The sequence below is a fragment of the Ruditapes philippinarum genome, unplaced genomic scaffold, assembly GCF_026571515.1.
Source record: "Ruditapes philippinarum isolate M1 unplaced genomic scaffold, ASM2657151v2 ctg4291_1_1_1_1, whole genome shotgun sequence".
NCBI lineage: Eukaryota > Metazoa > Mollusca > Bivalvia > Venerida > Veneridae > Ruditapes > Ruditapes philippinarum.
Window position 1 is genome coordinate 107,022 of NW_026853744.1, and position 58,411 is coordinate 165,432.

At 32.5% G+C, this 58,411-nt stretch overlaps 3 protein-coding genes across 3 annotated transcripts; all 3 read right to left on the minus strand.

Annotated features, from left to right (window-relative positions):
- Positions 1-18,425: 18,425 nt before the first annotated feature.
- Positions 18,426-20,685, minus strand: LOC132737688 (uncharacterized). Its single transcript, XM_060725021.1, has 3 exons — positions 19,675-20,685; positions 19,231-19,457; positions 18,426-18,607 (listed from the first exon to the last, which is right to left on the minus strand). The coding sequence occupies exons 1-3, from the start codon at positions 20,591-20,593 to the stop codon at positions 18,494-18,496; spliced, it is 1,260 nt and encodes a 419-aa protein (XP_060581004.1). The 5' UTR covers positions 20,594-20,685; the 3' UTR covers positions 18,426-18,493.
- Positions 20,686-24,220: 3,535 nt separating this feature from the next.
- LOC132737695 (uncharacterized) lies at positions 24,221-26,398 on the minus strand. The gene is made up of 3 exons (XM_060725028.1): positions 25,440-26,398; positions 24,710-24,939; positions 24,221-24,346 (listed from the first exon to the last, which is right to left on the minus strand). Exons 1-3 carry the CDS (start codon positions 25,822-25,824, stop codon positions 24,221-24,223), a joined length of 741 nt encoding a protein of 246 aa, XP_060581011.1. The 5' UTR covers positions 25,825-26,398.
- A 29,364-nt stretch (positions 26,399-55,762) lies between these two features.
- LOC132737696 (serine-enriched protein-like) lies at positions 55,763-58,393 on the minus strand (the record flags this gene model as incomplete). Its single annotated transcript, XM_060725029.1, has 4 exons — positions 55,763-56,772; positions 57,205-57,362; positions 57,735-57,919; positions 58,155-58,393. Coding segments are annotated over 4 exons (648 nt in total), but the record flags the coding sequence as incomplete, so codon positions are not given.
- Between the last annotated feature and the right edge of the window lie 18 nt (positions 58,394-58,411).

Genomic DNA, 58,411 nt, shown 5'->3' on the forward strand with positions numbered 1-58,411 from the left:
AATAAGAATTATAACTTATTCCAACATGTTACTATTGTTAATCTAGCAGACAACATATGTTGGAGAAATGTATGCATCACAAATGAGTATGTACTATGTGGTAATTATACTTAAATGGATCATTTATGGGATCAGTAGTAATTAACACTTAACAAACAGATAAGACTTTAACACAATAGCTAAAGACACTGGTTGGACATAGCCCCAGGCATGTGATGTGTCTTTACGGCCTGTGTAAATATTGGTAGTGTGGCTGATAAGTGGCTTTTATAAAAACATATAACAAGTGCATTATATACAGATACTGAATGCAATACTGTAAATAATATCTAAATATCTATTAACTTTTGGGAAGCAAGATTTAATAAACATATAGTACACATGGTAATTGAAAACAACTGTATTTATATTTTACTACCCTGTACCTTAATCATAGGACATTATACTTTGTTGAAACAAAATGTTGAATATCATTGTCTTCAAACGAGTGTATATCAAAATCCCCTTGATCATAATCCCCTTGGTTGAAAAATGACATAGTGATCGAAATCCCCTCAACAGAAATGACCGGGTGTTCATAATCCCCTTGATGGATAGTCAAAATCCCCTTGGCAAAAATGATGGGGTGGTCAAAATCCCCTCAACTTGTGAAAAACAACCCCCTTTACTCAATATTCTTTTTCCTTTGATCTTTTGTCACTCCAGCTAAACTATTGTGTTACATAAAGAAATGTTGCAAACAGCAGTTACATTGAGTAGAGGAAAGAGTATGGAGTATACTTTAGCAATATAATACAGGTTATTTTTAAATACTCCAATGTTGTCATTTTCATGTTAATATAAAATATAAAACCAGACATAATATTTCACTCTTATTTATTTTCTGACAGCACATTTTACATATGTTAGCACATTCACAGAATTTACATAGCACCGACATTATTTTATTCTGATAATCTGTCCCAGAGCACCCAAGAAGTCTTCAAGGGATTTAATGCCACTTGCGTACTGTGAGCACAAAACTTTCAGTCTCTGCTGGTGAGCTTTAGTGGCCTTCTTCACTCGTTTCTGTAGAAGTTCACCACGATTACATCTCAGAATTTCAGCTGCCACCATTTTTGCATCCTTTTCAACACATTGCACAACTGTCCAAAGTGAAGGATTTGAATGTCCAACAAGGTGCTTAAACCCATTGTTCCAAGATTCACACTGGTTATTTGTTCTATCCTGGTCAGTCATTGTGGCACTGTGCACATTCCAAATTGGTGGAGGAAATCTTGGAGAGGAGCGTCGGAACCTCATATTTCCATTAGCAGTGATGACTGCGCGAAAGGATCCATTTACATAGTTGGAGTCAAAATACTCAACCAGACACTGTAGATGATCTGGGGCCTGTTCACGTAGTAACGTCAAGCCTTCTTGCACATCGCTGCATGGAAGAACAGAAGAAATATAAATCTAAAAATAACAAGAGGGTATTGAAATTTATCCTGTTAATTGTATTCTAAATGAATTCTTTGCTTTAATAGTTCTATTAATTATTTGTAATTCATTATCTAGCAGTCCATAATGCTATCTACCCATAGTTGATGAAGTTAACACCCCTTTAAGTCATGAAAATATTACAAAATTTTCCCAGTACATAAACTGTTGAATGTACTACACAGATGAAATCCTTTGGCACCCTTACATGAGCCAGTGAAGCCATGTAGCTAAAAATATTTCAATCTATTGAACACAGTTAATACTGTCACAATTTATCGAACACAAAGTTAGCTTAGTTTACAACACCAGAATTTACTTTAACACGGTTAAAAATGTACAATTTATTGAACACAAAGTTAGCCTAGTTTACAGCACCAGAATTTACTTTAACACGAGAAAAGATATTAAAAAGTTTCCAGTACATAAACTGTTGGATGTAATACACAGATGAAATCCTTTGGCACCCTTACATAAGCCAGTGAAGCCATGTAGCTAAAAATATTTCAATCTATTGAACACAGTTTAAAATGTTACAATTTATTGAACACAAATTTTGCTCTGTTAACAATACAAAATTTATTTTAGGCATGAAAAGAAAACAAAAGTTATCCAGTACATAAACTGTGGATTGTACTACACAGATGAAATCTTTTGGCACCCTAACATGAGCTTAGTTAAAATGTTTTAGTCTGTTTTAGAAATGTAACAAACCAGCTCTGTGTACAATGCAAAAATCTATTTTAGCAAAATGCATGTGATGACCTGTTAATTAACAAGAAGCTCATATAAAATCAATTGTACTCTGGCTGATTCAGCTATAGTGGCTGGAATATATTGAGTTCATTAAACTGCATCCTAAATTTTATCTGCTAGATGTACTATTAAGCTAATGAAATTTTATGGTGCCCTTAAATAATATGTGCAAAACACCTTATATAAAAAATACACAAAATATGAAAAGAAAGTGTTAGAATGTACCGTTGCTAACAATTCTTAATGTTCTGATGATAACGAAAATTAACAAATGAAGTGAAGCTGGAAAGTGGTTGGACTGTCTTGATAATTTGAAATGTCTTCTTGTTGGTACCTTCGTTATTATTGAAATCTTAGAATTTGATTGACATTTTTTTTCTTTTTACCAATGGTTGGGCTAGTGCGGCTTGCTTCTTATTATTTAATTAAGAGTAGTCAAGCATGCTTCTCAGGGTTGATATCATTCTGTGCCATCAGGGCATCTAGCTGCTGCGGTTCTCCTCTACGGATACGCATGTAAAATATGGTCTTCTGTAGAAAATAGACGGAATAAGCATGCATAACTTCTTTACGGCATCCCTTTCTGATGGTTAATGAGGTGAAGATTGCCCTGTTGCCTCTTCTCTTGGCCATGTACCTTCTAAACCTTAGCTGCTTGTACTGTTTGGACAGGAGTCTGTACTAGTCACATGCACATGAAATGGTATTCCAGATCTCCAGCCGCAAAAACCTCTCATTCAAATTGGAAGGCATGATGTGTCTGTAATTACATATGTATATACATATATACATATATCTCGACATTTTTTTTTTAGTCCCCTACCGGTTTACCGGAGGGGAGTTTAGGTTTACCCTCCGTCCGTCTGTCAGTCCGTCCGTCCACAAAACTGGAACCCGCGATAACTTGAAAAGTACTGAAAATATTTTTATGAAACTTGACATATGGGTAGATGGCAGTCTGGAGATTATGCACGTCTTTTTCTTTTCTTCCTATGTTGAAAATTCTGGTTGCTATGGCAACAAATAGACTGAAAATATGACAAATTTTACACATAAACTGGATCCAGTGTTAACGCAAAAAGTAATAAAAATATTTTTATGAAACTTGTAATATGGGTAGATGGCAGTCTGGAGATTATGCACGTCTTTTTTCTTTTCTTCCGGAATCCTATGTCGAAAATTCTGGTTGCTATGGCAACACAGACTGAAAATATGGCAAATTTTACACATAAACTGGATCCAGTGATAACTAAAAAAGTACTGGAAATATTTTTATGAAACTTGACATATGGGTAGATGGCAGTCTTGAGATTATGCATGTCTTATCTGTTCTTCCTATTTTGAAAAAAATATTGGTTGCCTTGGCAACAAATAGGCTTTAAACATGGCAAATATAACAATATTTGTGATTAGTCAAAAAGAGCTGAAAATTTTTATGAAATTGCATCTTTAATTCAAGAGTTATCTCCTCTTTAAGAATTTTGCTTTTAAAATGTTATATTTTGGTAACAGGGATGCTTTAGAGTGTCCTTCAGTCCGTCTGTCTGTCTGTTCATAAAAAACTGTTTCCTGTGATCACTTTTAAAGAACTTTTCCAACAAATTTACTTAAAATAGAGAAAAATTGAAACAATTTAGTGAATGGCCAATGGCCCTTCAGAATGTTGATGGGTTCTAACCGGTAGGGGACTTATGGATTGCTTGCAATACTATGAAAATTGCTTGTTTTTCTTAGTTTATTTATTCCAGATATAGCTATTTCTTTATTTCTTCTGTCTTATTATTTTATTAGTCCCCTACCGGTTTAACTGGAGGGAACTTTAGATTTACCCTCCGTCCGTCTGTCTGTCCGTCCGTCCACAAAACTGGATCTGGCGATAACGCAAAAAGTACTGAAAATATTTTTATGAAACTTGATATATGGATAAATGGCAGTATAGAGAGTATGCACCTTTTTTTCTTTTCTTCCTATGTTGAAAATTCTGGTTGCTATGGCAACAAATAGACTAAAAATATGGCAAATTTAACATATAACATGGATCCAGTGATAACGCAAAAAGTACTGAAAATATTTTTATGAAACTTGACATATGGGTAGATGGCAGTCTTGAGATTATGCATGTCTTATCTGTTCTTCCTATTTTGAAAAAAATATTGGTTGCCTTGGCAACAAATAGGCTTTAAACATGGCAAATATAACAATATTTGTGATTAGTCAAAAAGAGCTGAAAATTTTTATGAAATTGCATCTTTAATTCAAGAGTTATCTCCTCTTTAAGAATTTTGCTTTTAAAATGTTATATTTTTGTAACAGGGATGCTTTAGAGTGTCCTTCAGTCCGTCTGTCTGTCTGTTCATAAAAACTGTTTCCTGTGATCACTTTTAAAGATCTTTTCCAACAAATTTACTTAAAATAGAGAAAAATTGAAACATTAGTGAATGGCCAATGGCCCTTCAGAATGTTGATGGGTTCTAACCGGTAGGGGACTTATGGATTGCTTGCAATACTATGAAAATTGCTTGTTTTTCTTAGTTTATTTATTCCAGATATAGCTATTTCTTTATTTCTTCTGTCTTATTATTTTATTAGTCCCCTACCGGTTTAACTGGAGGGGACTTTAGATTTACCCTCCGTCCGTCTGTCTGTCTGTCCGTCCATCCACAAAACTGGATCTGGCTATAACGCAAAAAGTACTGAAAATATTTTTATGAAACTTGATATATGGATAAATGGCAGTATAGAGAGTATGCACCTCTTTTTCTTTTCTTCCTATGTTGAAAATTCTGGTTGCTATGGCAACAAATAGACTAAAAATATGGCAAATTTAACATATAACATGGATCCAGTGATAACGCAAAAAGTACTGAAAATATTTTTATGAAACTTGAAATATGGGTAGATGACAGTCTGGAGATTATGCACATCATTTTCTTTTCTTCCTATGTTGAAAATTCTGGTTGCCATTGCAACAAATAGACTGAATTTCAATATTTCTGATTTTAATTTTTAGCTCGACTTTTTTTTTTTTTGAAGGTCAAATTATTGAAATTTTCATTTTTTTTGGCTATTATTGGCTGTAACTTTGTTATTTTTGTAATTTTGCTTTAAAAATGTAATATTTTGGTAACAGGGATGTTTAAAAAATAACTTTACAGTCTCCTTCAGTCTGTATGTCTGTCTGTCAGTCTTTTCATATAAACTGTTTCCTTACTTTAAAATAGAGAAAAGTTGAAACATTAGTTACATGTATACTTATTCATCCTGAGAAAATAAGACCTTTTGTGTAAACATAATTTCCTTACTAGGCAGGGAAACTTAACACAATACTATGATATAGACAAACTTAAAACTCAAAAGATTTAAGTTCATTTATGACATTCATTCAATGGTATAGTTGAATGGCCAATATCCCATCAGAATGTTGCTGGGGTTCTAACCGGTAGGGGACTTATGGATTTCTTGCAATACTATGATAATTGCTTGTTACTATACTTTATATATATATATATTAAAAATATACAATGTATAAATCTAAGTCTATAAGTCTATCCCAATATATTTTTCTTCTTAAGCTGAATACAAATGTTTTTTTTCTTCTTAATGTTTGTTTTGATATTAATATTCCTGTTTGAAACTGCTTTTTTTTCATAACACCCCCTTTTGCTTTAATTTAACCAAAACTTGTTTTGCCCATTTTGGAATCTGGCTGTTATAATATATATAACAAGTAAATGGTGCCTGTCTTAATGAAAACATATATATGAAAATTTATATGTACAAATACCTTGTCTTATATATCAAATAATCCTATAAATCATATAACTGATAATAATATATACCATTTCCCATTGTTCTATATATCATATAACTGGTATTTATATATACCATTTCCTTGATCCATATACATGTTTCTTGCATAGCAGACTGATGTTTCCGTGTGTTTTAGACTGAAAATATGACAAATTTTACACATAAACTGGATCCAGTGTTAACGCAAAAAGTAATAAAAATATTTTTATGAAACTTGTAATATGGGTAGATGGCAGTCTGGAGATTATGCACGTCTTTTTCTTTTCTTCCGGAATCCTATGTCGAAAATTCTGGTTGCTATGGCAACACAGACTGAAAATATGGCAAATTTTACACATAAACTGGATCCAGTGATAACTAAAAAAAGTACTGGAAATATATTTTTATGAAACTTGACATATGGGTAGATGGCAGTCTTGAGATTATGCATGTCTTATCTGTTCTTCCTATTTTGAAAAAAATATTGGTTGCCTTGGCAACAAATAGGCTTTAAACATGGCAAATATAACAATATTTGTGATTAGTCAAAAAGAGCTGAAAATTTTTATGAAATTGCATCTTTAATTCAAGAGTTATCTCCTCTTTAAGAATTTTGCTTTTAAAATGTTATATTTTGGTAACAGGGATGCTTTAGAGTGTCCTTCAGTCCGTCTGTCTGGCTGTTCATAAAAACTGTTTCCTGTGATCACTTTTAAAGATCTTTTCCAACAAATTTACTTAAAATAGAGAAAAATTGAAACATTAGTGAATGGCCAATGGCCCTTCAGAATGTTGATGGGTTCTAACCGGTAGGGGACTTATGGATTGCTTGCAATACTATGAAAATTGCTTGTTTTTCTTAGTTTATTTATTCCAGATATAGCTATTTCTTTATTTCTTCTGTCTTATTATTTTATTAGTCCCCTACCGGTTTAACTGGAGGGGACTTTAGATTTACCCTCCGTCCGTCTGTCTGTCTGTCCGTCCGTCCACAAAACTGGATCTGGCGATAACGCAAAAGTACTGAAAATATTTTTATGAAACTTGATATATGGATAAATGGCAGTATAGAGAGTATGCACCTCTTTTTCTTTTCTTCCTATGTTGAAAATTCTGGTTGCTATGGCAACAAATAGACTAAAAATATGGCAAATTTAACATATAACATGGATCCAGTGATAACGCAAAAAGTACTGAAAATATTTTTATGAAACTTGAAATATGGGTAGATGACAGTCTGGAGATTATGCACATCATTTTCTTTTCTTCCTATGTTGAAAATTCTGGTTGCCATTGCAACAAATAGACTGAATTTCAATATTTCTGATTTTAATTTTTAGCTCGACTTTTTTTTTTTTGAAGGTCAAATTATTGAAATTTTCAATTTTTTTTGGCTATTATTGGCTGTAACTTTGTTATTTTTGTAATTTTGCTTTAAAAATGTAATATTTTGGTAACAGGGATGTTTAAAAAATAACTTTACAGTCTCCTTCAGTCTGTATGTCTGTCTGTCAGTCTTTTCATATAAACTGTTTCCTTACTTTAAAATAGAGAAAAGTTGAAACATTAGTTACATGTATACTTATTCATCCTGAGAAAATAAGACCTTTTGTGTAAACATAATTTCCTTACTAGGCAGGGAAACTTAACACAATACTATGATATAGACAAACTTAAAACTCAAAAGATTTAAGTTCATTTATGACATTCATTCAATGGTATAGTTGAATGGCCAATATCCCATCAGAATGTTGCTGGGGTTCTAACCGGTAGGGGACTTATGGATTTCTTGCAATACTATGATAATTGCTTGTTACTATACTTTATATATATATATATATTAAAAATATACAATGTATAAATCTAAGTCTATAAGTCTATCCCAATATATTTTTCTTCTTAAGCTGAATACAAATGTTTTTTTTCTTCTTAATGTTTGTTTTGATATTAATATTCCTGTTTGAAACTGCTTTTTTTTCATAACACCCCCTTTTGCTTTAATTTAACCAAAACTTGTTTTGCCCATTTTGGAATCTGGCTGTTATAATATATATAACAAGTAAATGGTGCCTGTCTTAATGAAAACTTATATATGAAAATTTATATGTACAAATACCTTGTCTTATATATCAAATAATCCTATAAATCATATAACTGATAATAATATATACCGTTTCCCATTGTTCTATATATCATATAACTGGTATTTATATATACCATTTCCTTGATCCATATACATGTTTCTTGCATAGCAGACTGATGTTTCCGTGTGTTTTAGACTGAAAATATGACAAATTTTACACATAAACTGGATCCAGTGTTAACGCAAAAAGTAATAAAAATATTTTTATGAAACTTGTAATATGGGTAGATGGCAGTCTGGAGATTATGCACGTCTTTTTCTTTTCTTCCGGAATCCTATGTCGAAAATTCTGGTTGCTATGGCAACACAGACTGAAAATATGGCAAATTTTACACATAAACTGGATCCAGTGATAACTAAAAAAGTACTGGAAATATATTTTTATGAAACTTGACATATGGGTAGATGGCAGTCTTGAGATTATGCATGTCTTATCTGTTCTTCCTATTTTGAAAAAAATATTGGTTGCCTTGGCAACAAATAGGCTTTAAACATGGCAAATATAACAATATTTGTGATTAGTCAAAAAGAGCTGAAAATTTTTATGAAATTGCATCTTTAATTCAAGAGTTATCTCCTCTTTAAGAATTTTGCTTTTAAAATGTTATATTTTGGTAACAGGGATGCTTTAGAGTGTCCTTCAGTCCGTCTGTCTGTCTGTTCATAAAAACTGTTTCCTGTGATCACTTTTAAAGAACTTTTCCAACAAATTTACTTAAAATAGAGAAAAATTGAAACATTAGTGAATGGCCAATGGCCCTTCAGAATGTTGATGGGTTCTAACCGGTAGGGGACTTATGGATTGCTTGCAATACTATGAAAATTGCTTGTTTTTCTTAGTTTATTTATTCCAGATATAGCTATTTCTTTATTTCTTCTGTCTTATTATTTTATTAGTCCCCTACCGGTTTAACTGGAGGGGACTTTAGATTTACCCTCCGTCCGTCTGTCTGTCTGTCCGTCCGTCCACAAAACTGGATCTGGCGATAACGCAAAAAGTACTGAAAATATTTTTATGAAACTTGATATATGGATAAATGGCAGTATAGAGAGTATGCACCTCTTTTTCTTTTCTTCCTATGTTGAAAATTCTGGTTGCTATGGCAACAAATAGACTAAAAATATGGCAAATTTAACATATAACATGGATCCAGTGATAACGCAAAAAGTACTGAAAATATTTTTATGAAACTTGAAATATGGGTAGATGACAGTCTGGAGATTATGCACATCATTTTCTTTTCTTCCTATGTTGAAAATTCTGGTTGCCATTGCAACAAATAGACTGAATTTCAATATTTCTGATTTTAATTTTTAGCGCGACTTTTTTTTTTTTGAAGGTCAAATTATTGAAATTTTCATTTTTTTTGGCTATTATTGGCTGTAACTTTGTTATTTTTGTAATTTTGCTTTAAAAATGTAATATTTTGGTAACAGGGATGTTTAAAAAATAACTTTACAGTCTCCTTCAGTCTGTATGTCTGTCTGTCAGTCTTTTCATATAAACTGTTTCCTTACTTTAAAATAGAGAAAAGTTGAAACATTAGTTACATGTATACTTATTCATCCTGAGAAAATAAGACCTTTTGTGTAAACATAATTTCCTTACTAGGCAGGGAAACTTAACACAATACTATGATATAGACAAACTTAAAACTCAAAAGATTTAAGTTCATTTATGACATTCATTCAATGGTATAGTTGAATGGCCAATATCCCATCAGAATGTTGCTGGGGTTCTAACCGGTAGGGGACTTATGGATTTCTTGCAATACTATGATAATTGCTTGTTACTATACTTTATATATATATATATTAAAAATATACAATGTATAAATCTAAGTCTATAAGTCTATCCCAATATATTTTTCTTCTTAAGCTGAATACAAATGTTTTTTTTCTTCTTAATGTTTGTTTTAATATTAATATTCCTGTTTGAAACTGCTTTTTTTTTCATAACACCCCCTTTTGCTTTAATTTAACCAAAACTTGTTTTGCCCATTTTGGAATCTGGCTGTTATAATATATATAACAAGTAAATGGTGCCTGTCTTAATGAAAACATATATATGAAAATTTATATGTACAAATACCTTGTATAATATATCAAATAATCCTATAAATCATATAACTGATAATAATATATACTATTTCCCATTGTTCTATATATCATATAACTGGTGTTTATATATACCATTCCCTCGATCCATATACATGTTTCTTGCATAGCAGACTGATGTTTCCGTGTGTTTTACCCATGCCGGAAATTTCATCTGGCAACAGGGCTAGCACTGGCCATTTTTTTCATTGAGTCAATTTTTTGCGGCGAAAATTGCCTGCCTGTATTTTATTTTAAAATAAGGCAATGGTACGGCATGAGTTGTTTAGACAAACAATAACTATATTCATCTTTATTTTGATAGCTACATTTTTATTACATTAACACATTTAACTTAGATCTAATATAATTCACAGTCAGTAATCATTAAAAAAGCTTTCAGCTCAGTAACTAACATTTGCCAGGTTAACTTTGGCAGCAAGGTTCCCATAAAATCTAAGTCAGCTGCATAAAAGTGACAGCAGAACACATTCCATTGTGCTGCTTCAGCTTGCTTGGTTAATGCCAAAAATTTGGCTTGAAGACTATCTGTATCTGAAATTATAATATAAAAAAGAAACGTGTTTGAAAGTAAGAAAAATGACATTAAGAATATTCAAGAATTCTAAACGAAAATAAATCACATACTATTCATTTAAGTGTACAGCTATCAGTATAAGTTACCTAAATGCATTTTATTATACACCCGCAGGGGGTATACTGGAATCAGCTTGTCTGCCTGGCCGTCAACTGGTCCGGCTATCCGGCCAGCTTTCTGCTTGGTTCCCTTCTGTCGAACTTCCTTGTTGACTTGAACACAATGACGGTGGTTCAGTATTAATTTCTGTTGATTTTGATTGCGGCATGGGGATCACCTACTTCATCAGTTTTCAAAGGAGTCTACTGGGTGATTCGGGTCTTCTGGTTGACTCACTGGAGTTATTTACAGTGTTCTTTCTCTACACTGAAATCTAAAGATTACTCTTTGCTAGTGTTCTGCTTTGGTTCTAGGGGAATTCTTGTTTAATTAAAATACAAAAACATGTCCTTTTCCTCAATTTATTTTGTAACTTTTTTCAACTAGTTCAAACCAAATTTATACAATCTATATAGAATTAGCATAAACAGATCTTAAAGTTTTAGATTACAATAAATCTGAATTACACGTAATAAATATCTAAACAAAGTGAAAGTAGTGATTTCAAGAAGTTTCATTCAACTTGCAATTTCAAGATGATGATTTTATAATCTAGTACATTTTGTGAGACCATTCAATATTACCTTACATCATGTGACCCTTAATTCCCTTAGTTAATTTGATTAATAATCATATTGAAGCGATTACAGTAGATTGGTTAACTTTGTACTCTCAACGGAGATATTAAAACATCCACTTTTTAAATTTAAAGTAGAGATCTACTTGTAAATTTAGCTTTCCTAGTTTCCTTATAAAAGCATCGGTTGTAAACAGTTGAAAAACTTAAGCTTTTGTTGTTGGGTTAGGTTTTGTAGAATTGACACACCCGTTTATCACCATGGTGAGCTATATGGATTCCTGAAACTTCAACTCTTATCTTACACTTCGGATTTCTGTCAAGTTTATAACCTAAGTTTTAGTATCAGCATTTTCTACTTTTGTATCAGCTTCGTTATACATCAGTCCTTTTAGTTAAACAACCCTGGACATTTCAAAAGAATATGCCCGTATTGTATACACCCCCATCAAATAATCTCGTTGTGTATAGCCTGTATACTACTAATAGGTTTACCCTGCGAGTCTCTACGTTCTGCCCGTCAAATATAGTGCTGAATATCATCACTTTTATTAATGTGCCTATTTTTGTCTTGCGCATGTGAAATAAGAACAATTTTTGGCATAGTCTTTTTCCAAAGAGGTTTCTTGGTCTAAATCCAGGTCTATTTGTGGTCGAATGACATGCGATTGAAAACACACAAAATTGATATACAAATCCGAACGACGTCCAGAAATAAACTATATAGAATTTGTGATAAATAATTAACAAAATAATCTAACTTTCAGTGAACGTTGTCCACTTTTTATACCAAAAACTCAAAATAATCAAATTTAGTTTTCTTTTAATTTTTCAAATTAAAAGCACCGACTAGCGGAAACACTAAGCACACTGACTACCCATGCGCGGCTCACATATCATTTTAATTACCGAAATGGTTGTCATTTAATGAAATGAAATCGTCCTTCTATTACTGTTCTTGTATGTTTGTTTTGCTCCAGATATGCCTTTTCCACAAGAATGACTAATCTTTCAGCGTTAAACTGAACATCTTCGTCCCTTTGCATATAGTTTAAAAACCACCTGCCCCTCACCGCTGTGGGTTCAAATCCCGACCGAGACTTTGGATTCCTTCATATGAGGAAGCTATCCAGCTAGCTTACGGAACGTCGGCGGTTCTACTCAGGTGCCCGTTCGTGTCTGAAAAAAAAATGCACGGAGGGGCACCTGAGGTCTTCCTCCAACAGTAAAGCTGGAACGTCGCCAAATGACCTATACTGTGTCTGTGTGACATAAAACCCAAATCAAACAAACAAAAAAACAACATTAGCGTTTTTCGCTTTGGCTTTTAAGTATTTGCCTCTTCTCTTGTCTCCTGTAGCTTTTACTTCATCTTTTGATCAACAAACTTTGAACATTTACTGATTTATTCCCTTAAAAGCATTTAGAATGACTATTGATTTATAATATGAAGTTTAGGTTTTTTATTTATTTTTATTTTTTTGCTAGTATTTTAGTAATAATAAGCTCACTGTACAAGTGAGCATGACATCTATGTTAATGTAAACTATAAATGTCAATGTAAGTTTTGCAGTTGGTGTTCCATTTATTTAGATATGTAACCAAATTTTGATTATCTGTTATGATTTTGCATAATTTTGCATATTAACATGTACTGTAAATAAGTTTGCCCTCTGTGCTAAACAGGCAGAGCATGGGCATGTTGTATGCATGTTAAGATATTTAGGCTTTCTTCCATGAAAGAAGTTTTAAATATTTCCTTTACTGTCTGTTTTAGTTCACTTGGGCAAAATATTTGTTTATTTCATTATTTCTATGACTGTATGTAAGAATGCTGCTTAACAATGAAAGCATTACCTGAAATTTATTTGATATTCAAATTCATGAATTCATGTCAGCGTTTTATATTATTTAAATTGTAATTGAATTGTTTTATAATAAAAATGATCAAAGTAAATACATGTGTTTTGTTTTTAGCTCGACTATACGAAGTATATGGAGAGCTGTCCTACTCGCCCCGGCGTCCGCGTCCAGATTTTAGATTAAAGTTTTGGTGCAGTAAAATATTTTTCACTATAACTTTGTCATTTCTTAAGGTATCAACTTCAAACTTCAAATATATGTTCCTTATCATCAACCACATCTTATGTGACAAGGTTCATAACTCTAGCACCAATATTTTCAGATTTATCTCCCCTTGAACTTAGAATTTTCCTTAAAAAATACTATTTTTTACTGTTACTTCTTTATTTCTTAAGGGATCAACCTCATACTTCAAATGTATGTACCTTATCATCATCCCCATCTTATGTGACAAGGTTCATAACTCTAGCACCAATATTTTCAGATTTATCTCCCCTTGAACTTAGAATTTTCCTAAAAAAATGCTATTTCTTACTGTTTCTTCTTTATTTCTTAAGGGATCAACCTCATACTTCAAATATATTTACGTTATCATCCTCCCCATCTTATGTGGCAAGGTTCATAACTCTAGCACCAATATTTTCAGATTTATCTCCCTTTGAACTTAGAATTTTCCATAAAAATATTATTTTTTTTACTGTTACTTATTTATTTCTAAAGGGATCAACTTCATACTTCAAATATATTTACGTTATCATCGTCCACATCTCATGTGACAAGGTTCATAACTCTAGCACCAATATTGCAAGAATTATCTCCCCGTAAACTTAGATTTTTTTACTAGAAAAATGTTATTTTTTATTATAACTTTTTTATTTTTAAAGGTATCTACCTCAAACTTCAAATACTTATTCCTAATCATCAAATACATTTTATGTGACAATGTTCATAACTCTTGAAGCAATATTTACAGATTTATCTCTCTTTGAACTTAGGATTTTCTTTAAGAAATATAATAACTTCTTTACTTTTTAAGGTATCTACTTCAAACTTCAAATATATATTTCTTATCATTACACAAATGTTGTGTGACAAGGTCCATAACTCTAGCATGACTATTTCTAGAATTATTCCCCTTGATCTTGGAATTAATGTTAACAAATGTTATTTTTTTACTATAACTTAATACATAATTATACATAATTGATTTTTCTTTCATAGTTTTGTCCTCCTTACTGCGTCCAGTATTTTATTAGTCAAGCTTCGCTGTCTCCTGTGACAGCTCTTGTTTGTGTACCTCTTGATCGCTTTTCTTAAATTAGGATAGAATATGGGCTGCAGATGAATATTGTAGATAATGCCCGTGTATGCTGACTGTTACTCTTACATTTCGTGCTTTTCTGGTGGAAGGATGGCAATAATAGCATGTGATCGATTAACAAAATTTTGTCTATTGTAAATTTTTAAAAAATAATTTCCTACTATATATTTTGAGAAGTTGTTGCCATTACTTTGGAGTTTCTGCTATTCAATAGCAAAATATTTAAAGTACTCGGCAGAAATTTTAATTACCCATAATGAGACGATTAGCACATGGCAAGATTGACCTTCAAAAGGCCATGGTTATCGAAATAGGCACAAAGAGCAGTACATTTTTATCAAAATATTTCTTTAAGAGCTTCATTATGATACCTAGATGTTGCACATGACCCATTGCCCTGATGTGCTTCAATTTTATACAAAATTATTTTGAAATCTGTCATTAATGGCAAAGTTAAGGACTAGACACAGATGGGACGGAGGCAGTGGAAGGGCAGAAGGACAGACACATGCTTCAAAAATATACAGTATGTGTAGGCAATCCGTATCTTAGGCAATCCGAATCACATCATTTAATTTATTTTTTATTCATCATTAATAACAAAATGATATATTCCTAATGTTTCTATTTACAAAAGAATCGGTTGACATAGGTTTTAAAAAATCAGCACTTCTGTGTAAGAAAATATGTTTTGAGTGGTCAAGACTACTTGAATGACAAGTTGTTTAATCATTGTTTTAAATGAAGGCTGTTTTGAAGAATATTTTCAAATGATTTTTAGCTCGACTATACTCGCCCCGGCGTCGGCGTCCGCGTCCCGATTGCAGATTAAAGTTTTGGTGCAGTAAAATATTTGTCACTGTAACTTATTCATTTCTTAAGGTATGGACTTCAAGCTTCAAATATATGTTCCTTATCATCAACCACATCTTATGTGACAAGGTTCATAACTCTTACACCAATATCTTCAGATTTATCATCACTTGAACTTAGAATTTTCATTAAAAATATTATTTTTTAATGTTACTTCGTACTTTACTTTGTTACTTAAGGGATCAACTTCGTACTTCAAATATATGTACCTTATCATCAACCACATCTTATGTGACAAGGTTCATAACTCTAGCACCAATAATAAGAATTATCTCCCCATAAACTTAGATTTTTTTACTTGAAAAATGTTATTTTTTATTATAACTTTTTTAGTTTACCTCAAACTTCAAATATTTATTCCTTATCATCAATTACATCTTATGTGAAAAGGTTCATAATTCTTGAAGCAATATTTACAGAATTATCTTTGAACTTATGATTTTCTTTAAGAAATATTATAACTTCTATACTTTTTATGGTATCTACTTCAAATACATATTTCTTATCATTACATACATGTTATGTGATGATGTTCATAACTCTAGCGTGACTATTTCCAGAATAATTCCTCTTGAACTTGGAATTTATGTTAACAAATGTTTTTATAAGTTATAGTATGGTATAATAATTATACATAATTGATTTTTCTTTCATAGTTTCGTCTTCCTTACTGCGTCCAGTATTTTATTAGTCGAGCTTTGCTGTTTCCTGTAGTTACTTTCTGTAGTTACTGTTTAATGTTTGTCTAATGTTTTGAAATAATCAATTTAATGTTTTATGCCCCCCGAAGGGCAGCACATTAAAATCACACCGTCCGTCTGTCTGTGTGTCCCCACTTCATTCGTGTCAGGACTGTTACTCTGTCATACATTCAGGAATTTTGAAATAGCTTGGCACAAATGTGTACCACATCAATAGGATGTGCAAGAACCACATCCCTACCTCAAAGGTCAAGGTCACACTTACTTTTTGAAGTTTCACATCTCAATTAGAGTTAATAGGTACACACATTCTGTCCGGACTGTAACTTTGTCATGCATCAAAGAATTTTAAAATAACTAGGCAAAATGTCTACCACATCAAAACGATGTGTTGCATCCAAGAGTAACGTCCCTACCTCAAAGGTGAAGGTCACACTAACATTTAGAATTTTCACATTATCACAATTAGAGTTTTTAGATACACACAATCGTGCCAGGGTTGTAACTTTGTCATGCATTAAAGGATTTTAGAATAACTTGGCACAAATGTCAACTACATCAAGACAATGTGTCGCGTCCAAGAATCATGTCCCTACCTCAAAGGTCAAGGTCACACTACCATTTTGAAGTTTCACATTATCACAATTAGAGTTAGAAGGTACACACAATATTGTCCGGACTGTAACTTTGTCATGCATCGAAGGGTTTTAGAATAACTTTGCACGAATGGCTACCACATCAAGACGATGTGTCGTGGCTAAGGCTTAAATCTGTCTGTGCGTCCCCACTAACACAACAATCATGTCCAGACTGTAACTTTGTCCTGCACTGAGGGATTTTTAAAAACTTGGCACAAATGTGTATCACATGACAACATTGTGGCGCAGCCAAGAACCACGTCCCTTTTCAACGGTAAAGGTCACACTTTTATTTTGAAGGTTCAAACTATCACAATTGGAGATTATAGGTACACACATTCGTGTCCGGCCTATACCTTTGTCATGCATCAAAGGATTTTAAAATAACTTGACACAAATGTCTACCACATCAAGATGAAGTGTTGTGTGTTAGACTCATGTACCTACCTCCAAGGTGAAGGTCTCTCTAATAGTTTCAAGGAACTTATGGTCATAAGAAGAGTTTGAAGGTTACATTAGTTTCCAAACTGTAACATTGCCATGCATTTGGGGATTTTAAGACAACTTGGCATAAATGTCTACCACATCAAGATGATGTTTTGCATCCAAGACTATTGTTCCAAGGTGTTAAGTTTGCTATAAATAGCACTTCATTTCACAAGAACAGTGTGAAGCAATTAGTTATTTTCTTCATCAGTATTGTATGTCAAGATTTTAAGAAAACTTTGGTAAGCAGTGTGGCAATTCTGCGATGTTTAGAAAGGAAATGACACCTGTTACTATAAGATTATGTCATATGAATGTTACATCAAAACTATTGCAAAAAAATAACGCCTTCTATAATGTGATTCCGATTGTCTACACTAACTGTATACATGTATATATAAAAATTAGGCCACCTTATACCAGAGTTCAATTCTGTATATGAAATGTGCACATTCGCCAAAATGCATAGAAATTCAAAAACAAAAAAGGACACTAGGGATCAAAATATAGGTCAACTGCAGCGTTCAGTTCTGAAAACAAAATTATACACATGATGTATACATGTATATTGCTTGAATTCAACTGAGCTCTTGTTCTGCTGTTTTATTTGTGTAATGTTTATAATAAGTAGAATAATCTAAGAAATGTGTACTCATTTAAGGCCTTACAGCACTGCGGAAATCAGGTACCCTTGAAGTATTTTGTGATTCAATTATCACAAATGGAAATCTGGTTGTAAGACCAAATGTTCAAATGTTTAGGAGATGCCCCAATTGCTTGATACGTATGTGCAAGTGAGTTCATTTGTTCATTTGCGAGACGAATGCATCTTTGCTGATTCATGACGGGAGATATGACCTCAAATCTATTAACGACATTCAGTGTCGTTTCTGTTATAGGAAATGACTAAGAATTACAGAAATTTGGTTAAGGGGGAAGCAAAGTTTCAAACACACGTGGATAAATTGTCAAAATAAAACAAAGACGACGATTTTTTCAGTTTATTCATTGAAGACGATCCTCCATTTAAAACAATTACTTCTCTTCCTTATGTTTTATTCGTCTGCCATTTATTGGCCAACTTCGCGCAGCTTCTTGATAAGATCTTTAGCAGCATCAGGATCTCTTTTCTTCGCCCAAAGTGTTTGACTCATAAGATCAGCCGCCTCCTTCCAATTTCCAGCCTGTTAATAAATGCAATAGAGGTATTTAATAAAATGGTAATACATGTATGCATTAAAAAGAAAACCTATATTCCAAGACGAACTGGTCTGGATGATTTTACTTCACCCGTATTTTAATCAACTAAATCCAAAATCTTCTATAAAGCTATGTATTAATGATAGATATAAATACTAAAAGTACATCGTAATCCCTTTAGGGCTTTGTATAACAACTCCATAATTAGATTGTTTTTGTTATCTGTCTTTCGAACGCTCACAAACATCTATTTTCAACATACAATCACATGTATGAACATATATTGAATGCGTGTTCCTTCCCACAATATATGAGAATCCCACTAAAAAATATGGCATCATGGACATATTCATTGGACAATATCTAAAATAAGTACATAAACCCCTACATAGAAAAGTCTTTCCTTACTTCTGGGGAATTGTCCTACTCACCCCAGCGTGCGCATTAAAATGACTAAAGATTATTAAGCTTTTCGACAAATTTAATGAGCAGGTTCGGGAGGCATCCGTCGGCTTTTGTTATATTTACTGTTGAAAATACGTACCTTTACTATATGATTTAAGTATAATATCCATAATGATTATTTTGAAACTTCATGAGCTCTTACCTCGAGCTTTTCTTTGATTTTCGACCTACTTTGGAAGAAAAAATGCATATCTTTTAATCCCATCTTACAGTATATGGTAATCATTATTTTCTTGACACTTTCTGGCATCTTGTTCCACGTCCCAGCTTTGAACCAGTCGTCGAGATCATGTATAGCAACTTTTATACACGACTCATAATCACTTAGTAACTCATCGGTAGCCTTCTCCGACAATTCCCAAGACTGTACTGTAAAACATGAGGGGAGAAAAGTTAAAGTTAAATGGTTTCAAAAGTAGGCATCTCATAGGCTGCTCAGATATGAATCTTTAATCAATGTACAATTCTGTCTGACCATGTCCAAAATTTTCCACATATTTTTCACAAGTTTTATAATTGAGAATAGTTATAAAACAATCGGGACATGATATAAAACAAATTGCATATACATGTATTAGTGTCTTACCTTTCGTTTCTCTTTGCTGCTTGACGCAATACAATGGTAAGACTTGTATAAATTGATTGTAGGTAATACAATTACATTCTTGTGTTATCATTGTGGTGTCTTTCTCAATAATCTTATCCAGCTTTTTGTTCATATTCTCTAGCAATTCCTTTAAAGAGTCTAATTTCTTATTACTTTGTTCATTAGAATCATTAATTTTCTTCATCAGCAATTCTATTTTTTCGCATATTTTTCCGCTCATTTTTGCAATCTCTTCTTTACAACCACATTCTCGATTAAGGATTTCGTATAAAAGTCTGAGAATTTCCTCAAGTAGTTTCATCATTCTCATCATATCCTGTTCCAGTTGCGACATGTCACACGGGCTACTACCAGAACCATTTTCTATAAGAACATCTAATTTCTTTTTAATTTCAGTAAATTCTTGTTGACAGGTCTTTACTATGCTTTGAATTATATCGGAGCGGTTCATAATTGTTTTAAGCCCATCTAAGATCTCTTTAGTGATAACGTCAAATGTATTGTTAATGGCACAGGCACATCTTGCACTTTCATCTGCCAAACGAAAAACATCATTTACCTTTGAATTTGTTTTTTCCTCTAATTCTAGAAGCCTAGCGCCATTTTCACATCGACAAGTTTTGTCTTGAACAGTTTGTTGAATTTCCGAAAGCTTGGTAAAAATTTTAGGTAGCTCTGTAAGATTAGTCATTTGTTTAGGAAGTCTTTCTACTTTTGTAAGTATCATATTTATATCATTTTGAAGTCTTATTACATCCAGACATTCACATCTTCCATACGGACTAGAAGTTATTAATGTCCCCGTGGTTGTGGTGGAAGAGCTGGTGTATCTATATGCATCTATACATACAAAGTAGGAAGCGAAAATAAGAAGGAGAGAAATTGCAATCTTGCGCATGTTGTCTGTTAAAAACCCACAATTGTAATGTCTGACTATTACATGATTTTCTGTATAACAAGCAATGTGATGAGTAATAAAAGACGGATAAACATAAACTGAACAAACTGAACTAGCAAAATGCATAATAAAATAAATCCGTTTATTCAAATTGTATTGTAAGCTGTGCCTATGCTAATAAACATTCAACCTTATTACTGATTAGATTTATCATAATAAAATCAAATTATTTAAGATGACTTTAATTCCAGATAAAAATAGGCTCCATTTCCAATACACTAAACGGATTCAAGACTATTCTTCAAGGGTATTTAAGGTCTCCTTCGCAAGACTTTAGTCGGTTTACATTCTTTTGAAATTAATCACAACTAAATTATATGAAAATTGCAAACTCGGTTTGACTGAGTCTGTACATGACATACCGCAAATAATTAAAAATTTCCAGAATATTCGTTTTAAAGTCGCAAAATGACACATAATTTTAATTTACAAATTCTTAGAAACTGCTGATCGGAACTGAAAGTTTCATATAATTTCAAAAGTCGTACACATTATTGTAAAATAGCTCTCGAATTTTGGAAATGGAACATTAAAGAAATTTCTGTGCAATTAGGAATATCAATTTAAGTGACATTTTTGAAGGACATCATGTCGACATCAAAAGGTGAATGTGATGACTCAACTATTGCAATATTTTACTTTAAGCATCGTGCATTAGCAGTCTTAGAAACTTTTTTTCTAAATGTAAATGATATTTAGATAGGAATGAATTATGATTTTTATGTGTAATTTCTAACAATTTTTTCGAAAACAAATACATTGTAGAACCAATGGAAGTCGTGGCCCGCAATTACTTATTGCTACTCGCTAAAATTATTAAATAGTCATAATTAAAATGCCAAAAGTCGCAAAACATGGACAATTTAGAAAAATAATAACGATTCGGTTTCATTTAACATGTTCATTGGCGGTGGCGAATAATGTAAGTTACCGTCCACGCCATAGCTCCAGTGAACATGGAATCTTTAGTTATTCCTAGAGAAGAATTTAAGCAAAGGTTTCCGAGTAAACGTATTTCATGTGCCTTTTAACGAGAAAAAAAGAAATATAAGTTAATAGAGGATAACTAAGAGGCTTCAGACTGAGTTAGTTTTCTATCTTATATATTTTCACACCTTGAAAAATATTTTGATGTTATATTAAAACTATAGTTTGAAATGTCAAAGTGAGGAATATAACAATACTGCCTTAATTTAAACGTTAACTTAACAATAACATATGTTTCAATAAATTTTATTATTATCCCTATGCGTTAATATAATTAAGCATTGTATAATTTTCCATGTAACACGTGTACGTAACAATATGTTATTAATACTGGCACGATAAACCGACGGTGTTTATTATAAATCTTCATAAATAGGCTTTTTAAGCCCTCCCCACTATCTTCCGTTAACAGTATATTTAATTTATTAAGCCCTCCCTTATCTACAAAATGTAAACCTCATAATCAATTTTGCCCCTCTCGTTTGTACTTAGATATACCTTATGTTTAATAGTGCCTATCTATCTAATTGTTATATTAAATAATTTCCCTCTCGCTTCTACCTAAATAAACCTAAATGTTATACTTATATTTAACCATTTCCCTAAATGAACATCCTCTCTCATGTCTTCCTATAATATAACTTCTTACAAAATCCCTGAGGTTATACTTCATATTTTCAGATACTGGAGCAAAGTAAGGTACATTTGATACAAAAAAATAATAAGGGGCGATTGTCCGTCCGCCAGTCTGTCCGTCCTCCGAAATTTGTACGTCCGCATAATAGCTTTTGGTGGATATCAATGATTATAGGGTTCTGTGCCGAAAAGTATTGGTTTCCACAAAATAACTTTTGAAAGATTTCAATTATTGTGTCTATATTAAGATTGTTAGAACAGGTTAAGATCGATATACGTTTTTAATAATAAGAGTTGGCTTGTAAATTTGTTATATCAAAACTTGTGTTAAATTTGTTTTTAATGCAATAAAATTATTTAAATTATAACAGATTTATGTCCATTTATGAAGCTTTTTGAGAAATGATTGGTTTCCCCACAAGAGTTTTTTTGAAAGCTTTCTAATATTGTGGTTACATTTGACATGCAAGTATGTAATATCGAGGTCAAAATGGATTTTACTTGCATTCAATTTATTGTAAATTAAGCATTTAATTTATTGTCATATAATATGATATAATTTATTTTGTTCAGTCAAATTAAAATCAAGTAAGCAGTATAATTTATTTTATTTTACATTCAACGGAAAATCATCATCGGAGCCATTTACAACTACTTACTTGATATCTTTCATTATGTCACAAAGTGTAGTTTTTGTAAATTTTTCATCGGGCGACACACTGAGTATATATGATCCGCCTCAGCGGAGCTCTAGATTTTATTTTGTGAACAAAATTTGTTGCTCTTGATTTTATATTGCGAAGAACAATATCAATTTGAGTTACGTAAACGTTATTTGACAAGGGTATTCCTTATAAAATAACATCATCTATAAATTCTTTTGTAATACTCAAAGTAATTATATGTATTAGAAAAGCTAGTGTAATCAGTTCCAGATTGCAATTAAAGTGCAAATTGAATTTACAGCGTTATTTTCATTCACTTTTCCCTTTGACATTTTCCATGTATTTGATAAAATTAATGATCTGATGGTATTAAAATTGATAGAAGTTTATGTTTCCTGAAAAAGTTGCAGTTTAAAAAGAGTTTCGCCATTCCAATCTGTCAACATGCAACATTTTCAATAACCTCATATCTTCCAACACAATCAAACTTGAATGAATTTGTATTGAAATATTTTTTTTTCAGAAAGGCCACAGAGTATTTATTGCAGGTGCATTAATTACTACCTTTTAAACATAAAATAAAGTTACAACAGATCAGCAAATTGACATACTTTTTAAAAACAGAGAATATCAAAGTGTTTGTTATTGACTATACCAAAACAATTGTTCTCATGATTCCATCTAATTTCTACATAAAGAAAACTACAGAGTCCATGACCTTTTAATTTTACTTTTAAAATGTAATGCATTAGTTGCTTTTATTCACTGAATAATTGTATACTGAAACCATTGGATGTTTGTTTGTGTAAAGAAAAAAAGTAACTCCAATCATCTTCGTTATATGTTTTAACTTGATATGCATGTATGTTTATGAAAACCTCATACATTGGATGTATGCCCTTATTAATTCTTAAAATCACTTTTAAAAAAGGTGGTATAAAAGGTCTTTGAAGGACTTTACTTATTTTTCCATAAACTGAAAGGAAACGGGATACACACTTTACAATACCAATTACATGTATTGTGTATTAAGATATAGATAAGAAAAGTTAAGAAACGAAATTCTAAAGAAAGAAAACACATGGTATGAGCCAGATACGAATTCATAACTTTTAACTGCAAATGCTTAAACATTACTGCTAAGGTAAGATGCGCGATTGTATGTATGAAATATAATAAAAACAAACATCTTATATTAATCAGGTACAAAGAATACTGGAACTCATTTATTTTCTACACTATTACAAGTGAATTATTTTGACATTTCTTGATCGGTTTGCTAGTCTTTTCTCATTTTGTCTTTAATGTTTTTCAGTCTTTCTATAAGACTGTTGGCAGCATCAGGATATTGTTTAGCCCAGTCTGTCCGTCGTAATCTATCAGCAGCATCTTTCCACTCGCCTTTCTGTATTTTAAGCAATATGATTTGATTAGATTGTTACATTTGAAGTGGTCACATATAAGAATAATTATTTAGGAAATAATCAACTCTTAAGATGATATCTTAAACATTTACATGTAATGTGTGAGCATTTTCTCTTTTGGTTGCTGAAGAAGGAAGAAACCAAAGAAGTTAATCATTATTGCAAACTCGAAATATCTTCTTAAAAAAGAAAAAAAGAAACATTTATGATTATACAAATCAACCATCATCTGCATATAAGTATTGATTTATTCACTGTCCGTGGCACGCATTTATGGCATTTGTTTTGAGAATTGTTTTAATATTCCTTCGTAAAAATATTATGTTATAATAAAGTAAATATACCTCTAGTGCCGATTTCATGCTCATAAAATCTTTTGTTTTCTGGTCATCCAGTGCTTTAAAGCTAACTTTACAATATAGGGATACCATTATCAATTTTACACTCATTGGCATTCTGCTCCATTTGTCATCGTCGAACCATCTGTCAAGGTCACGTGTTGCATCTTTTATGCAGACTTCATATTCAGATAGTAGCTGTTCTAAACCCTCATCCGATATTTCGTAGGGTCTTTCTTGGATGGTAGATTAAATAAATCAAGAAAATGACATAGGCTTAGTATTGTCTCTATATACACTTTATCAAAGCAGGCTTATTGTTTTCTTACTTGATACTTACATAAAGTTTTCTGTTACTCTATTATTATCAAAGACTGTTAACAGTTTGTCGGCTGACATATTCATTATTCATTTGCATTCAATGATGATACATCTTTAACAATGATAAGTATTGAAGCGTTTCAAATATTATTCTGACAAGTTGATGCATTTTCATCTGCATAGTTTACATACATGTATATTCATTTGTCAAATAAAACACGGAAATTTATTTGCTGCTAATAATTTAGATAATTCGGGAGAGTGCAATACCAAACCAAATATAGTAAATAATATTCTGCATGATGTTTTTATTGTTTGCCATGTCTTAGCTAGGTATAATCAAGTACGACAACTTCCTTAACAACTTTATTTTTTGATTAACACTAAAATGTTCTATATAATCACCTTTAATTACCTTTCTCTTTTTTCTTTTTCTTGTCTTTCTTGTCGTTCTTATCTTTTTTATTTCTTTTTGTTTTTTTTTTCCCTCTATCACCACAATATTGAGGCATTTCTTCTTCAAATTGAGCTTTTTCTAGGCAACCGCAATCTTGTGTTCCTCCATTACTAACTGTTTTGATGATAGTATCTAGCTGTTTGTTCATTTCAATTAGAATTTCCTGTGTTGTTTCATTTTTACATTGATTATCCTGTTGTCCAGTTTTGTTAAGCTTTTCGAGAACTTCATCAACGCCTTTGCAACCTTTGTCATACAGAACTTTGAATTGATCTGCGCATCTGCATTTTGAATCGTCAAAGGTAGTCACTTGTTGTGTAATTTTTTCCAGCATTGTCTTCATTACTTGAAGGTCCTGAGGAGACTCGATGTTGTTGTCGTGTCTAGAAATTTTGTTGATAACAATATCCAGTGTGTCTTTTATTTCATTTGTCCCTTTTTCACATATCTGAACGACTTCATTAATTGTATTTGAAATTGTCCCCAACTGTTCTAGCTTAGCTTATATTTCTCTATTATCTTTCTGTAACTTATCTCTATTTGCACATGCACACATCGCACTGCCATTAATCATTTCTAACGATTTATCAATTTTTACGCTTGTATTTAACTGTGATTCTAACAAGATACTATCATTAACACATTGAAATGTTTTGTTATCAACAGCGGTAAGCATTTCATTTAATTTGGTTGAAATAGCAGGCACTTCTTTAAGATTAGAAACGTGATTCGTAAAATCCGTCAATGTGTATTGTATATCTCCTAACCCGTTCAGTAAACCTGATATATCCACACGTTCACATTTGTTTATGGCTGCTGTCGCTGTAGTCCTTTTCGCTGGAACTGTAGTTAGCCCATTTAAGAAAACGAACTTCATAAATAGAAATAGCAAAAATATCATTTCTTCTGATTTCATCTTTCTCTTCTGATGTTGTAAAGCAATCTGAAATGACTGCTATAAGTGACATATGTTAGGTTTGCTTAACACATGGCTGCGATATCAGAAGATCAAATAGAAGTAATTATCAACGCTCATGTTTGATCAACTTTGTCTTACACACAATTAAAACATGTTTGTGACGTCATCTTTTGTTGTATCTGTACATTAATGTGCCTATTGTACTAGCAGATGACGAAGCTATCCAATATTTATCAAATAAGTATCCAATATATTAATATTGGATACTTTTCTATCCATTATTTAAAAGGAAAATGGACAAGAATAGAACATGTGTATATTTCATGTAAAGTGGGTGAAATAATCGAACAATACATAACTCAATGACAAAATTGTGTTCTTTTTATTATCAAGATACAATAATTTGACTTATTTATAATATATACTGGAAAATAATCATTTTCTGAAAAAATAATCCACAAACTGAAACTTTATTTGCCTGTAAACTTAAGATGAAGCGACATACTTCCAGATGTTAAATTGAGTTCCTGAAAATACTTCCAGTATCTGAACTGAAATTTTCCGTTTTAGATTTTTTTTGATTGGTCCGATTGTCCATGCAAGATACCGCTGACTTGCATTAACTGATCCTCACTTGTGCGTTTATAACCGCGAACAGCATTTGAACGATGACCAGTTTTTTTCAGTAATAAGCTGCTCGTCAATATCAGCTTCATAAAGTCGAGTTGCTGCTGTTGCTCTCAAAGAATGGTTGGTATAATGTCCATTGAAGGAAGCTTGTTTGCACAGGTTACCAACTGTTTGTTGTAGCAAGTGAACGCCAACGGGTGAATCATAGTACCAACATTTTGCCGTTGGCGCTTTAAGAGGTCGCAGATATAAGACACCTGTTTAAAATTTCTTGGACTGTAAGCAAACAAATTATACATTATGAATATATTGCTAGAGGAAATGATAACATTTCTACTTGTTTCGACTTAATTACCATAATCATACAGTCAAAATACAGTGTATTTTCTGAAAAATTATCTACTTACAGACAGTCTTAGTAGTAGAATCATTAATAATTATTACAATTCATGTAATTTGAAAAAAATGGTCATGAGAAAGGTAATTATGTATTTTAAAATGCTGTTGCTTAGGAGGGTACGTTTTTGAGTTTTACCACAAAATGCTGGTAACTTATTTACAAATATTATATATATTGTTTCCTTTTTTTTTCTTTTTTGTATTTTTTATGAAGTAATTTTTTGGATTTTTTTTTATTTTGGAACTTCATAAATTACAAAGTGACACTTAAGTTCACAGCAAAAACAAAGCGAGAAAATTGCATATATGTGAATTTGCGAAATAAAGACAACAAATAATTCAAAGCCCCCATCCGCTCCGCACAAGAAGATATGAGCCGTGTCACGACAAAACCAACATAATGCGTTTGCGACCAGCATGGATCCAGACCAGCCTGCGCATCCGCGCAGTCTGATCAGGATCCATGCTGTTCGCTATCGGTTTCTCTACTTGTTAGTGAACAGCATGGATCCCGATCAGACTGCGCGGAAGCGCAGGCTGGTCTGGATCCATGCTGGTCGCAAACCAATTATGTTTGTTTTGTCATGACACGGCTCATATATACATGTTCATATCTTACATGTCCGCATTCACTTTATTTCATCACGAAAATGAAGATTGATAAAACTCTTGTTATTTCATCTCATCCAGTAAGTTAAAGGCACAGCATGCCTTAGAAATTTATTTTTTTTAATTCTTTAGAAATGACAGGCATGTTTTTAATAGTAAATTAAGAGTTTAAACTATAATTATACAGATTGCGGCAAATGGCGGATGCCACTTTTTTATAATAACATGAAAAATGACGAGTTTTAAAAGTAACAGATTGTGTTCAATTGATAATATATTTTTGAGGCCATATACTCGGATAATACTTAAAGATATTTAGATGTAAAAGAAACCATTAAACAATCGAATAATTTATAAATGCTGAATAAAAAGTGCTTAAAAATATACAAAAAATAAGATAACTTACCGGAGAGAAATGTATTTTTCGTATATATTCACAGGGCATCTCTCGGGTTTGGCTATGTTTTCGTATGCTCGTGTGATTTTGGGCTGTATCTTACGATGCTGAATTCCTCCTCTGTTTGTTTTGGATGCATCCTCGTGATATTCTAAATATCGGCGATTTTGTAAGTCCCGTTTGACTGTGATTTGTCCATTTTCACCAACTCTAAGTGCACGATGTTCCTGGCCTGCTCTTAAGGCAAAATGCAAGCCGAGCGTGTAAAGTAACGTATCTAGAAGCATTTGTGGCGTTTCTGTTCCCAGAATGCGTTTGTTCCACAGTTCATTCTCTTGTTCTTCACTTACAATAGCAGCGCTTCTTCGTTGCATACCAAGCCCTTGTTTGGATAGCTGCTACATTTTTGCATCAAGAATACGCCTTAGTCCATCAAAAGCGGCATCATCTAGAAAGTTGATAAGTCTACCTTGCTGTCGAAGATGGTGTTGTATCGCAATTATAATCTAACATAATGTGTTGGGCTTATATTCTTTTCCAGATATTGCCCTCACTTCTGCTATGAAGTACCCCAGTGTTTCGTTCAGCACTTCGCTACTCATATTTATGAGATTGTTGTTTGGCACAAAAGAGTCTGTGTTTTTATTTCTGTTCTTCTGCCATAAGTCAAACATGTTAACTGCCCATTTTGATTTCTTTTCTGTCTTACTAGACAATCCACTTTTGACAAGGTTGTCTGAATCACTTTGTTTAAGTGGCACTGAAAACCTTGCTGGCTCATTTTGTTCGATGAGCTGAGTTGCTTTCAAAAGTTCCTCGTCCGAAATGTCTGAAAATAAATAGGTCGCTTTTCAAATCAAACGACGGCTGGAGCTCTGTTTTTTGCTTATTGTCAGCCGATTCTACCATGTCTAATACTTCACTTAAAATTAAATCCGATTCTATAGGGCTCAAACATCCGTTTTCTTTAGACTGTGTTATAAAAATACCATCGTCTGAATCAGACATTATTGCTGCTCGTTTTTTTCTTTCTTTCTTTTTTTAAATCCAGAACAACTTAATGATGGCAACTTTGTGTTACTTATGTATTTGTCACAACTATATATACAGTGTATTACATGAAAGCATGATAAACATGATTTTCTTACCTTTTTCTTTTTCCCCCAAAAAGTAAAGCTGTCTAATAAGTTAACAATGGACGCATGATTTTTTACTCAATATTTTCATGGAATTCATGAATTAATACAACTGTCCATTATTTAGACAATAGAGAACATGTTTTAAGTAAGAGAAACTCTGTCCATTATGTGAGAGAATAAACAAATCTCGGCGCTATGCGCCTCGATCTGTTCATTCTCTCACATAATGGACAGTTTTTGGAGTTTCTCCATAACTTAAGCAAAGCTGCTTTATCTAGTTTCAAAAATGTACCGGGTTTATAAGGAGAAATAAAAAGTTTATCGAAAAATGTGTATGCTAACACTAAAAAAACACACAGCATGCGCCGTTACTAGTACATGTGTTTGATAAAATGCCAACTTACCTGATCAACTTGTCGTCTGACTTCCACTTTTTGATGTGATGAGTTTTGTCTGGTTACGAAACCTCAGAAACGTACAAAACATATATCTTGTTCCTTCCAGCTGAATGGATGGATTTTGAAGGTTTTAGGTGGTGAGCCAGTGTATTCCTTGCAGCAGAAACTCAAAGAGACGATGACGGTAGTATTTACCGTTACCGTCCATTAATAGACTCACTCAATCGAGCATGTAACGTTATCGATTTTGGCGTTTTGGGCATTCTTTAGGTATTGTACCTGTTTCTATTGTAATAAATGTGTGTGTAATCGCTGCTCATTACTTTGCGCAACATAGTAATTTTCGCTTTCAATTCAAATGTTAACAAGCTTTTAACTTTGTTAGAAACAATCTTGCAGAATTTTTTAACACAACGGATTAAAGTTAAAGCATAACTGAGTCAATATGCTTCACATATTGTTCTGTTGTATTTAAATGTTCAAGAACTATTCCGTACGACTAATTAGATACACTGTTCTGTAACATTTATACCCCTCTTCTTGATATTTAGCTTTGGTACTGTTACTCACTCACCAACAATTCAACCATAATGTTCAAATGTATATATTGTGTTGAGTTCGAAAAAATATTGCAAGAATAATGATCAATTTTGAATGTTCATCGTTATCATTTTTGTAATAAAAACTAACCAATATTTCTATATAATTAATGTATCTTTAACAGTTAAGTCCCTATTGATGTGTAGGGCTGAACTACGTATTGGTCTATTCCAATGATGCATGTGTGCATTAAAATCCCTTATTCAAAAGCTCAATAGTAATATAGCAGGCTGCAATTTTTTTCCGACGGACAAAATAAAATCAAAAACAAAATATCACTTTGATAAAAGAGACAATATTTTACTACCTAATAATTTCACATGTTTATAAATGGCAACATACAAACTCCCGTAGTAGGTAGTGCGTTTTGAATTAGCAAGGTCCTCAGATCAAAACTATAATACCTTTGAATACTGAATAACCTTATTCCTTTTCTTTAAGAGTAATATACTATTCAGGCGCCACGTGGGAAAATCTAACTTAATTGATTTTTTTTTCGAATTTTAGTTTGAATATCAGAATGATACACAAGATGATTTTATAATGCATGGTATGTACGTTCGTAATTATTTTGATGATTTAAAACACCTATAGATTCTTTCGAAATCAAATAAAGCCGCCATTTGAGTTTTGGATATAGTAATAGATGTACATGTAATAACTAAAAAAGAAACTAAATGAATAGCCTCTTCTTAAAAGAACCACAAGAAGTCTGGCTGTTAAAAGACAATTAAATAGATGCCTTACAGTAAGTGAATACTTATATGCGTTTTTACTAGATATAAGAAATACTGACATGTATTTTCCTATTTCTTTATTTGAATATCACATGAAATACTCCTTAAGAACTACTTTTCCCTCATTTTTTCTTGAATATTTTCCTGGTCTTCGATTATATCCTTAGCAGTGTTAGGATAATTTTTAGCCCAATCCGTTTCTGACAATTTAACAGATGCTTCCGTCCAGTCGCCATTCTGAAAATCAAAACAATAGCTTTAATTCGTCCTCATTGTGTTTTATACAAGCTTAGATATTTATCAACAAAGGAAATCATTTCAAAAGGTATCTTAATTGTAGTTTCAAACTTTATTTTGTGAACAACCCTGTTAATGCTGTAAAACTCCTTTTGATGCAACGAACCATAAAGTTTACTGCTGAAATGTCCACGCTTGTTTCTGCTCATCTACACTTTTCGAACAGCAACACTTTCCTTAAAGACGTTTGATTCATTTTACATATAGACATGTAGATAAAAAGAAAACTCTTTCTTAGAATGTATTTAAACTTTGCTTGGTCTTAGAATAAGACAATAGAAACAGTTTAAACGAAAGGATATATGTGGCCGCTGAGCTCGTTTCCTTGAAATAAGCAAAATTGTCAATATATCTACGTAATTGAAGCATACGCCGTTAACTATAAAATGAATAAGATATACACGTATAAAAGATAATTTTCCTAAAAAACTAAATGGAACGAAAAACTACAAAAACGGTTTAATACCATTTAAATATGGTTATTTATGGCTATTTTATGCGTTGTTTTATAATGTGAAATCCATGTCACAAAATTATTATATTTTATAGATATACAAACGATATACAATGTCAAAAATTTACATCCATAAGCATACGAAGGTTTGGACCAAACATTTTGACAACATATCATGGGCCTTCATCCACTACAATATAATGATTATTGTACATGAAAAATGTATTAAAATGCTAGTATTGATTTACTTTGGTTCTACTTAGATGCCACTTCGTGCCTGAATAAAGCACGGAGGCGCACTCACCAGTAAAGCTGGGAATTCGCCATATAACCTATATTTACAGTGTTTGTGCGACGTAAAACTCGACCAAAATTAATTAATCTTAACCACTAGTAAGTTGTGTCTTCCGTGTTGTGTTGCATGTTAAGAGGTCATGTGGATGTGTTCTCCAAGATTTCTCGTACATGACTTTAGAATCCCCGCGAAAGATTTTGTTTCCCGATTATGACATTTCCGTTTGTTCGGAATCGAGTAACTGACAAAACATTATTTCTTATTAAAATTGTGATCTATTCTATTCAATCTCTTATTTGGAAGGTTCCTGGTGAGATTTTACATTTATCATCATGATACTTTTACTGTTTTCCTAAAATGATGATTTTTGTAAAATATGTAATTTTATATTTTTTGTTTTTGGTAATCCTTATATATTATTTTAGGCACAGTTTGTCAAAAACCTTCACGTTAATAAAAAAAGTATTTGGCCAGTGGCCAGTCTTTAAAACCATTAGTTGCTCCTATTACACATAGACATTGAAGCAACTATTATTTAAAACGACCAAAAAGAGCTTAACTTTAAATATAATTACAAATCAATTGCCTTTCGCCATATTGGGTTCCATTCCAGTCACATGTTTTATTCCTTTCTGTGAGGGAGCTATTCAGCTAGCTTACAGATAGGTCGATGGTGTTACTCAGGTTCCCGCTTGTGCCTAAAATAACCCGCGAAGGGGCTGCTGGAAAGTCACCATATGACCTTTGCAGTGTTGGTGTGGCTTAAAATCCATCAAACAAATAAACATTTTCATAACAATATAAACATACTACCTCTAACGCTGTCTTCATGCTCATAAAGTCTTTCGTTTTCTGATCATTCAGTGCTTCGAATCCTATTTTGCAATAAAAAGATATCGTTATCAACTTCACGCTCGTTGGCATTCTGCTCCATGTGTTATCATTGAACCAATTATCAAGGACACGTATTCCTTCCTTTATGCATCTTTCATATTTAGATAGAAGCTGTTCTAAAGCTTCTGTCGGTACTTCCCAGGGCATGACTTGAAGATAAAAATACATACAAACAACAATATACTAAAGGAAAATGATGCCTACATTCCCCAAACAAAAATGAATGTGTTTTATCTTATGCCTTTTAAGCTACCTATTGTTCTTAAATTGTCAATGTAATTGAGCCAAGCACGATGCTTTATTTCATGTATGAACACTTCAATTCACCAGTGTGATATGTTAGAAAATACTTTTTAGCTCTGATGGTTTGGCTAGGATATCAAACATTGATGTAGTAAAAATATTCTACTGAATTAATGCGGACATGTTTTTAATTTTCAAAAATTAACAGGCCATTATCATATAGAAAACATATTTAGAACGTTCCTGCAATTAATATTATGGTAAGTGGTCTTACCCTTAGGAACATTTGATCATTTAAATTATGATTTTTTACATTGTCTTTGAAAAACAAAGACATCATTATTCAATACTTGTAAATAATACTTAATACTTATGATAACTATTCTGCTATTACCTGTGTCTGTTTTGCTTTTCTTGTCTTTCCTTCGTCCCTGAGGTTGACAATATTGTTGCATTTCTGCTTCAAACTGACTGCTACTAAGGCATCGCAATTATTTGTCCCTTCAATCACATTATCAATTATCAAGTCTAAATTTTTACTCATTTCAGTCAAAATCTCCGGTGCTATTTCGTTTTGACATTGAGTATCTTGTTGTCCAATATCGGTTACTTTGGCTAGAATGGCGTCCGTTCTTTTGCAAACTTTGTTATACAAAACTCTAAACTGATCTTCGCACCTGCATCTTGTGTCATCTATAGTGAGAACGTGATCAGAAACATCCGTCAACGTATTATTTATGTTGTCTAGCTTGTCTTGTAGCATCGTTACATCCACGCATTCACATTGATTCTGTGGATTATTCGTCATTCCATAAATGAAAGCGAGATTCGTGAATAGAACTATTAAAGTTAAACGTTTTACGAACTTCATGTTTGCTCCTGTGAAGTTGTTCAATAACTGACGAATTTTTATAATGAGGCTTCTTTAAGTATAATATGAACTTCTGGCTTAAATATGATCCCATTACGGATTCATAAGAAGATCAAAGAATAATCATCAGCAATGATCATGTGTAATTAAGGAAATAAAGATCATAGTTAAGCAAGCCGGTTTACTAATTTTCCATCTAATTAGCTAAATCTGGCCGGTTTTCGTCACTGTAAATTTTGACATGTATGATCATTATTGGATAACATAACGAGGCTAAAAGTATGGCGGTTGTATATTTCAACTTGCGTACATAGTGAAAAAAATATCAAAGAACATGTTTATGAGCACAGTCAATAAATGTTAATAACTAACAGTGGCTCTTATTTTTAAGCTTTCTATTAAGCGTTTTATTTAATAAAATTGAGAATCTATGCGCTGTAGACATTGATATATTGATGCATAAAAAAAGATTGGAAATTAGGCAAATAAATTGCAAAATCTGGATATTATCAAATTTCAATTTTCTAATTAGAAACAGAAAATAAGCCATATTGAGACGAAAGTTATTTTTCTGAAGGCAGAGGGGACAGTTGTCAAAGCAAATGATACGTGTAAACAACACGAGAAAAAATCGGGAGATGAAAGTGACAAAATATCTTGAGGGGCTTAACTGAAATCTGAATGTACGTTTATCAGATGACAAGAACATCATTGTAAGCCCACTTGCTATCTTTTGGTTTCCTGGATTGTAAAAGAAAATTGAAGTACTGTGAAAGGAAAACTATTTTTCCTATAGATACGCTTGCCATTACTGACCCATATAACAGTAGACCTAGCATATAATGGTTGAAAATATGAATTTCTTACAGTAGATGCGCTCCAAAGAGCTAAAATATCTAAATCTTTCTAGCATTTAGAATTTCTGTGAACATTTTCGGATTTGTGTTGTTAACTGAAACCCCAGCTTCTAAAATCGCAAATCTAAACATAAATAAGTTTGATTATATACATGGTCCTAGACATAGCACTTTACTAAACGCGAAACAAAGCTTTTGTTGCATCACAATGAACAATAGCGAATATCAGTTTAAAACAATCTAAAACTCAACAAGAAGAATGTAGGTCGCGGTAATTGACGCCAAAGGCATAAATTAAAGTAAGAAAAGAAATAGAAATAAGAAAGAGATAAATTTATGAAATAAGACCAAATTATATTAGATTTTGATTATCCAAATGGTACTAACTAACAAAGTGACCGGAAGCGTTGGTAATGATTTTTACCTTAGAGGCATGATTTATTCTTGGAAATGGTACATGCCTAATATATACGTTCTGCATTGAGCCTGTTTTTGTGGTGACGAAACCCTTGAAGTCGTGCATTATTTTAGAGGGGACCTGAAAAGAACCAAATCGTTTTTCCCTTATAAATACTTTTTGAACACCTGATATTGACATGTGTTTGAAACAACCTGTCATTATGATAAATGTGTCTGCCAAATAGTTTTGATTTCCCTATATTGATTCAAAAGCTACGGAGCGAGCACGCTATTTTGAAATTCATAAATTATTGCGAAGTTTCAAATTGACCTTATGGCTTAATTATAGGTAACCCAAACAACGTCTCATTATGATGAACATTTTTGTCAAACAATTTAATTTCCTTCTACGAGTAGCTTACATTTAATTGCGTAACTGATGTGCCTTCATATTGTGTGATATTTAAAATAATGTGGACATTGTGACTATTTCCCGGGAAGGACTTGAATAAAAAATGGCACGACATTTTGTAAAGATCTGCGCAGGTTTTCGAAAGTTATTGAAAATCCAAATATGTGCAGTTATTTATATTAGCTGTTTCAGTGCAAGTGCAAGGAAAAAACGGCATCAAGCTATTAAATAAACGCATAATTAAAGGTCGTGGTATTCTGAACATAACAGCTTCAAGGCGGATGTGATGAATTGTGTCAGGTACATGGGGCTTCTGTATTGTCTGAATGGTCAGTTTTTTAGGTGGCACAAATCATTTAAAGATTGTAAATCTGACTTGATGCACCGACCCGATCAGCTCAAGACTGCTTTTACCAAAGCTTATGTTGCTACTGTTACTAAAAAGCATTCTGATCGAGAGGTCCCGCACCTCATGTTGGAAGAACAAAAGGCAACCCGTGTAAAATTGCCAAATGCCAGGACTTAATAGAAAAGGAAAAAAGTGGTTTCACTCCCCTTACCGCTAATTTCACTGGACCTTAGTGCCTGTGATTTTTTCTTGTTTCCCTTATTGAAGAAAGCTCTATCTGGGCGTCAATATGACTTTCAAAGTGCAATAGCTAGTGCCAATTTTCTTGGGTCAACAAGGTGTGCCCAAAGATGCGTACTTTCCTGTCGTCATAAGTTGGATTCATAGATAGTAACAAAATTTACGGTAGTTCAGGGCCATCATGGCAAGATCTAGGTCAATATGCAATTTCGGCCGCCTTGCTACTCGACATTTTTTTTTCATAGTTGGCGAGTGAAATAGGCCCTCATGTCATTATGGACATCTTCGGATCATTATTTCATAATGGCGAGCAGCCACCAAATATTTACCTCTAGATAGAGAAATTTTCTGCGCTTGTTTAGTATTCAAAATTGAGTACCGCTCAAGTCGATGCGAATGGGACATGTGTTATGTTGCACTTTTTCATCTCAAATGTACAATCTCAATCAAGCAGAGTGTGCAATTTTCATGATATTAACAATTCATTCATTTCTCCAACTTAGGAACAGTATTTCATCAACATCGCGTCCCTTTAAAAGTGTCACATTTAAGCAAATTATATATTTTATGCAGTAATAAAGTTTTTTACAATGAGTACAGAATATATATCTTCTTTAGACGTATCAACTATATTTGACCACTCCTGCAAAACATGTATTCCTTTTAATAAATAAATCATAAATAATATAGTTAGGTGTATATTGTTAAATACCTAATTTTAATTTATTATGGTGGCTGATTTACGCCATGTCGTATTTTCGCTTTGTTGCCTCGAAAAAGCGAAAACACGAAGAGACGACAAAGTCCAACTTTGTCGTTCCTTCGTGTTTTTGCTTTCTCGCATTTTCGAGGCAACAAAGCGAAAATACGACAGAAGGAGGGCGAAAATACGACACATAAAATCTGTCGTATATTCGCATTCCATCTGTCGTATTTTCGCTCTTTCGCATTATTACATTTCGCTTTTTCGTATTGTTACATTTTCGCATTGTTACATTTTCGCTTTTTCGCATTGTTACATTTTCGTATTTTCGCGTTCCGGTTGCACATGCGCATGGAGACATCAAACTGACAATACCTAAACGTTACAGCTTATGACATTTTTTGTACCATTCCTGCGTTAAATACCGAAAACTAAGAGAAGCACAGTATAACAAAATATAGTCTAAAAACAGTATGTTTATTGAATTTTTCTATGAATTTTTATTGTTCTCCATTTATTGATATTCGTGCAATATGGGGAAGACAGAATGACCATCAAGAGATCGTTGTTTTAAAGACCCGATGAACGCCTGACAACATGGTATAATGTAATAATGAATAAAAATGATTTTACATATTATTATATAAATTTTAAATGACCCAACATGCACTCTACGTAATCAGATAAAGTATGTTTTAAAATGTCTAGTACTTGAATAACAGACATATATAAAATGTTTTCCTGTAAAAATACACTTCAATCTCAGACATCTATTTTAAGATGTTTGTGGGCAGTGCCTTTATCGTAAATCTCATGTATTTGTTATAATTATTGTTGCATTAATTGATTCAAAACGATATGAAAGCCTTACAGTTGCATAATTCAATTATTTTACATGTGTAAGGAGCGGGATGATACTTTTAAATTATACATCTACGTGAATACAACATATATCTTATATAGGACTATTAAATAATGAATTGATGTCTCCACGCGCATGTACAACCGGAACGCGAAAATGCGAAAATATAATTATGCGAAAAATGTAACAATGCGCAAAAGAGAAAATGCAACAATTCGAAAATGTAACAATGCGAAAAAGCGAAAATGCAACAATTCGAAAATGTAACAATGCAAAAATGTAACAATGCGAAAATGTAACTATGCGAAAAGGGGAAAATGTGAAGAGACGACAATGTGATACTTTGTCGTCTCTTTGTGTTTTCGTATTTTTGTATTTTGACCGCGAATAAAGCGAAAATACGACAGATGAAATTGGAATATACGACAGAATTTATGCGTCGTATTTTCTCCCTTCTTCTGTCGTATTTTCGCTTTTTTGCCTCGAAAATTCGCATTTTCGCATTTTGAGACGAAGAAGAGAAAATACGATATGGCGAAAATCAACCACCATAATTTATAGACTTTTATTGAAGTTTTAACATGATGACAATATTTCCGACACACCATTATATTATGAAACATTGAATCCATAGATAAAATGGCGTTGGTCAAGTCTACTGAGCGGACGATTACAATACACGAAACGGCAAAAGCCGAACATACTGGAATCATTTATTCGACCGTAATACTGCGCTTTTATCTGTAGAAAATCAAGATTTTACTGGATTTTTATCTTAAAATGATGTATGTATCTTGGATATTATATACAATTTTACATTTTTTTTTCTTTTCAAGATATTATGGGATTTTCATCTTTAAATGATGTATGTGTCTTGGATTTAATATACAGGGTTTTTCTTTTCAAGATATTACGGGGCTGTCATCTATAAATGTTGTATGTGTCTTGGATGTGAAATACAGGTTGGGTTTTTTTTAGTCTAGTCAAATTAGCCCGAAAATCAAGCTAACCTAGAACTAATTGCAAAAGTTTTTGTTTTGGTATTTTATGATGGTACCATATCTGCTTGACATTAGGAAAAAAGTTGCACTCTTTTGCTGAAGGGGAAATGTGATAATTCCAGCTTTCAAGTTGACACCCTTAAATTTCAGTTATAAAATCGGTGTAATTTGTTAATTTCCGATGATACTAAAAAAATACACTTCTATATATAAGTTAAACATATTTATTACATGCAAACTTCATACAAACAAATTTTTGTCCATGTTGATACAAAAATTTATGCATTTAAAATTTAAAAAAAAAATTGGTCGGCAATTCTATGACAAACTGGTGTCAAATTACCCCACCCACTTTATGTTAAAATTTTTAACCAGTCAAATTCCGATATATAAGCAGCAAATCATCCATTCCATGTATATTTACAGTAAAAACAATACATAATAACATATTTATGCATGAAGAAGTACTTTGTAAATTATGTCAACTGTATTCATATGAATTAAAATGGACATACATGTGTATTGTAAATTTTGTTTTAGATAAATGTTGAATAATTCAGGTACACTTTTGTTTAGCTAACATTCGGAACATCCAACGCATTTTGAATAATTTGTTTGTTTCAAAAAAAAAAAAAAAAAAAAAACAACAAGTAAGTATAATTAAGAGCGAGTAACAATTACCAAAACTACAGATGAAAAATACTATGCCCGGTCTATGGAGAAATTGTAGTATATACATTTAAGTGTCACTTGTTGAAATTTGACATTACATACGGAATAAAACTATATTACAAATGTACCGAAGAGCTACCTAATTTGGCAAGCAACAATGTAGTGATAATAAATATAAAGAACACGAATATACAGGCTGTTTCATTCACAAGAACTACATTTTTGTCACATCGATATGTACACTTAAATCACTTAAAGTATATGGTAGGGTTATTGTCATGCTTGTACTAACACATAACAGTCTACAACATATAAGACCACTTCTATAAATTTGAAATTATCGTTCTGTATGTTAGACAGTATAGTAATACATTTTTATTTACAATAGGTGAACTTTGACATTGACAATGTTAGTTCAAGTATGGGGTTCATCCAAATAAAAAGAGTGTTTGATTATAGGAATAGGCTGAAAATTTTGAATACAGCAGAAGGTAGAACTCCATATTGACCAATTGGCACTTTTTGTTTTGAAAAAACTGACACGACGACATGTAAATTTTGTAAATAAAACTCTAAAGAATCAGAATATCAGTTTCTGCTTTGTTGTAACTTTTGCAGAACTACGAAAAACTTTTATTTCTGATGCATCTTTTCCTATGAATTTGAGTTCATGTTTTAAGCTTTTATTTATTATGACATGCTCTAATTCAACAGTAATTATGTTAAGACAGCAAAGCTAACCGTTTCGTAATACAGAAAGTAAGAAAAGGGCCAGCATTTGTGTTACACTAACACATATACATGTATAGACATGATATGCTTCATTGATTCATACATATTCTGTCACTGTTGCACTAATTTGTTTGCATTGCTGTAAAATTGTGACGAAAAAATATTTCATGGTATTAACACTAAATGATATAGCTCAAAAGATTTTTATATTTTATGTAATAAATAACTTTTATTGCAGTAAACAAATGTGGAGTTCTGAGATTTTCCTGAAGCAACTGTTTTATACGTGTTTTAATGTTATGTTTTCATTGTCTTGATGCATTGAAAAAAGTCCGCCATCTTACTTCAACATTTGTTTCCGTCGCCTGATCTTTTTCTGTCTTTTAAAATGATGGTTTACAATTCCAACGGGAAGAAAATCAAAAACGCAAATCATATCTTTTAGTCTTTATTTTGGTGGTAATTTATACAAGTTATAAGGTACATATCACTCTATTCATCTTATCATCATTGATTGATAAACATTTCATTGGTCCGCCATCTTTTCATTTACTTCGAGTAACCTCTTTATAAGATCTTTAGCTGACACGGGATCTAGCCTGGCCCATCTTGTCCTACCTAAGCTTCCAGCAGCTTCTTTCCATTTTCCGGCCTGTAATTAAACAAAAAGCAAAGATATATCAGGTATTTTTGGTATTTTAGCAATAACAAGAATTTAGGCCATGCTACTTGAATTAAACTTTTCTGCTATCGATTTTCAATTTTATGATATCTTTAAAATTTGGTCCTTAAATAATAGGTCTATAATTATTCCTTGCAGTTGTATCGACCCTGTTTTGATTACGATATTTTCTTTCAGAACATTTCAATAACATTCTTGATCCATCTGCATGCCACTTTTTTTTAATTTATAGCCTAATTACATATATGTTACATGTTAAACTGACTTGTGACTAGCCTTTGCCACCAGTGTAATGTCAGGTCAGACTACACTTCCAAACATCCTGGCCATGCTCTGCTATTAAAGTCCCTTAACATAAACACCAGATGAACTCTCCAAATTTAAGAAAGAGCAAATAAATTGCACAAATTATGCAATTTAAGGGTTAAATTGTTTTACATTAAAATTAAATTCTTAATTTCTGAACAGGGTGTATGCCTTTGCAAAATATATATTTACCTCAAGCAATAGTTTACCAGCCTTGAAGCTTTTCAAATTTTTAAGACCAGCTTTACAGTACAGAATAATCATAACTTTCTTGATTCCTTGAGGCATCCTGTTCCAGGTACCCGGCTTAAACCAGTCGTCCAGATCGTGTATAGCATCTTTTATACACGATTCGTAGTCACAAAGCAACTCTTCCTTACACATCTCAGATATTTCCCATGGTTTTACTGCAATAGAAAGGGTCAAGTAACACGATCACGTAAGTGAATTGTTCATAAATATATCGAGCTGAAAATTCAATTATTGAATCTTTTTTTCTTTCTTTTTTACATATAGATTTTTCCGTTCAAAAACAGATTGGTCAGATAAAAAAATCATGCGAACGAATTGGTTAAATTCTAACCTAGAGTATTCTCTAAAATTGTTGATATTGTAAAATATTAACTAACTGCTCTAGTTATCTAAGTGATAAAAACATATAAATATACAAGGATATTCTTGAAGAAGTTTAAAGTTTCATGTTTAACTTTTAGTGCTGCTGCCGGCAATGTTTGTAAATATACTTCAGTTGTATGATATGCCGATAAATTGAAAGAGTCCAATCCCTTCAAATTGTTTTAACAATTGGTGTTCTTCTTCTTTACATGCCAAAATTATCACGTACACATGACAATACTTTACTGAACAATTAACATACATGTACATATATTATATTTCAATAATTTTGACTTGTTTTTTACTTATTCATGGGATTAAATTAATTTGATTACTGTTTTAAATTATTTCGAAATATACTAAATGTAGTAATTTTCACTTTATGCATTCCTCAAGACTTCGCTTATTTATCGAAATATATGTGAAGCAAATCCATTATCACTTCACATTTCACATCTAAAACACATAACATAAAAAGAATTGTAAGACAATATAATAATATTTTTAGGAATTAGTTTTTATGAAAAGTTAAGATAGGATAAACAAATATTCCTTATGAAAAATTAAATTATTGTTACTTGTAGATGTTGCATATTCGTGAACGAAAAATTTTACATTTAAGACTAAAATTTACAATTACATTGTATTTCTTTAAAAAGCACTATGGTTAACATTGTAAAAATCTAAAGTCATTTTTAAATGATGACGTTATGGCACGTTGAGAATATTCAAACTATTGACGACAGTTTAAACAAATTTCTCATCGTAACAAATCTATTAGTTTTGTATGTAATATTTATATTTTTTTAATGTTTTAATATTTATCTGGCATATTTGAAAATTCATGTGAACATTACCGCCTTTCTTTGACGGCGATACATACAATTAACAAGATTTGAACAGTTCTACCTGTATACCGCCTGCCTTTAGCCAATCAAATCGAGTAATTTAATATCACATGATAACAAAATGGACGTCAAACAATTCAACAGGCCACATACCACAATTATGTTCACTAAATGTCATATATAAACATTTAGCCCTGTGGCAATTTTACTAGCTCTCCAAGCAAAGTCACGTTTGCTTATAGTATCATCCAAGATAAATAATTCGAGCTATAGCAAACTAAGGGTCATGCAGCATTTTTTTTCACAGCAATTCGGTTCAATATACACCAGTATGACCGTTTTCAGTAAACGGCCGGTACCATGTGAATTATGTGTAGAAAAACACTATACGTATTCCCTTAAAAACTGGATCAAAGTTGGCATTTACCAGCTATTTGTAATGAACTCGGTCAGAAAATGTCCATTCTTCTATCTCTTTCATTCAATTATTCATTTATATCTGGCATTAAAGACAGGCACTCTTTTTTGTAGTCAACGGAAAGCAAATGATCAACGGAAGGCAAATAACTGTGGACTGACCTAACAAGGGATGCGTAAATGTTCTCGCCCAGTCGCCATGTTTGTCGGGTTACTTATTCGTGCAACTGAAAAACATCATTATCAATTTACGAACATAGTAACAGTGTTTAGGTTCATGCAGGATAAACACAGCAAAAAGCAAATTGTTTGCTACATGTCATTTCTGATTAGAGAATGTGGTCTAAATAAGAGCATACTTTATTTTCTTTCTAAAACTTGCACTTAAAGATAAAAATTTAATAAATGCCTTCTTCCGGGCGAGTGAGTTTTTATTGCATAACACATATAATATTGCAGGTCAGTTATAGTCCATTTCAAGAAAAAAGACTTCGCAAAGCAGTCGACGGAGTATAGAATGTAAATTCCATTTATAGAATGCATGAATCAAAACAGTCACAGACATCAGTTTTAATGTGTAGCAAGTAACAGTTGTTAGTTACGCAAGTAGCTTATTATTTTTACCGACTGTTGCAAAAACTATCTAACTAATAAAATAGCGCATGAAGTCCAACTAATTGTACTACGCGATTAGTTATTGCGATATTTTTCTAATATGCAATATCTGCCAGATTCTGACCCAGAACAAAACATATCTCAGAATCTAGCTTAGGACGTGAAAATACTTGACTAGAAAGGAATGGTAGAGTAAATCAAGTATTATTGTTGACTTTATGTGTTGACCACATACAATGATGTATTAGGCAAGAAACAAAATATCATTTCTATATTCATACTTGAACGGCGATTCCAAGCTTTTTTTTTTTTGAAATGCTAATACTTGAATATCTTACTTACGTTCAATAAACTTTGTTTCGTTGTAATTACATGGTACCTAATGTATGGTTCGATCTATTAAATTTTGTGCTCATGTTAAGTCAGTCATGACGTAACAAAGATATTAATTTTTCGTGTAATTGACTAGTTTGCCATTGAATATGATGTGATATTGACATATTGACCGAGGCGATAGCTGAGGTCAATATGACTTTCTGCTGGTGAATATCACATCATATTCAATAGCACAATAGTCAATAATTGTTTTATTATATGAATAGGCTATAATAATATTAAAAAAATCACAGAAAGTACAACCTTATACATGTACAACTTTTGCCTGTTTCGTTTAAGCGCTCGTGTAATGCGTGCAACAACTACGCGAAAGCTACGCATTCAAAAGTAATTCAAGTTTATACTCATCATTGCGGTGTACCTTTTAACTATAATAGTAAAGTAATGATATTTTAATTAAAGAACAAAAATCAACAATTGTATTTTTAATAAGCACGCGTAATTAAATGTCTATGATAAACGGTCTTTGAATATGAGTTTCAATATTTAGACTTGGAAAAATCCAAATCAGTCAGTGAATATGAGACTACACACAGTGAATATGATTCTTTATTAATTAACTTTTCAATATTAGGCAAGTTTTCACTTCAAATGTAAAGCTAATATGAAGTTCACCACGACATTATGAACATAAAACTAGGCCATTGTGCAAAACATTACGTTCTTCATGAGAAAACTAGGCTATTAAAAGATTGGAGAATTTTGGTTAGCTCTCCAGCTCGGCCATTATGAATCTGCTATTTTTCATTGAAATAGTGGCCATTTTGAATTCTGCAACGTAGACTCCTGAGACATTTTTTAAACAAGAATCTCATTTGCAATACCTCACAACAACAAAATTTCACATTAGTTATTTTTTGTTTCACTATAAGTACTTAACTTTTTTTAGATTATGTGTAGTTAAGTAATAAATATGTCAATAATTAAGTGTTGCCGCGTATCGTCGCCTATTCTTCTTTATGATGTCATCAAATCATGACGTCACATCATCTATATTTGAAATATAGTTCTGTTAAATGTCTCTAATTTTATTACATTTTTAACATGATATATGACAACATCAATTTTCTTTTCCTAAAAAAGCAAAATTTACGTTTGACGGCATTTATTTTTGCGATTTAGTAATGATATTCTTTTCATCCGCATTTAGATCTACAGTTCGGCCTTAGTGAAATTCATATTTTATAAATTTCACTAGTGGTTTATCAGAATATAATCATCTGATATATTACAGTAAAACACTTGAAAGCATGCCATAAAAGTTATTCTAGCACCGGTGTAAACAAAATAGATAATTATGTCTGATATGCAAGAAAGATCCGTCCTTGATATTTTTTGTGACCGCTACAGTTCTCAATAGAACAACATTGTGAAACGGCCACAATTGCATTAAAATAACACTCGGCCACGGACATATTTTTAAAATTTAGAGAAATGATCATTTTCTTCATATGAGGACCTACCTCTCTATATGTCGTCCATACCCTTAAAGATCCTGTATGTTTTGTGATGGATATTGTTACTGTGTGTATACCATGATGATGAAGTTAAAGCACAAAATTTTCGGGCACAAAAAGCAGCTTTCGCTGTCGAGTACGGACCCCGGACATGTCACAAGTCATGTCCTTAAAGAGTTAACTTTGAAGCACAAAGTGTGATAATTTATCTCCAAAGAGTTAACTTTGAAGCACAAAGTGTGATAATTTATCTCCATGCAATTTTCACGGAGTATTAGCCAAAGATATGAAATTTGAGCCAAAATTGTCACTGTACGGCGGTCAATGAGAACCTAAATGTACAGTAACCTGTGACAATATGAAAGGGTAGCCCTGAAAAGGGCTGTTTGCGCCAGCAAAAGGCCTGCCGTTCAAGCCGTCTAACCGTGCTAGGGGCTCACGCACCCTAGCACACCGTCCTCGTCGACCCAAGCGCATACTTTGTAGGGCCTGTGTGTATACCATGAATGAATGAAGTTAAAGCTTAATGAGGGTCCATCTGCCCTTTCGGGTACAAAATGCAGCTTGCGCTGTCGAGTACGGACCCCGGACATGTCACCAGTCATGTCCTTAAAGAGTTAATTTTGAAGCACAAAGTGGTGATAATTTACCTCCATGCAATTTCCACGGAGTATTAGCCAATGATATGAATTTTGAGCCAAACGTAGATCACTGTACGGCGGTCAATGAGAACCTAAATGTACAGTAACCTGTGACAAAAGGAAAGGTGGTTAGCCCTGAAAAGGGCTGTTTGCACCAGCTATAGGCCAGCTTTAGTAGGCCGTCTAATCGTGCTAGGGGCTCACGCACCCTAGCACACCGTCCTCGTCGACCCAAGCGCCTACTTTGTAGGGCCACTCCCCTCGGCATTAGTCAGGACACCGGCAGCTGGTCCGCAGTTGTTGACGAAGTAGGAGGGTTCCGTAGTTAACGCCCACGGTTTAAGGCGGTTTAAGTTGTCGACCAGCCAAGCTGTAAATCTTCTGCCGATGCCCTGTGCCTTCTCAGCGACGTGCACGCTCCGAGGGGAAGTGAGAAGCTGTGTGTATACCTTTTTTTTTTAATGCGTTTATTTAAGGTCGCCGCCGGAAAGCCCATATGGGCGACCGTACACTCAAGTCGGGTCATCCTAGAGCGTCCCGCCGAGATTTTTCGTCGATTTTTTCCAGCTTTATTGGTGGAAGAAGACCCCAGGTGCCCCTCCGGGCTTTATTTCAGGCACGAGCGGGCACCTGGGTAGAACCACCGACCTTCCGTAAGCCAGCTGGATGGCTTCCTCACATGAAAGATTTCGACCCGAGTGAGGATCGAACCTACAGTGGTGAGGGACCGTGATCTCAAATCAGCGACTTTAACCACTCGGCCACGGAGGCCCCCTAAAATATAAGTGTGTATACCACACTTGCAAAAAAAAAATATATATGTATATAATTATGCAAATAAAACAATTTTCAAACATCGAAGAATATGTAAATGTGTACTGCAAATATGTGTGTACATCATATTTAATCAGTCAATTACATGCATTCATTTCTTATTGGAAAATTTGACTTAGAATTTATAGAAAATAAATTTCTTATTACCTCCCTTTATTTACATGAAATGTTAATTTGGGTAATATCTTTATAAATAATGCTTATTGGAACTTACAATATTGACAAACCTTAATTTGAGCATCATATTTATGAAATAAAACCATGAAAGAATTGTGTTACAGGATCTTTAAATGTTTATTGACTTTTTTGTATTTATTATATTTGTTGATTTCTGAGAAGAAAGTGTAAGCACATTCAACCTTTTTCTTTGATAATTTACAGTTTATAACTTATCATATTGGTCGCATTTGTTGGGCAGGAGAAATTAGCTACTTTCTTTTTCCTCTTCGTTCTTTTTTACATCATAAATTTAGGTTGAAATATTTTATAAAGTGATCTCATTTTGCTTCATATTTCTTTGATAGGAATATTAAATTTAATGATAGCTATGATACCTATTTCACAGACCTTAATTTTCACCACTGTATTCCGTATAAACTTGCATAAACGAAAGAACAAGCTTATTGCTTCAGCATAAAACTTTTCTGTTTAATTGAAATGGTATTTTTATCTCATAATCTTTAATGAATTTTAGAACGTTTACAATTCTTGAATATTCGATGTAAACATTACGGAAATCTGTTTTAAATGATTGAAGTCTTATAAGTAGTTTACAATAAGAATTACTACAAGTAGAGTAGACTTTTTTCGCCACAATTTTCTGCTGTTGACAATTTAAAAAAATACTTTTACATTAAAAATGGAAACTATAACAATATTTTTCACATACTTTTGATAAGGAATAAGGAAGGAACTAAAGTAGCAGTTTTAATTGCTAAAAGATAAGAAGTAGAAATTTCAAATTTGTGGCCGCCATTTTAGACGCCATCTTGGATTTCTCTTCTGCCATCATGCATGCTTATTTATTGTCGGCAGTTTAGGAAACTACAAATATAAAGGAACACGTTTATATATAGAACCGCTTGTTAAAATAATGAAGTCCGAATGCCACATTACCATATACATGTACATATAACTAACTGCTAAAATAACTCGTTCAGGTCGCAAATTCGCAAGCACTTACAGCTATAGCATTGATTAAATATGTTACAAATGTTCTGTAGCTTCATTAAAAAAGAATCGATACTTAATTTCCTTGACTATAAAAGATGGTCATTCGAATTCAAAAACGCTCAAACATTCAGATTTATATAGTTTATTCTTTATTTCAGTGATAAGCATACCATGTAATTTAAATACAGCACATGTTCATCTCAACATCAATGATTTATGAATTTTACTGTTTCGCCATTTTTTCCTTTACTTTATATAACCTCGAATAAAGATCTTTTGCGGATATTGGATCTCCGTTTGTGGCCCATGATGTCTTTATCAAAATTCTTGCCGCGCGTTTCCAATTTCCAGCCTAAAATGAAACATACCAATAAGTGTTATGCAGAAGTATTTGACAAGAATTCGATAAATGAGCCTGCGGTACAATACCAGTGCATTTCGGCAATTTCAGCCATTGTTTTATTGTGCTTTACAAATGAAACCTCCGAATACTAGTTTTGATTATACATATGTACATTAAGAAGATATTATTGTTATATTTTCATTACCCAACAAACACTGCTTATAGCTTTTTTTCTTTATAACTTATACTGCTAGTCTTTACTTACCGGCGCCCATAGTCATTCCTAAAATGAACATAGAAATTTACCTCAAGCTGAACTTTAACAGGATTGAAGAATTTCATACTGTTCGGCCCTACTTTGCAGAAGAGAATAATCACAATTTTCTTTATCTTTTCCGGCATCCTCTTCCATGTTCCGGGTTTAAACCATTTATCTAATAGATATATCGCTTTTCTTATACACGTTTCGTATTCACAAAGCAACTCATCTTTACATTTTTCTGATATTTCCCAGGGTAAAACTGCAAAGTAAACATAACTAAAAAAATCAAATTATCGTGTACATCGTGATGGTAGGTCGTTCGTCATATTAATGCTGAATACTGGGTTATTGAATAGTTTATGTTTTCATGTACACATGTATATGCATATAAATGAGAAAATTACGTTTATTATGACGAACTGAAATATCTTAACATTTTCTGACCATATTTTCTAAATAAATTCATGGTTACATATGAACTAAAGATATACTAAGCTCATCCTTATCACAGAAATTTACTGAAATATATGAAATTAATACTATGTCTAATTTGAATAAAGAATGAGTAAACAATGTATGGTAACTTAAGTTGTTATTCTTTTTAATTTTTATTTTACTAGTGAGAAAAATGTGAAAGACGTTTTTTTAAGATGTTGACATCAACAACATTGTGTAAGACAAATATGTCAACAAACAAATTTTCTTAAATTTTAATAAAAATTTGTCATAAATCAGTAGACAAAGTCCAGCCTTTCAACTATCAATACTGAAAGATTAATCGTGCAAAATTTTTGTACCCGAAGATGATACAAACCCTGAGACTTGCAAAACATCTCTTTTTTCCTTGTGCAAATGCCCATCTAAAATTATTAGTTTAATTACTCATAACTTATGCAATTTGAAAAACATTGAAAAAAGTAATAGCGTAATACCCCAAAATGGCGATGCTAGAACTTTTACCAAATTTGTGTTACACATCTTATAAATTAGTGATTTCTGTACCGTAAAGAAAATGTATGTCGTGCATAGAATTCTAACCACCACTTTGGCCCATCACAAAAAGTATTTCACAGAACTTTGTTAAAAATATAATATTAACATTTATTCAAATGTGATATCGAGGCAACGACATTGTGCTGTCACCATCGGATTTTTTTAAAGAGCCCTCGTAAATGTGATTGAACAACACCACAACTAAATAATTAAAGTTATAAATTTGGGATATTAAAATTATCTATTGATACAATATTTATTTCGAATCAAACGTTTTTAAGGATTTCAAATAAAGGTCAGTTTATTACTGCAACTTGTTTTACCTCAACGATCATTTTGTTAATTAGATGGTTTTTTCTACATTTCTGCTTACCTTCTTTTTCCTTTTTTACCTCATGTTGTGGTATATTTGGATCGTTACAACACACGGGGAGGTTTTCTTTGTATTCGGATATTGTAAGACAGTTTTGTTTTACTACCGTAGCAGTGTTATTTTTCTCAATTAGCTTATCAAGTTTCCCATCGATCTTCTTAAGAAAGTTCAATATCGTTTCTGTTGTAGAATCATTCACTTTGTTAATTTCATCAAGTTTGTCTAGAACGGCTTTCACTCTTTCAATAACCTTGTCATGAATAACTTTGAACTGGTCTTCACATTTGCAACCATCTTTCTGCATTTCACAAACTTTAACAAGAATTTCGTTAACATTATGCTTTAAAGATGAAATGTCTAAGCTATTATTTTCAGAAGTATTGCTTATAATGATATCTAACTTGGATTCAAATCTATTTAATTCTTCTTCACAGTCCATAACATTTTTATGAATTGCACTCGTCAGTGATCCTAGTTTATCTATTCTTCCTAGAATAATTTGCGTGTCATTTGACATTTCCTTACGATTTTCACAGGCACACATTGCACTTGCGTTTGCCAGCGTTAGAGCATCGTCAATCTTCTTGTTGGTCTTTTCCTCCAATTGAATTAGTATACTTCCCTCTGTACACTGACAGGTTTTATCTTGTACCGCTTCTTTTATTTCTTTAAGCTCTGATGAAATGCCATTTATTTCTGAACGATACAGATCAAGTTTTACAGTTTGACCTAAGACTGTAAATATTTTATCTAAGTCCTTTTGTAGTCCCGTTATGTTTAGGCATTCACATGTCTCTTTTGCTGCTATTGTAGTTGGTAAACCTAAAGACGTTGTGGGAGTTTGGGATGTTGTCCCATTTTCCGCAAAGGAGAATGGCAAAATAAAGAAAATTATATATGTGCTACTATCCATGTTGTACCGTTGATCAGTCCTTTACCTCAATGGCAAATCATTACATAATGTCACTCCTTATAAATAATATTGGCATACTTGATTTAAAAAAGTTATACATGGTGGGTTTACCGGAAGATCAAAGGAGACATATTAATTAATGCTAATTTGTGAATTTAGAGCTTACAGTAAGACAAACTTAATTCGGATACGTTCTTTATTAATCGTGTTAACTTTAATGATGCGCAAAATGTTTTCATGGAATTTCAACACATAACTTAACAGGATATAACAAATGTTACTGTTACTTATAAAATGTACGAAGTGACATTGAGATATAGTTGAATTGGAACAATTAAATGCTTATATACATAGTTGCCATATACAATCCCTAAATACACATGTATACGTCATTGAGTATTTTACTAAGTCTTTTTTGTTTTTGCCAACTGTAATTATGCATTTGTTATATGATTTTGTCACAAAATGAATATTTTCTAACGTGGTGGTATAAATGCAAAAAGTCGCTGACTACTTCCGAAAGGAACTCCGACATTTTTCCTTATTGTTAGGAAAGAATTAATTAATATCTTACAACAAATATCACTTAGACCTATATGTAGAGAAGAGTTTCCCGCTTAGAGTGCGCTATTTTTCATTCAAATAAATGAAGAAATACAATATTTTAGCAGTTTCTCCTCCGAATCGGAATATAAATTGGATTTGGTACCTTAAAGAAAACCTTAATACGCCACGTGGTGCTAAACTGATTTCCAGCATGTTATCTGTTAAGTAATCAACATGCATAGATTCATAATAGCATTAACTATAAATCCCTATTTTCATGCAAAGTGTGGTGTTGTAATTCCAAGATTATGTAAAATTGTATTATACCAACAAAGGTTACTGAGATGGCAACACGCCACGGATAGAACAATCTGCTGCAAAAAAAATTCATTGCATTTAGCGATAACTTCCGTATCATTTGAATTATAAGCACGTTCTATAAAAACATTTATGTAACACATGGTATGCAAATAATATACCCCAAAACAACATTTGCTGACAAACCAGAAAATGATATGGGCTTTCAAAAGGCAATAAATTAACAGCGCAAAAAATGGAACCCAGTCAGACTTCGATCTTGAAAATGAATCAAAATTATAGTCGATGTTAAATATAACCGGCAGAATAAACCTGAAAGATGTCCCTTTATAGCTATCATTTCTGAAACTGAATTATACTCAAAGAGGGTTAGGGATTCTTATTTTTCTCCATTTTGACGTTTTAAAAGGATAATGTTCAAAATTGAGATGTATAATAAACGAAAGGAAAAAAGTAATGATATGAAAAAAAGAATTAGAATTTTAAATTTTAAGTATCAGGGAACAGACATAGAAATTGTTAGCAAGTTTTGTTATTTGTTTGTTTGTTTGTTGTTTTTTATTGTTGTGTTGTTTTTTTTGTTTTTTTTTATTTCTTTCTTTCTTTATTTATTTATTGGATCACTGACGTATTTTCGTGTTTTCGCCTGGCGCCCCGCGGAGTCAAAATACGACATCTGGACATGGCATAAATGAACCATCGTAATGAATGCAATCTATATGCTTTAATTGTGCATACCTTAGTCATATTTTATATTAGAACTTTTTGACAAACTAATCGGCCGACACTATCACTCCACTTCAAAATTGTGGTGTACGGAAAAACGAGCGAACGGCATTTCCTGATCGAGCGAAATGCTAATTGTAAGTATTGCTTATATTTTCGATCCATGAAGTTCCGTGTAGGATTGTTTAAGGCTTCCAATGATCTAAGCTGGGAGAACTTTCCCCCTGACGAAGTGAACGACGATTTGTAAGATATCGAACTTACAACCATGGAAACGCTCTACACTTCGGATCTAATGAAAAGTGTATTACACAAATATCAACCTGTAGCAATAACTTGTCTTTCGTGCAAAATAAACTACAACTGATGGATTACTTAAATTTGTATATCGAAATTTTTCGAGAGTGGTGAAGCAAAAGGGCAATAGATGGAGCGAACGGTTGTTGAGCGCAAGGCGATATTTAGTTGGAGTAAAAAGCTTGGTCTAAGAATTTCTTTAAATAAACCTTTCAAAATTAAAACAGACGTACTTAAATGTAAAGCTGGAGAAATATAATAATACATTAGTTTACTTCTACGAAAACTAAGTATATTAATTAATAAATTATTGATATTTTTAGTCAGTACACCAACTGCTGCCTTTTTATTACGTTCGTTTTGTTCATAGATACTCTGTGAAAATAAGCAAACAAAATTTAAGAGATGTTTTTTTCTTTTATCTTAAACCAAGATTTGTACTGACAATACGCTGTGTTTGACAGTCCATGACAATAATAAACTAAACAACAATGCTAAATGAGAGAGGAAGTATCTTTAAACATAACTGAAACACGTGTTATATCTTTCGAACGACTGACACTCTTTCAACCATAGTCATAGAGATTCCCATCCTCACAAGAATTTTTAATGTGTCCCTGTGCATTGCATAATTCTGTCTGTGTTATGGACCTAGTATATCTAACTATTTTGGCAGGAACAATCGCGTTACATGCACCTGCTCAGAAACATTTGTTCGCGGTAGAACTGAAAATATTCGATTTTGTCGAATTTGCACGGACGCACGTTTTTAAATGTACATTGCCGTCAAAAATCATGATTGAACTTGAATATGTGGCATCCTGTATTACTCCATGCGTATGAATCAACGTTGGGGCTACAATAGATATAGCAAAAGGTGACATCTTCGCGATTACATTTATTTAGATGGTTATAATAAAATCTATATTATGGTGTAAGATGACATTCACTATAAACCAAATAAAATTGGAGTGCAAAATCCTTCAAGGATATAAAACTATATCTAATAAAATATTTTATAAACTTTAATAAATGTAAAATTGTGAAGCTTTCAAAATATGGTCAATGCTCAAAAGATAAGAAACAATGAATGTCTCTGTTAAAGGGATTCCACTGAGGTCTTTTGACACGATGGCACTGGAAATAGTTTTTCGAGATTAATGTTCCATTTGATGGGGGTCTATATAACAAACGTATGTGCACAATTCTGGATCATTCGCTCAGTTCGTTTTTCCAGGATATTTATCTTAATTGTGAAAAAAATCTCCAAATTTGAAAAGCGTTGCATCGCTTTTCACTCAAAACGGACTATGAAAAGCTCAAAAATACGATTTTACATTTATTAATTATCTTTTGCATATCTTTCTGCTTTAATTGTCCCCGTTGATGTATGTAGGAAATTCAAAATACATATGTTTAGGCTTTTGGACATCAGTTGAGTTCCTTTAATTAACATACATGAAAAGTGTAAATGAACAGAATAAAATATCCCGGAACACAATAGCATGCTGCTATTTCTAATAGGGTTGTCACCGTTTAGTAATAAATTCGTACCAGGGCCATTAATAAAGAAATATACAAACACATTTCTTTCATACTTGTATTTTAGAAGTATCCTTTTTTCAAATTCAAACATTATTGATTGTATCAGATGTATAGATTGGCTCATGCACAGTGTAGGTAACATAAGATATCTATTGATTTGTTTAAACAGATATATCAGGTTCTGATAAAATTCCTACTTTGCAAGAGTTTGAGGAAACGCAACAAGAATTAGTAAGGAAAGTGTTAAGTGCACACAGAATACTCGAAATGTGTTAGCTTTGTTTCTTTGTATCATTTCAATAGTGCAAAAATCAAAACCAGAGACTATTATTACAGAAACAATAAATAGCTGTATGTCAAAACTATATAATTAGCAGATTAAAGGATTTAAGAGTATACACATCGGACGAAAGTCTGATATTTGTTCTACGGATTAGTTTATTTTCTTATTTAATGCACAGGGAAACAGACAAAACAATAAACATTTATATACTTAAGATGAAACGCTGAATGTGTATCTAGATGCAACTCATTTTGTACAATACCCAAGAACAATTAACTTTAAAGTGTCTCTTTGTCTATCAAAGAAATGAATTTAATGACCAAATGATAGCATGATATTCTGGCTTTTATAGTTTTCTATCAAACCCGTCTTATTTATAGTAATAAATCTTTTGTTAGGAAAAGGTCTTTTATGCTTTCGGTTCAGCATTGTACTGTGTTTTTCATCTTTGTATGTGAATTTTGTTTGTGTAAAATGCTTTAAATAAAATATTTAAACTTAAGGTTTCTGTTTCAGATAAATTTAGAAAATCAATTCCAGAAATGTGGTCGTAACGGAAGTGTTATTCTTGAATGAAAACCGTCTAGCTACATACTACAGATTGAGGGTAAAAACAACAAAAGGCTTTCCACCGTGTAAACATTTTACTTCAGATCAGTGATTTGATATACATTTTACATCCTTAACAACAAAATTCATCTTATAGAATATACAAGTTATATTTATACAAACATAAATGATAATTTACACAGTACAATATTTAAATAATTTTTGTCTAAGGCTGTTAAAATAAGACAGCTTATTTAAATCCGTGATCTCATCAACACTCCGAAACTAACAAGTTTAAACAGGAAAAATGTATAATCACGAATCTCGTTTCAATATTTGTTTATTTTCTGATGTTCCATTGCAATTCTATATAAATATCCGTTGTTTCATTACAAACACTAGTTACACGTTTGTTCGTTGGTTGTTCGGACTTTCTATCATGTCATGTGCTAGATTAACACATATTTCTATTATGTCATGTGCTTGATTTACACATATTTCAATCATGTCATGTGCTTGATTTACACATATTTCTATCATGTCATGTGCTTGATTTACACATATTTCTATCATGTCATGTGCTTGATTTACACATATTTCTATCATGTCATGTGCTTGATTTACACATATTTCTATCATGTCATGTGCTAGATTTACACATATTTCTATCATGTCATGTGCTAGATTAACACATATTTCTATCATGTCATGTGCTAGATTAACACATATTTCTATCATGTCATGTGCAGTTTTACACACGTGGTGGTAGACTGAAAGCGTGGTTCACCCTCATGTTAGTTGATGATTTTAGATAAAAATCAGAAACATCTCGGGGTAGTTGTCATCGGAGAGTATCGAACATATTGATAATCCGGTGGCAGGATTAAACATTCTGTTAGCCCATCCTTTGAGGACCTGAGTATCCCAAGTGTATGACAGGACTTGTGATCGTTTGTGTAGGATTCTTGATAACCCCGAGTTGCTTCAAACGAACCGATCTCTTGAAGAGCATACCGCGGATCTCTTCTGTTTCTCTAGTGAGAAATAAATCTGCAAAGAGAATAAAATATTAAAATATATAACAAAACCTTGAAAAGTGCTCTTAACAAATGACGTTGACTACTGAAACAAGTATTGCTCTATCCATTGGGCATCAGAAGTTCAGAACCTATTAACTTTCATATTTCTTTCATTTGTATTTGCATGTCAACAACAGGAATTGATATTGGTTTAAAAGCTTAAATATTATCATAATTATACAATTTGCAAATAATCTAGAAGTGACTAGGATACTAAACAGGGAATTTGTTATAGGTATAACAAGTGTTTTCAGACACGTCATGACGTCCATGGAGACGGAAAACGAACTCCGTGTTATCAATTTCTCGTACTAATCACTCACCCTGTTAACTCGGTTCTTAAAAACTTATAAAATAAATTTCAGAAATTATTCAACAAATGTGCTAATATTAAATTACTCACTGTATTGTATATTTCATTAGCATTTCGATGTTGTTTGTAGGCCCTTGCAGACGTTAAGATGACGTCAACACAGCCGTGTTCTATACGCCGGCCAATATATTCCCAACATGCTTCTTCTAAGTCCCTCAACTCAAATTGATATGCTCCGCACAGTAAACCTTGAAATATAAGAAAAATAAATGTAATAAAATTATAACAAAATTGTTATAACATTGTTTAAATATTCAGTTACAGCATATGGTTTCTCGTTCATTGATCCAAAGTCCACATGTCTAATATTTGACCTTTAATTGTGCTCTGAAATAAGCACATGATTATTGTATGTAAATCTGACGAACGGCGGTCCTTCCTCGCTAAAAATAAGTTCTTGCGGAAGAGTTACATGAAATAAATGAACACATTTCTTAAATAAATATGATAAACAGAATGATTGATACATTGGTTTATCAGGGTATTTTGGCGGCTTATCAATGTATTTTATAACTTGTGGAATATAGCTAAAAATAATTCGTTAAGAAACATTTTCTCACCAAAAACTGCAGTATCTGTGATGGTTGCTGTACCACTGTGAACAAACTGGATTAGCATTCGGAACACCTCGGTATCGTATTTCCGGACAGGAATAGTTAGTCGCCCTCCGCAAACTGATGGTTTGTTGTATTTGAGTTCAGCCTCGCGCAGGTTCAAATGCTTGATAATAAGCTGGTAGAGGACCCTATATGAAATCATTTTTAAAGAAAATTAAATCAAATGATATTTTTCATATACATGTATTTCTTCCTTTAAAATCTTTCAAGTAATGTACTACAAGGAAAGTAAGTAAATGATTTCAACATGTATTGAATATTTGTCACCAGTATATAAAAACGTAAAAGTACAAAATATTTTATATTAGAATATCAACCAAACAAATACATGAAATCTGATATAAATTATTCCTGAAAACTTACTTGCTCCGTGTTCCCAAAATAGCACGAACGCCATAGACCGGGATTTCCTTTGGTCCTACGAGAAATGTGACGTCACACAGTTCTGGGATCTCCATGATCAATTTAAGACTCTCACATAGCGAATGCGTACTTTTAACTCGTGCACTCACGTGACCAATCTCTTGACGATTCACAGGAACATTGTATTCGTTAGACCTTTTTTGATCTTCTGTTTCAGAGTCCGTAGATTCGTATCCCGAAGAAGAATCTGAAGTGAT

Excerpts from the sequence above, each read along its gene's own strand:
- LOC132737688 (XM_060725021.1), bottom strand. The coding sequence starts at position 20,593 with ATGCGCAAGATTGCAATTTCTCTCCTTCTTATTTTCGCTTCCTACTTT. Across the intron at positions 19,458-19,674 it reads GCAGCAAAGAGAAACGAAAG|TACAGTCTTGGGAATTGTCG; the intron begins GTAAGACACTAA and ends CATGTTTTACAG. Across the intron at positions 18,608-19,230 it reads AAATCAAAGAAAAGCTCGAG|GCTGGAAATTGGAAGGAGGC; the intron begins GTAAGAGCTCAT and ends ATTTATTAACAG.
- LOC132737695 (XM_060725028.1), bottom strand. The coding sequence starts at position 25,824 with ATGAAGACAATGCTGGAAAAAATTACACAACAAGTGACTACCTTTGAC. Across the intron at positions 24,940-25,439 it reads GAAAAAGAAAAAAGAGAAAG|AAAGACCCTACGAAATATCG; the intron begins GTAATTAAAGGT and ends CTACCATCCAAG. Across the intron at positions 24,347-24,709 it reads GCATGAAATCGGCACTAGAG|AAAGGCGAGTGGAAAGATGC; the intron begins GTATATTTACTT and ends CTTAAAATACAG.